The sequence below is a fragment of the Neovison vison genome, chromosome 3 (assembly GCF_020171115.1).
Source record: "Neovison vison isolate M4711 chromosome 3, ASM_NN_V1, whole genome shotgun sequence".
NCBI classification, from domain to species: domain Eukaryota; kingdom Metazoa; phylum Chordata; class Mammalia; order Carnivora; family Mustelidae; genus Neogale; species Neogale vison.
The window spans coordinates 234,013,061-234,079,375 of NC_058093.1; the positions used below are offsets into that span (position 1 = coordinate 234,013,061).

General features: G+C 42.6%; 2 protein-coding genes across 3 annotated transcripts; both read left to right on the forward strand.

Annotated features, from left to right (window-relative positions):
* The first annotated feature begins 1,973 nt into the window (after positions 1 to 1,973).
* Positions 1,974 to 12,331, forward strand: ARPC3 (actin related protein 2/3 complex subunit 3). The gene is made up of 7 exons (XM_044244294.1): positions 1,974 to 2,074; positions 5,031 to 5,130; positions 7,859 to 7,935; positions 9,755 to 9,823; positions 10,938 to 11,064; positions 11,429 to 11,523; positions 11,992 to 12,331. Exons 1-7 carry the CDS (start codon positions 2,069 to 2,071, stop codon positions 12,052 to 12,054), a joined length of 537 nt encoding a protein of 178 aa, XP_044100229.1. The 5' UTR covers positions 1,974 to 2,068; the 3' UTR covers positions 12,055 to 12,331.
* A 16,371-nt stretch (positions 12,332 to 28,702) lies between these two features.
* On the forward strand, positions 28,703 to 52,214 carry ANAPC7 (anaphase promoting complex subunit 7). Of its 2 annotated transcripts, none has more exons than XM_044244295.1 (11): positions 28,703 to 28,898; positions 33,341 to 33,527; positions 36,489 to 36,608; positions 39,872 to 39,983; positions 40,414 to 40,567; positions 41,290 to 41,432; positions 43,722 to 43,839; positions 44,377 to 44,573; positions 48,234 to 48,458; positions 49,584 to 49,734; positions 51,343 to 52,214. In XM_044244295.1, the coding sequence occupies exons 1-11, from the start codon at positions 28,798 to 28,800 to the stop codon at positions 51,530 to 51,532; spliced, it is 1,698 nt and encodes a 565-aa protein (XP_044100230.1). In that variant the 5' UTR covers positions 28,703 to 28,797; the 3' UTR covers positions 51,533 to 52,214. The 2 variants fall into 2 exon arrangements, with proteins under 2 accessions (XP_044100230.1, XP_044100231.1); XM_044244296.1 differs by lacking the exon at positions 28,703 to 28,898 and adding an exon at positions 38,196 to 38,235 and having other exon boundaries at positions 33,441 to 33,527.
* The last annotated feature ends 14,101 nt before the right edge of the window (positions 52,215 to 66,315 follow it).

The following is a 66,315-nucleotide window of genomic DNA, read 5'->3' on the forward strand; positions in this document are numbered from 1 at the left end:
CAGAGAGTCTGACGTGATTCTGTGGAAAAATTTACTGGTGGGTGCCAGACAAGGCCTTACGCTCTTAGAGCTGACATGAGGGGCCCTTGAGACCGTAAACAAGGAAACCTTGATAAGGAATGTGGGTAGAAATGAAAACAGTAATGAAATGGATAGTGACAAAGGGACTCATTTGAGCTCATTGTCAAAGAAGGTTCCTGAATGGTACTATTTGCCCAGAAACCTGAATGAGAAATCAATAGTAGGAACATTGAACAGACTTTTCCGTCTGAGGGACTAGCTGAAGAAATAGCCTGAGGCAGCAATGAACTTGGCTCTTAGGGTGATGTTGAAGAAGAGAATCAAGAGGATGTGACCACTGGTTGACCTTTGAACTGGGCCCAGACAATGGGAGATTCTTCACCCCTCCTACCCTTCACTGTGAGAGACGTTCTAAGGAAAAGACTGGAGGGAATAAGGTGTTGAGACCATTGGACATGACTGAACCCAGTTAAGGCTTCTGTACAAACTTAACAACATTCTGGCAATAGGCAGGTGAAGAGATCTACTCTTGTCTCTCCAGAGATAATGTTAGGAGTTAGCTGGCCAGTTAGATAGTCAGGGCTAGGGTCCCTAACAAGAAAATATGATGCAGTCAGGACAGCTAAAATAAAACAGCACTGACATCCTGTTTGCAGCTTAGACAGGACCGCACTGACATTCTGCTTTGCAGCCTTTGCAGAAATGACTTATGCAAAGCATCCTAAAATAGGACAACCACAAAAGCATTTGTCAATACCATAGGCAAGGGGCAAGTAAGACATAAGCTCCCAAATGTCAGCAAAAAATAAAAAGACCATCAACACATAGACATCAACTAATAGGCAGACGCAAAAGAGCTCGTAAAAACCACTAAACTTAGAAACTCTAAGGGTAACCCACTTGCATCCCCCTCCCTCTCCAGGAGCTTTGTACTCTTTCTTGCTCAATAAACTTTGCTTTGCTGCCCACCACTCTTCATCTGGTCTACCTCTTCATTCTTCGAGGTAGCATGACCAAGAACTGCAGGCACTAAGGGGACACAAAATCCTTTAACAATAAGCCTCACAAGTAAGTTCCCTCGCTTACTAAAATCACCACCTGTACATCCGGATTGGTCTGCCTCTTCAGTCTGTCCTTACCCTCTGTGTACGGGGGCCAGTTTGCAAACTAACACATGAAGTGCTTTGTAGCAATAGGTAAAAAACTGCACTTTTAGTATGTTCCAGGCTTGTGAGCTTTAAGCTTTTTACATGTAGTTTATTTCATCCTCAGGAAACTATGAGGTAAGTAGTATCTCCATTTTCAGGAAACAGAGGCACAGAGAGGTTAATTAAGTTGCTCAGAATTACACTGCTAGGAAATGTTGGAGCTGGGATTCGAACCCAGAGTCCACTTTCATAGTTTTTACACAAGAAAAATTGGAGTACAGAGTAATACATAAATCCCTTCTAGAGCACGCCCCTTTATGCATTGTTAAATGCAGAACAAACCAGTTGGGTTCATTTATTCACTTATCAAATACTTATTGACGCTTACTATGTACGTCACTATTACAGGTGCAGGGGATGCAACAGTGTACCAAACAGACAAAAACCCAGCCTTCTTGACATTCACATGAATGGGGAAACAAATAGCAAAAGTAAGCTAAATAATAAAAGAATCATAAGGAAAAAGGAGGGAAATAAAGATGACACAGGGGAGTGGAGTAGGTTGAATTTAAAATATTGTGATCCAGAGAATGCTTCACTGAAAAGATGAACTCAGAAAAAACCCAAGGCTTCTAGAACCCAAGATCTAGCCCCACTTCGCGCACACTTTACGCATGCGCAGCACTCACAGCCCCTATGCTCGGGCGCCCTCTAGTGTCCCTTCGGCCGCGCGCAGCCGCAGCAGCCCGCGGCGGGACAGCAAGACCGGAAGTGCAGCGTCCTCCCTTCACCCTCCCCTTCCGGCTAACTTCCGCTTACCCCGCCCGGGCCGCCGGACCGGAAGCGCCGAGCTCGAACCCCATCCTCCTCGTCTAGCTTGAAACCTGGGCGCCGTCGAGATGCCGGTAGGGGAACCAGTTCGCGGTGTGGGAAGATGGCGAGAACTGAGGGGGGAGAGCGGCGAGAAATCGTGCATAAGCTGAGAGAAGGGGGCCGAGGAGGGCAAAGAAAAAGCGGGGCCTGAGAAGGGAAGAAGCGAGAAAAGGGGGCCGGTCGGTGTAGGATTGAGTTGGCCAGGGGGGTGTCGGCCAGGGGGGACGGGGCCGCGGCAGAGTGGGCCAGAGACCCTGAATGTGCAGAGGAGGCTGTCTCAGCCCCCCTCGCCCCCTTCGCTCCAGTGCCGACCCCTTCTCTCGCTCTTTCTGTACTCCCTGACTCCGGCAGGATCCCCAAAGATTCACTAAAGCTGAGAAGCGAAGGGCTGTGCTTTTTATTTTTCATTTCTCAAGTCTAGGGTCCGGCTTCTTTTTTTCCCTCCGGCAGGCCTACTTCCTCTTCAGCCCTAGGGGGCGGGTCCCTCCCGCAGCTTTTCACTGTCATACCCACTTCCCGGACTCCTCCTCTATCGCCCCGGCAGTGGTGGCCACCCTTAGCTGCCGGGTGTAGGGCCGTCAGAGCAGACGCAGGGTCCGCTCCTGGTTTCCAAGTGTTTCTGTTTTCGTGTGCCTCAGGGTAGGAGTAAAATTGATAGTGGTCTAGTTGTCCTTCATTTCTGACAGCCAGTCTGGTGGCTCTCACTATCGCCATCATGGTCTCCATTTTGCAGATGAGGAAAAGAGGTTCAATAACGTGATTACTCACACACAAAAAACATTACTGAGCGCCTGCTGCATGCCAAGTACTGTTACAGCAGTGAATAAGGCCAACACATCCCTATACTCAAGGAGTTTACCTTCTAACAGGGAGACAAACATGTAAATGTAAATAAAGAGTTGGTTTTGTTTTTTTTTTAAGATTTTATTTATTTATTTGTCAGAGAGAGAGAGAGCACAAGTAGGCAGAGTAGCAGGCAGAGTCAGAGAGAGAAGCAGGCTCCCTGCTGGGCAAGGAGCCTGATGCAGGATTCCCTCCATCCCAGGACCCTGGGATCGTGACCTGAGCTGAAATCAAGAGTCTGAACCACCCAGGCTCCCAGAAGATAGTTTCAGATAGTGGCAAATGCGATGGAGGAAATAGATGGATAACAAGACAGCTGGCGAAGGGGTGGGCGAAGGCTGCTTTAGATGAAGCATTCCTGTGACAAAAAGGAACAAGCCCTAGATAGAGATACTTACTTGATGAATCCTGTCGGTACCGTTCAGTTCCTGCTGTGCGGCCTGACAGGCCCTGAGCTGTATACACGCTGCATGTGAATTATCCCATTTAATCCTCACAGTGACCCTGTGAAGTAGATACTTATGGTTCCCATTTTGCAGAGGAGGAAATTGAGGCTCAGGGAAGTATAGTAACTTACCCAACAGTACTTGTGGTAAGTAAAGCCAGATTTTAAACTAGACTTTAAAAAAGTCCTAGGCTCATTCCTGGACTTCCCTGTGATTTCTTGCTTAATACCTGCCTCTCCCATTAGCTTGAAGGTTAGCGATCATACTGGTCTTGCATACCATTGTATCACCATGCCTTGCACAGAGAAGGTGCTTGCTAATCGTTCGGTGGGTGAATGAGTATGTGAATATATATATGTATATGAATATATGAAAGAAGCACAGATATGCTTCATGTGTTACTAAAAGCCAGACGTCTTATAAAAAGCAGAACTAGTAATCAGCATACAAATTGCTCTCATAAATGTGATTTCCCCTGCTCCTTTAACTCACACCTACCCACTGAGAGCAATAGATATCTCTTCATTTTATAAATTTGGAAACAGGCTAAGAGAAGAGAAGTGAGTCTTGGTCAAACACAGCCAGGAAGTGGCAAAAGTGAAAATCTAGTGCTTGGGTTCTGGTGCAACAATAGCTAGGGGGGCGGTATACCCCTGATGAATATGGTGTCTGCCTATTTTTGTAGCATAAATAACTCCCACCAGTTACCAATGTGATGTCACTGAACATGGAATTGGAAGATGCACAGTAGCACACCCCTACATAGTATTTTTGACACAAAGATACAAAAGTGATAAGCAACCTTAAGATCGTAAAGGACATGAAATAATTTTTTAAAATAGGAAATAATGAATTTTGAGTATTTATTACCATGCTTTCAATATAATCTACTTAGTTGCAAGTTTATACAATTTAATTTTTAGTAATGGTTGCATTTAACAACCAGCTTGCCTCAAAATTTGTCAAAATTCCTCAAAATTTGGGGCACCTGCCTGGCTCAGGTGGAAGAACATGCAACTCTTGATCTCAGGGCTGTTGAGTTTGAGCCCCACGTGGGGTGTAGAGGCTACTTAAATAAATAAAAATATTCTAAAAATTGCTCAAGGGCACCTGGGTGGCTCAGTTGGCTAAGTGACTGCCTTCAGCATCTGGTCATGATCCTGGAGTCCTGGGATCAAGTCCCGCTTTGGGCTCCCTCTTCAGCAGGGAGTCTGCTTTTCCCTCTTGCCCTCTTCCCTCTCAGCTCTCACTCTCACATAAATAAAATCTTTTTAAAAAATTGTTCTAGAGGTGCCTGGGTGGCTCAGTCAGTTAGGCGTCTGCCTTCTACTCCAGTCATGATCTCAGGTTCCTGGGGTTGAGCCCCACACTGGGCTCCCTGCTTGGTAAGGAGCCTACTTCTCCCTCTCCCCCTGCTGCTCCCCCCTGCTTGTAATCTCTCACTCTTGCTCTCTCTCGAATAAATAAAATCTTTAAAAATAAATAAATAAAAATTTTAAAATTACTCAAAATTTAGCATTTTGTTTTCATGAGCCAGTAAGAGCCAGCTCCAGCATATTGCTACGATCATCCTTTTTTCCTCCTCTCCTAGTTAATCTTGGGTGGGTTCCTCATATTTCCTTTGGAGAAATGTTACTCGTCTGCCCCACTGACATTTGTTCTCTTTGTCTCCGTCTTCTTACCTGGCTTGCCACTATAGGCTTACCACTCATCGCTCATGGATCCGGACACCAAACTCATTGGAAACATGGCGCTGTTGCCTATCAGAAGTCAGTTCAAAGGACCCGCCCCCAGAGAGAGTAAGTTGAAACTTCTTTCCACTATTTTCAGATTTTCCTAGGAAACATCCAACAACTCTCTGACATTATCAAATCAGGCAAATTCTTAGCTCAGTCCTCTGTCTCCGACTGCTCTTGTATTTTCTGTTTGCTTGGTAGATACACATTCTAGACTTTTCAAGAGCATGAGTATATGTTGTATCTAGTAAGAAAATGTATTATTGCTCCTGAGATCTCCTGGGTATTTGTTGAGAGGGAAGAGGAAATGTGCTTAATTCTCAACACTGTTCTGTCATCACTCTCCGTTCTTACAAAGTGCTTAATGTTGCTACTTCTGTAGAACACCATGTTCCCATCCTTCTTCTGTCATAAAGCTGGAGGGAAAAAAAATTAACACCTTCCCCCATCTATACCTACTTCCTTTATTCATTTTTCAGGATCTTCATTTTCACAGTACCTCAATCTTAAATCTTTTTTTTTTTTTAAAGATTTTATTTGTTTATTTGACAGAGAGAGATCACAAGTAGATGGAGAGGCAGGCAGAGAAAGAGAGAGAGAGGAGGAAGCAGGCTCCCTGCTGAGCAGAGAGCCCGATGTGGGACTCGATCCCAGGACCCCGAGATCATGACCTGAGCCGAAGGCAGCGGCTTAACCCACTGAGCCACCCAGGCGCCCTCAATCTTAAATCTTAAGTGTCCTATATAACATTACACATTCTTTCTCTTGCTTTTTTCAATTTTATATCTTTGCTTTCTTTTTTGGTACTTTCTCTTTTCTTGAACCATTTCTTACGCTTTAGAAAGCCCCATTCTTTTTAGACTCCTCTGACACATTCTTAAATGTTCTGCCAACAATGTAATTTGTATTATATTAGACGTGGTTTCCCTGCACCCAGAAAGCATCTGCACTGAGTTCCATTCAAGGTTTTCAGGACCATGGTTTTCATTGCCAATTTTTCACTGGCCCCATCTTCATTCCTCTGCCAGACTATTTGATGTGACCTCTTTTTAATTTTGTTCTCAGCATCAGTCGAAAGCTCAGTAAAGTAAATAAATTTGGTGCGTCCCCACCGTTCTTACTTGATTCCGAAGTGAAGGAAAAGGAACAGATGAGAAAAAAAGACCAAAAAGAAAAATACTAATCTAAAAGAATTATAGTGCAAAGAAGGAATAAAAAATCAATATTGGTCCAGATTCCTTGAGAAGAACTCTTTTAGATCTGTACAGAATACCATGTAGCATATCAGAAGGTGCAACTGACCAAGGATGGGGTAGATCTAATTACCACCTCTGCAACAGTTCATGGGCCCTTGAGGGAGAACAGGACCCCAGGAAACCAGATCTTAATGGTTTCTGTAGACAGGAAATGAATCCCTAGGGCGTGGGATTAGAACAGAACTACAATCATGAAGGAGTACAAGCCTGTGCTGTGAGCTGAATAACTGTTAGCATTAATTAAATTCATTTATTTAGGGGCGCCTGGGTGGCTCAGTGGGTTAAGCCGCTGCCTTCGGCTCAGGTCATGATCTCAGGGTCCTGGGATCGAGTCCCGCATCGGGCTCTCTGCTCAGCAGGGAGCCTGCTTCCTCCTCTCTCTCTCTGCCTGCCTCTCTGCCCACTTGTGATCTCTCTCTGTCAAATAAATAAATAAAATCTTTAAAAAATAATAATAATAATAAATTCATTTATTTACATTCATCAGACACCTTTTTAACACCTTTGTGTGCCAAACACCCTTCTAGGTTCCAAATCTTGTAGCCCACCCACCCCCCCTCACATGGTTACGTTTAGAAGAACTAGCTGGTTTTGTACACACTGAGTCCTCTGAGGAAGTGTCCTTTCTGCAGATAAGAAAATTGAAAGAACAGGAGTCTAGAGTTAGAATTCTTTTGAAATTCTTTAGCAGGGGAACGAGCAGGGTTAAAGACCGCTGAATCAGAATACTAAACCTCCAGGATTACTTTGTGTTTCTGCTGTATGAGAGGGTTAGCAGTCATGGACTAGAAATATAAATAACTCTCTGGAGGGGGAAAAAAAAAAAACCTGTCTCTGCATTGCTGCAACCGCCTGCCGGATATCAAGACCCTGGGATTTTGACCTTTTTAAAATAAAAAAAGGAAAACAAAAAACTGCCCAAGAAATTGTATAATGAGATCTGTCTCTGTTGCAACAGTATTTCTGGCTTTTCTCAGTCTCTAGCCACCTAGAACAGCTTGTACAAGTATATTTTAAGTCACAGTTTTCATAAAAAGAAAGACGTATGTGTGAACCCAGTGTGTTCCTAAATGACAATTGAGACATTTTTTCCCCTGAAACTGCAGTATGTTAATTCATATAAAATTACATTGAGTACTTCTTATTTTTAAACAACAGTTTATCAAAGTTAGTCTGTCTCACTCTATTTTTATAAATGCATTGAGAGATGTCTGGAATGATGTTCACCAAATGTTAATAGTAGTTATTTCTAGGTAGTGAGATTTAGGGTGACAATAAAATATTTTTCTGTACTGATTAATTTGTTTCTAATGACTATACTTTTTATAAAAACAGTAAAGCTACCAGAATAGACCATGGGCTTATTTTTCTAGAAATTGTTTCTAAAGACCTTATGTTTCAATGGCTTTGTTTTATTTCACTCAACTCCAAGACTTTTGAACATTGAGCTGGGGTTTTTTCTCTACAGCTTTGTCAAGTGTTATTTTTACACTTAGCTAATGTTCTCTGCCTTCCTCCCCTTATGTTCTATTTAGCAAAAGATACAGATATTGTGGATGAAGCCATCTATTACTTCAAGGCCAATGTCTTCTTCAAAAACTATGAGATTAAGGTAAAATACAGAGCTTTTAATATTTAATTTAGTTTTTTGATGGGGATAATAACCTCCCTGGCAGTCAGGGTTGTTCTGAGGAGTAAATAAAATTGAATGAGTTTGTATGACCTTAAAAACCCAGAACAGGGGGAAAAACACAAACACACACACGCACACACCCAGAATAGTGCTTAATATTAGACTCTGTATCAGTATTAGTTTCTCATTTTTCCTCCACGGTCTATACCATGGGTCAGCAAACTAGATAACCTGAGGGCCAAATCTGGCCCACCATCTCTTTTTCTAAATAAAGTTTTATTGGAACACAGCCACATTCATTTTTTAATATATTATCTACGGCTGCTTTCATGCTACAGCAGCTGGATTGAATAGTTGTGACAAAGACTTTTGTGTCCACAAAACCTAAAATATTGGGACGCCTGGGTGGCTCAGTTGGTTGGACGACTGCCTTCGGCTCAGGGCATGATCCTGGAGTCCCAGGATCGAGTCCCGCATCAGGCTCCCAGCTCCATGGGGAGTCTGCTTCGCTCTCTGACCTTCTCCTCGCTCGTGCTCTCTCTCACTGTCTCTCTCTCTCTCTCAAATAAATAAATAAAATCTTTAAAAAAAAAAAAAAAAAAAAACCTAAAATATTTAATGTCTGTTCTTCTCTAGAGGAAGTTTGCCAACCCATGATTTAGATGTTTTTATTCATAAACATTAAAGAAGCACCTACTGTGTGGCAGTCCAGAACTAAAAAATTCTGCATTGTAGCTGTTATTTTTATATACTTTTGTGTCCTGGACCTGAGATGGAGAAATAAAGAAAAGTTCAGTGATCCTGACCCTTCCCTCAATTATCTTTTCTTCCTTTCTGCTCTTCTTTCGAGGAATGAGGTCAAAAGGAAGTTGAGAAGCAGGGTGGCAGAAAAGGAGAGCGGGAAATGGAAAAAAAAAGAAGTTTTCTGAGTTCTTCCTATGAGCAAGTTACAGGAATGTCAACAACTTTTCTTGATAATTTTCTAGAATATGGAGCTTCAGTCTCTGCTTACCAAACTTTGACCTTTTGGAATCAAACAGGGTGTGAAATCTTTTTTGTAGGCTTTCGGGCTACAAGTTGTAGTCTAAAAATCCTATGATATTCACAGTGTTTTTTTGTATTTATTGCTTGGTCTAAGTGTGATGTTTGTAGTAGGTGTAAATAAATGTAATTTTGCCATGTATCATTCTCTCCTGAATGTCATATGCTCTTAAAAATAGGGGCAGGTATAGTTTGGGTTCTTTTTTAACTGTAAAATCTGACCCGAAGTTTGTGCCACTTTTGCTCAACACCTAGTCTTCACATTTTCATTTTGGTTAGATCCAGAGGTGGGCTCTTGGGGCTTTCAAGAACAAGATACACAGGAAGTATCTGCTTCCTCCTCTAGAGTCAGGAATGCTTTTATTCTCGACAGAGACCCTGAAGTGAAAGGGTTTTAAAAATTAGCCAGCCATATGGTGCACCTCAGGCTTTCCAGGCAGCTGTTAAACTCTCCTTCCTCCCTGAGGGAGGGGCTGCCAGCACAGCTCCCTGGGACCCAGAGGCTGGGCAGCTCCACAGCTCCTGCAATTTGCAGGAGGTGGCTCCCTCCCCCAGAGCAGACAGAAAGGTGGCTTGGGAAGACTGCCTTTGGCAAATGGGAGCTGTTGACGCTATAGAAACTACACTTGAACAGTTTTCGGTTGATCCTCAAAAGACAAAGCCCGAATTCATTTCTTGCACGTGATAGTTAAGGTTTTGATCAGGACTCTTTTTTAACTTTTGTTCCTCCCACCTCCCCCTGCCCCATTCCCTGCAGAATGAAGCTGATAGAACCTTGATATATATAACTCTCTACATTTCCGAGTGTCTAAAGAAACTCCAAAAGGTAATTAAACTTGGATGATTGTCTACCAGAAAAACACAGTACTAATACATGTTCACCCTCCTAGCTATCTGGACTCGTTGAGACTTTAAGGGCAAGTAGATAATACTTCCTTCCCCTTAGAGCATGGACGTAAGAGGAAGATCTGAATGTGGGTTCTAAACTTGTAGTTTAGTTGACTAATTAGAACATAAGAGGCTGGTGTTTTAAGGCTTTGCATGTATCTTCCCAAGAAAGAAATCTTTCTCAACCCCAATTTAAGAACTCTGAGCCTAGAATATAATTCAAGGGCTCATGAGCTTGAGTAGGAAAAAGATTACGTCTTTCTTTTCACTAAACTTGTAACAGATTTAGCATTTAATTATTAATGTAGGCAACAACCCACAGTAGAATCAGCTATACCTGTGACTTTTTCTCCAGTAGAAGTCACTGCATTTTCCCTTTTTTTTAAATTTTATTTTATTTTTTTATTTGACAGAGAGAGAGCAAGCACAAGTAGGGGGAGTGGGAGAGGGAGAAGCAGGGTCCCCGCCCCCACAGCATTTTAATATTACATTTAGAGTTGAGGACATTTTGAAATTTCATTTTTACTCATTTCAGATAGTAGTTATTAGGCCCATGGCCTGGATCTTGTCATTTAGTGCATTAATAAAGAAGCACATTCATTCATTTAAAACATTTTCATTCATTTAAAACATTATTTTCATTTATTTAAATGAAATTCATTAAAACATTATTCTGGGGACATCTGGGAGGCTCAGTTAAACATCTGCCTTTGGCTCAGGTCATGATCCCAGGGTCCTGGGATCAAGTCCTGCATCAGGCTCTTTACTCGTCAGGGACCCTGCTTCTCCCTCTGCCGGCTACTCCCCCTGCTTGTGCTTGTTCTCTCTCTCTCTGACAAATAAATGAATAAAATCTTTTAAATAAATAAATAATAAATAAACAAACAAAACATTATTCTGAGGAGTCCACAGGCTTCCCTGGATTTTAGAAGGGCACCCAAATATAGTAGTAATCCCAGAGATACCTACTTAGACTTAAAAAATTACAAATTCGATGTTATTATCTTTTTCTCTATAAAGTATGTATATGTGTATAATTTTTTTTTTTTTAGTGCAACTCCAAAAGCCAAGGTGAAAAGGAAATGTATACGCTGGGAATCACTAATTTTCCCATTCCTGGAGAGCCTGGTTTTCCACTTAATGCAATTTATGCCAAACCGGCAAACAAACAGGAAGATGGTAAGAACAGGGTTTCTACCTCCCTCTCGATGGCACAAGATTTCCTTCATTTGACTTTTTAGCCGCCCCCCCACCCCCGCCACTGTCCTTGTCTTGATTGATGTATAGGTCGAGAGCGGACTCCTTAGTACGGATATGATCTTATGAATCACTCTCACAGAAGATTCTTGGCAACAGGTGTAACCCATAGAGAATCTTTTGAACCAAAATAGTTACAAAACCATTGGGACTATCATTTCTATTTCTTAATCCTGTTTGAATGTGTAGAAGTGTATTGCCAGCGTCATTGTGCAGACCAGTGACCAGCCCAGGAGGGAGGCATTCTCAAGGTGTTCTTTATTGTTCTGCCCAATCCTTATTGTAGAGGTGATGAGGGCCTACTTACAGCAGTTGAGACAAGAGACTGGACTGAGACTTTGTGAGAAAGTTTTTGACCCTCAGAATGATAAACCTAGCAAGGTAAGACCCTCGCTTTTATCTATTCAGTTGATAAATAACCTTTTCTCATGTAGCTACTATTAAACAAACTGAGGCTTTCCATGGCCAGAATACTTTGAGTTTCTGCATTGCAGTGTTAACTCCGAATATGTGCTTAGTACATGGTAGGGATTCAGTGAGTCACACTGTGCAATGAATCGCATATAATAAACATTTTTGGTTGTATGTTCTTACATTAAGGCATTGTAAACCCATAGGGTAGATATTTTGTGTGAGATATCTTGAATATATTAACATTTTTTTGTCGTCATAATTTTGACTGACTTGTGAGTCAGAAAGACATGTTTTTACATGTGTTTTCAAGAAGTTGAAGGGATGACGGGCCAAGATTAAATGTAGTCATTACATAAATTTCTATTCTGACCTTACCTTGAACTTGCACTGTGATTTGACCACCACTGTTCATTCTGTTTTATCCCCTCCTATTAGTGGTGGACTTGCTTTGTGAAGAGACAGTTCATGAACAAGAGTCTTTCAGGACCTGGACAGTGAAAAGAGCCTGGACAGACACTTTCCACAGCCGTGAGCAGCATTTTACAGCAAGATGTACACAGTTCTTTGCCTTTATTTGATAAAATTTTATACAGAAGAGAGAAGAGAGCAAAGTGAAGAAAAGTGTCTTCACTCGAAGAGCTCTTTATCAAGAATTTGGGTGGGGGAGGGAAGAATGGGTTGTTAAAGGATGATTTGAACTTTCTGTAGTATTAAGCTGGTGCTTAATAAAAATTAAGTAAGAATAAAGAAATTTCTAACATTCCATGTCAAAAAACTTTATTGCTCATCTTTGACATTCACTTAAAATTTTTTTAAGATTTTTTTTTTTTTTTTTTTAATTTGACAGAGAGAGATCACAAGGCAGAGAGGCAGGCAGAGAGAGAGAGAGGAGGAAGCAGGCTCCCTGCTGAGCAGAGAGCCCAATGTGGGACTCAGGCTGAGATCATGACCTGAGCCGAAGGCAGCAGCTTAACCCACTGAGCCACCCAGGCGCCCACTTAAAATTTTTTTGAGATACTATTCACCCTCTTAAAGTGTACAATTCAGAAGTGCCTTTGTGGCTCAGTCAGTTAAGCGTCTAACTCTTGATCTCAACTCAAGTCTTGATCTCAGCATCATGAGTTCAAGCCCCACATTGGGCTCCATGCTGAGTGTGGAGCCTACTTCAATACATTCATACATACATACAATTCAATGGCAGTTACCCCTCCCCCATTCTTTACCTCTTCCCGTGACTACCGCCACCCCCCACTCCTTCAGCCCTCAGCGACCACTGATCTACTTTCTGTCTCTATGGATTTGCCTCTTCTGGACATTTCACATAATAGGGTCATATAACATGTGGTCTTTGTGTCTCCTTTCTTTCACTTAGAATGAAGTTTTCAAGGTTCATCCATGTTACTACACTAATAGTTCTCCATTCCTTTCCTTCTTTCTTTTTCTTTATTGTGGTGAAACATACATAACATTACCATTTTAACCTTCTTTTTTTTTTTAAGATTTTATCTGACAGACGGAGATCACAAGTAGGCAGAGAGAGAGGAGGAAGCAGGCTCCTTGCTGAGCAGTGAGCCCGATACAGGTCTCTATCCCAGGACCCTGGGATCATGACCTGAGCTGAAGGCAGAGACTTTAACCCACTGAGCCACCCAGCTGCCCCTATTTTAACCATTTTTAAGTGTGTAGTTCACTAGCATTAATTACATTTACAGTGCTGTGCAACCTTCACCTCTTTGCATTTCTAAAACTTTCTCAGTACCCCAAATAGAAACACTAATCATTAAACCACTGATGACTGTAACCCCCAACTCCTGGTAATCTCTACTTTCAACTCTGAATTTGCCTATTATGGCGCCTCATACAGGTGGAATCCAACATTTGTCCTTCTATATCTGGCTTTTTTTACTTAGCATAATGTCTTCAAGATTCATCTATGTTTCAGCATGTATCAATACTTCATTCCTTTGTATTGCTGAATAATATTCTAGTATACACACTGGATAGGCAATGGAATATTATATATATCATATATATATAATTACATATCCCATTTTGTTTATCCTTTGATCAGTTTATGGACATCTGGATGGTTTCCAAATTTGGGCTGTTACCAATAACGTCGCAGGACATCCCTGTAATTGTTGTGTGGACATCTGTTTCCATTTCTCTTGGTTCTGTAACGACCAGTGGAATCCAGTGGAATCGTTGAATCATATGGTAACCTTGTGTTTAACTTTTTTTTTTCCAAAAGTTTGTTAGAGAGAGGACAACCACGGAGAGGGGCAGAGGAAGAGGGAGAAGCTGGCTCCCGGTTGAGCAGGGATCCTGGTGCGGCCCTCAGTCCCAGGACCCTGAGATCATGACCTGAGCCAAAGGCAGACGCTTTACAGCCTAAGCCACCCAGGCGCCCATATAACTTTATGAAGAACTGGCAAACTTTTTCCACAGTGGCTTCACCATTTTACATTTCTAACAGCAAGCAATAAGGGTTCTTTCTCCATGTCCTCACCAACAATTGTTACTTTATAGCTATCTGAGTTGTCACAAAGCGATTATCTCATTGTGGTTTCAATTTGTACTTTCCTACAGTTGTTGAGCATCTTTTCATGTGGCCAATAGGCCATTTATGTATCTTCCTTGGGAAAATGTTTATACAAATTTGCCCATTTTTTTACTTGAATTATTTCTCTTTTGTTGAGTTGTAGGAGTTCTTTATATGTATTCTAAATACTAGGCCCTTATCAGATATATGATTTGCAGAAATTTTCCCCCATTTCTGTAGGGTTTTTTCACCTTCTTATGTCCTCTGAAGCACAGAGGTTTTTGTTTCGTTTTGTTTTAAAGATTTTATTTGAGAGAGCATGAGTAGGGCAGAGGGAGAGGGACAAGCCATCTGTGCTGAGCAGGGAGCCTGACCCAGGACTCAGTCCTCGGACCCCGGGATCATGACCTCGGCCAAAGCCAGATGCTTCCCCAACTGAGCCACTCAGGTGCGCCAATGTTTTGTTTTTAAAGACTTTATTTCTTTATTTGAGAGAGAGGCCACAGGGGAGGGGAGGGGCAGAGAAAGGGAAATGGAGAAGCACACTCCATGCTGAGCAGGGAACCGGACTTGGGGCAAATCCCAGGACCCCAAGATCATGATCAGAGCTGAAGGCAGATACTCAACTGACTGAGCCACCCAGGTCCCCCAGCAAAGAGCTTTATAATTTTGGTGAACTATCATTTGTCTATTTCTTCTTTGGTCATTTGTGCTTTTGGAGTTCTGTCTAAAAAACCATCATGTATCCAAAACATCAATGGACACCTAAGTGTTTTCTACTTTTAGCTCTTCCATTTGGGTTTTTGATCCATTTTGAGTTACCTTTTGTAGATAATGTGAGGTAGAGGTCTAGTTCTATTCTTTTGTACACACAGCTATCCATCTTCTGTAGTACCATTTGTTGAAAAGACTCTCCTTTCTCTTTTGAATTGAATTGGCTCCCTTGTCAAAAACCAGGTGACCATAAACTTTCTAGGCTCTATTGTCTGTCCTTATGTGACATTCACTTTTATATTTGGCCAGTTCTTAGCATTTAAGAGGTTTTCATTATTTGGCTGACAAAAGCAGCTATTACGTGAGTTGTTCCAAATACTTACGGGACCATGAATTTCCTGGTATGTTGAAGTTACGAATTAGATAGTTCAGAAAGTTCCTTGAGTCCTTTAGATATACAGTTACTGTACTGCCATCTCGATCAAACCTATATGTGTTTGTCCCTTACTTTATGGCAGTTGTTTCTGTATCTACATTGGGGTTATATTTGGCCCCAAGTACAGAAACCCCAGTTTGCAGTGCCTTGGGGATCTTATCTTTTGTTTCTGGAAGCAGTCCCTGAATAGGGTAGCCATTAAAAGATGTCATTGAAGATGCAGGCTCCTCTAATTTCCTTGCTCTACCCTTCTTTACATGCCACAGTCAAGCATCTCTAGATGCTCCTGCATCCCTGGCCTGGGCAGGAGGAAGTGGGAGAGCATGGGCACTGACGGGCATACCAGCTGAGTGCCACCTTATATATCCTCAGAAATCCTGGCCAGCAACTTGCACTATGTATCCTTTCCATCTAGCTACAAGGGAGTCTGGAAAGAAGAAAAAGTTTAGCAGAGCATGTTGCTACCTGATCATTTGTGTTGTGCTGCTAAAGACAAAGGGAAGGTTATATAGAAGCAGAACTAAGTTTCAAATTGTATTAAAACTGAAACTTGATGGTGTTATTTGATAGAGTTGACCCTTAACATGGGTTTGAACTGCTTGGGTCCACTTACAAGCAGATTTTTTTAAAAATATTTTTTAAATGTTATTTACTTGATAGAGTGAGAGCACAAGCAGGAAGAGTGAAAGGCAGAGAGAGAGGGAGAAGCAGGCTCTCCACTGACCAGGGAGCCCAATGCGGGGCTCAATCCCAGGACCCTGCGCTCATGACCTGAGCTGAAGGCAGACGTTTAACCAACCGAGCCACCCAGGCGCCCCAACATGCAGATTTTTTATAAATACAATACAGTAAATGTCATTTTCTCTACCTTATGATTTTCTTTTTTTTTAAAGCTTTTATTTATTTATTTGACAGAAAGAGAGATCACAAGTAGGCAGAGAGGCAGCAGAGAAAGAGGGGGAAGCAGGCTCCCTGCTGAGCAGAGAGCCCTATGCAGGGCTTGATCCCAGGACTCTAGGATCATGACCTGAGCTGAAGGCAGAGGCTTAATCCACCAAACCACCCAGGGGCCCCTTCCTTATGATTTTCTTTAAAACATTTTATTTTCCCTAGCTTACCTTATTAAAAGAATATAGTTTAAAATGCATACACAAAATATATCTTAATTGACAGTTTATGGTATTGGTAAGCCTTCCAGTCCACAGTAGGCTATTAGTAGTTAAGTTTTTTGGGAGTCAAAGTTATACACAGATTTTTGACTTGGGGTTGGGGGAAGCCAGTGCCCCTAACCCCCATGTTGTTCAAGGGTCAGCTGTATTTCCATTTTGGTTTTATGGGTCATTATGTAATTATAATGTATGAGTTAAATGTACTTGAGCCATCTTGTTCGCTAAAGATCTGAGTTATGGACCAAGTGTGAATTTCACATACCCAGGAGTATGGATATGTAAAAACATACTCCACAGATACATGAAAGCCAAAAGAGTGTTTTTACTGGGTTGTGTTTATAATTTTTTTTAAAGATTTTATTTTTTTTTAAAGATTTTATTTTTTATTTATTTGGCAGAGAGAGATTACAAGTAGGCAGAGAGGCAGGCAGAGAGAGAGAGAGGAGGAAGCAGGCTCCCTGCTGAGCAGAGAGCCCGATGTGGGACTCGATCCCAGGACCCTGAGATCATGACCTAAGCCGAAGGCAGCGGCTTAACCCACTGAGCCACCCAGGCGCCCCTTTGTTTTATAATTAAAATTGTTATCTAAATTCAGATTCTAAGGGTACATGCATAGTTCAGTGGTTAAGTATCTGTCTTTGGCTCAGGTCCGAGAATCGAGCCCCTAGTTGGGCTCCCCTGCTCAGCCCAGGAGTCTGCTTCTCCCTCTCCTTCTGTCCCTCCTCCTGTTCTCTCTCTCACTCACTCTCTCAAATAAGTGAATAAAATCTTAAATAAATTAAATTAAATCAAAATCAGATTCGGCATTTGGGTTTGAACTTCTGTTACAAACTCAGACACATGTAAGAAAGAAAGAAAGCCACAGTGATTCAATATCAAGATTATTCATGTCAAGGTTTATTTATAACAGAAGAACTTTTGTTTGGTTTGGGTTTTTTTTTTTTCCTGGTTTTTTTTTTTTTTAATTGTGGAACCTTTGTGATAGCAGCCACTCACCATAATGCCTGTTCCATTAGTGTCAGCGGGGGAATCGCAGACAATATGAGCTAAAACCTGGCTTCTAAAACCTTTCCATTGGTGCTATATGATAGTAGGAGTTTTGTTTTGTTTTGTTTTTAAATGCACCTGAGACAACAGTCTCCAAAGAATCCAGAATAAATTATACATAAAGGGTAGCATAGTGAGTTTTAAAATAGAGCTTTCATCAAAATGTAATGCCAGCATTAAGAGAAGATTGTTACAAGGTATGCATGGCTCCTTAGGGAAGGCAGTTTTGTAATAATTATATATTTTTTTCTTTTTAAAATTGTGTCAGAGTTTTAAACGTTCATCCTTTGTGATCAGCAATCAACTTTAAGCTTTGTTGAATGCTGAAACGCACACTTACACACGTGGAGTCATCTTTTCATAGAGAATGAATTGTGGTACCTCCATAAAATGAAATATGCAGCCATTAAAAATAATAAAAGATTCTAACTATCCTGTCATGGGAAGATATATTTATATACTTCATTAAGTCAAAAAAAAAAAAGAGGACAGCATTATAGTCTGATTCCATCTTTATTGATTTAATTGGATGTACTCTGGGAAAAACTATGGGAGCACATACACCAAACCATTAACAGTATTTATCTTGGGACAGAAGCAAAATTACAAAGACCTGTCCCTTTCAAGTCATATGTACTGTAATTCAGTCACATGTGTGTTACCTTCATAAAGGCGAGGGGGAAATGACTTTTATCAATTAAAAATTGATAAAAAATGAAATATTAGAAAAAATTAACATTAGCCAAAAACAGGCTAAGGACAACAATCACCTTGTATTTTTTTTTAAAGATTTTATTTATTTATTCGACACAGAGAGAGAGAGATCACAAGTAGACAGAGAGAGGGGGAAGCAGGCTCCCCGCTGAGCAGAGAGCCCGACTCGGGGCTTGATCCCAGGACCCTGAGATCATGACCTCAGCCGAAGGCAGAGGCTTAACCCACTGAGCCACCCAGGCGCCCCTCACCTTGTCTTTTCTTCAGCATCCTGCTTACATTTATCATTTTAATATGCCACTAATTACTATCAGATGTGTAGAAAGATTACATGAAAATACTTGAAGATTTATGAGAATTATCTTTTTCTAAGAATTATTTTATTTTGCATTTTTCTTTTCTCCAAAATTACAGTCCTGAAGACCTTAATGAGTTCATAGCTGTGTCCAGAAAGGGATGTGATACTGTTATACCGAAAGCCATTTGGTTTGTTTCTCCCTTCATTTTGTTTATAGAAATTTGGAAGAGCATTCCATTAGGAGAGCATAATTTTAGGGCTACATCTGTTCCATGTTGATCTTGAGATAAATCATGAGTCATGATTTTCCTCTTTGCTTTTTACATGGCAGCTCCAATTTGCAGGTAATCTGGCAGTGTGCTAAACACTTTACATTTTAAAATCCCATTTGACCCTTGCAAGAAGTGTTGGGGGCAGTTACAAGTACTCCCCCCTTTCCCAGGGGAAGAAGTTGAAGCATACGGAAATTAGATAACTTGGGGCACCTGGGTGGCTCAGTGGGTTAAAGCCTCTGCCTTCAGCTCAGGTCATGATCTCAGGGTCCTGGAATCGGGCCCCACATAGGGCTCTCTGCTCAGCAGAGAGCCTGCTTCCCCTCTCTCTCTGCCTGTCTCTCTGCCTACTTGTGATCTCTCTCTGTCAAAATAAATAAATAAAATCTAAAAAGAAAAAGAAAAAAAAAAAGAAATTAGAAAATTAGATAACCCGACCAAACTCACACACCTGGAAGTTGGCAACGTTGGCAAGTTAACTTGAGTCTTTTTGAACCAAGGTCTGTCTCTCTTGGTCATTATAAGGTAGTTTATTTGTTACACTGCAACTTTTAGTAATGCATTCTGGCAACAAGATCGGGAGATTGCTGTATTCGTTCCGCTGGGCCAGCTACTGGAAGTAGGTACAAAAAAAGTAAATATGAACTCTGCTCTTCAAGACCTTAACCATCTGATGAGAAATGTGTATAACAAGATAGAACCAAGAAACACAGAGATTGGCTGGACTGCATAGCACTGTAGAAGCTTAGAGAAAGGACAGGCTGTTATAGTTAAGGTACGCTGGAGAAGATTTCATGTAGATGGCATTTACCTGATCTCAGAACAAGTAAGCCAGATTGGGCAGGCCTGATGAGAAAAGCGTATCCCGAGCCAGCTACGTGGCATGACCAAGCCTGCCGTGAAGGAAACCATAAGGGCGAAGAATATGGTAGGGAAGCAGCTGTCTTAGCAGGAGTTACGTTTCACGTTTTTGAGAGCCAGGATCAAGCGTAGACCTTTAAACTTTATTCTCTTAGGAAGACAACAGGACAGATTCTTCATGCCAGCGCACAGTTTGCTTTAATCTACCACCATGAGAACCATTTGCGTGACCAACCATCATTTTTCCTGCCTTTGTTTCCTTTCCAAATCATTCCACAGTTTCTGCACTTGACTCTCAGGAGCTTTTTCTTTCTTTCTTTCTTTCTTTCTGTCTTTTTGTCTTTCTTTCTTTCTTTTTTGAGAGAGAAGGTTGATTTAGTTTTCAACTCTCATTCCTTCTCAAGGGCTTTTTAAAAAGAGATTAATTAATTATTTATGAGAGAACACACACGGGCATGCACACATGTGCACCCGTACGCAGGGTCGGGGGGGGCAAAGGGAGAGTGAGAGAGGGTCCCAGGCTGACTCTGCGCTGAGTCCAGAGCCCAAAACCCAGAGCAGGCCTGGATCTCACAACCCTGAGATCACGACCAGAGTGGAAACAAAGAGTTGGATGCTTAACTGACTGCACCATCAAGGTGCCCTTCAAGTGCTTTTTTATTTTTATTTTTTTTTAAGATTCTATGTATTTATTTGATGGAGAGAGAGATCACAAGTAAGCAGAGAGGCAGGCAGAGAGAGAGAGGGGGAAGCAGGCTCCCTGCCAAGCCGAGAGCCCAAGGCAGGGCTTGATCCCAGAATCCTGAGATCACGACCCGAGCCAAAGGCAGAGACCCAACCCACTGAGCCACCCAGGTGCCCCAAATGCTTTTTTAAAAATAGTTTTACTAACATATTATTTAAATTTTATATAATTCACCCACTTGAAATATACAAGTCAGTGGTTTTTAGCATGTTACATTAATTTTTTATTTATTTTTTATTTTTTTTAAAGATTTTATTTATTTATTTGACAGACAGTGATCACAAGTAGACAGAGAGGCAGACAGAGAAAGGAAGGGAAGCAGGCTCCCTGCTGAGCAGAGAGCCCGACGTGGGGCTCGATCCCAGGAACCTGGGATCACGACCCGAGCCGAAGGCAGAGGCTTTAACCCACTGAGCCACCCAGGCGCCCCTAGCATGTTACATTAATTTTTTAAAAGATTTTATTTATTTATTTATTTGTCAGAGAGAGAGAGAGAGAGAGAGTAAAAGCGGGCAGAGTGGCAGGCAGAGGCAGAGAAAGAAGAAGGCTCCCCGCTGAGCAAGGAGTCCGATGTGGGACTCGATTCCAGAACCCTGGGATCATGACCTGAGCCAAAGGCAGCCATTTAACCTACTGAGGCACCCAGGTGTTCCTTGGTTGCTTTAAAAAAAAATCACTCATTTTCCATTTCATCACATGTCCTCTTAAGACTTCTCTTTAAGCCATTATCTGGTTGTCTTATATTGCTATTGAAGCTTTTTTACATGGTCATGGGCCATGCCTATCATCACTGTGCTCCAATGCCTACAGAGGTGAGGTGCATACAGTAGGCACTCAAACATATATTGAATGAATGAAGCTTTCTGAGGGCCAAAACTGACTGCTTCTCACACAGTAAATAACGTAAACATTCAGTGAATTATCCATTTAAATTTTTAAGCAGAGTGATGAGAGGATGAAGTCAGGATTTGTATAAGATTGAGTTAATTACATTATACTACATGAATTGGAGGGTAAGAAGATGGGAGAGAGATATCAGGGAGTAAGAAGCTTTATTAATGGTCCTGATGTAAGGTTTTAGTTGGGAATGCAAGAATAAGGAAAGATTTGAAGGACATTCTTTTTTACTTTTTTATTTTTATTTTTTTATTTTTATTATTTTTTTTAAAGATTTTTTATTTATTTATTTGACAGAGAGAAATCACAAGTAGATGGAGAGGCAGGCAGAGAGAGAGAGAGGGAAGCAGGCTCCCTGCTGAGCAGAGAACCCGATGCGGGACTCAATCCCAGGACCCTGAGATCATGACCTGAGCCGAAGGCAGCGGCTTAACCCACTGAGCCACCCAGGCGCCCGTCTTTTTACTTTTTTAAAGATTTTATTTATTTATTTGATGGAGAGAGAGATCACAAGTTAAGCAAAGAGGCAGGCAGAGAGAGAGGGGGAAGCAGACTCCCTGCCAAGCAGAGAGGCCAAGTCAGGGTCCGATCCCGGGACCCTGAGAATATGACCTGAGCCAAAGGCAGAGACTTAACCCACTGAGCCACCCAGGTGCCCCTTGAAGGACATTCTAAAAGAGGATTCTACTACACTGGATTTAAACAGCTAAAGGTTATGTTGAGGTTTTGAGTCTAACTGACTTGAAAAATAGCAGTGCCTTTCATGAAAATAGGTTGAGTGACTATATAACTTATCATCCAAATTTGGGTGGTAAAAGAGCATGCTATGGTTAATTCTTTTGGGACAGGGGACATAAACTGGGATTGTCCTGAGGACTTGGGCTTGGAGTCCTTTGGAAGAGAAGCGGGACATGAGTTTAATTCCAAGAACACTGAATTTGAGAGAGCAGCTGATGGCCTGGGTGAAATCCAGCAGCAAGTACAAATACACGTGAGAGATCAGAAATAGAAGTGAAGACATGTAGTGGAATTGGCAAGTAGAATCTGATCTCTGAGACAAATCAGCATTTTGAATCAGGAAGATGGAAGGAATCAGCAGGGAATCAGTCTACAGTTGGTGAGAATGAAAGGTTGATCAATAAAGCTTGGGAGTCAGAGAGAGGAAGTTCTTGGAGGGGGTTGTTAATAATATTGAAATCGACAGGAAACTTTATTTTATGGCAGTTGAACGCTGACTGGGGCAAGCTCTCTTGATTTTGCATTTGTGTTTGAATGAGTTCCTTGTTCCAGCCTTACTTTTCTTTTCTTTTCTTTTTTTTAAGATTTTATTTATTTATTTGATAGACAGAGATCACAAGTAGGCAGAGAGAGAAGAGGAAGCAGGCTCCCCACGGAGCAGAGAGCCCGATCCGGGGCTCGATCCCAGGACCCTGGGATCATGACTTGAGCCGAAGGCAGAGGCTTTAACCTACTGAGCCGCCCAGGCACCCCCAGCCTTACTTTTCTGACCATTTCTTTTCTTTTTTTTTTTTTTTGATTTTTTTTTTAAAGATTATTTATTTATTTTGACAGAGAGAGATCACAAGTAGGCAGAGAGGCAGGCAGAGGGAGAGAGAGGAGGAAGCAGGCTCCCTGCTGAGCAGAGAGCCCGATGCGGGACTCGATCCCAGGACCCTGAGATCATGACCTGAGCCGAAGGCAGCAGCTTAACCCACTGAGCCACCCAGGCGCCCTTTTCTGACCATTTCATAAATAAGGTGGATACTTTAGAACCCCAGAATATTCCCTTGCCAGGCACTTTTACTGAAAAGGGGAAAATCATTTGGAAAGAGGGTGCTATGTATTCCCTCCAGATTCTTTGACCTGAAGTTACTTTTCCACTTGAAAGGAAGGCTGTCACTGCCAGGAGACACTTAAGGGATGTTAAGTAATGTTTCCCTTAGAGCAATTTACAAGTGTTGTGTTTTTCCCCTTGTACAAAAGACAGATCTAAGAAAAATGTGTAATGCAGCTGGGAAAGATTTTCGTTCTTGGACTGCTGAACATTTAGAAATGAAATTAAGTGGAGCAGAACATTAACATTTATAAATTGTCCCTCTAATGTATCTGATTCGACACTCCCCTTATCCGTGGTATCCACATCTTTCAGCATCTAAATGGCTTACCTCAAAGTTCAGGGTCAGCTGTGTAACTGTTCACATCAACTAGCATCCCAGAGCCTCAGTTTCCTCACCAAAAAAATGGAGTTTAAAAGTGAGATGAGGGATGCCTGGGTGGCTCAGTTGGTTAAGCAGCTGCCTTCGGCTCAGGTCATGATCCCAGCGTCCTGGGATCGAGTCCCACATCGGGCTCCTTGCTCGGCAGGGAGCCTGCTTCTCCCTCTGCCTCTGCCTGCCTCTCTGTCTGCCTGTGCTCGCTCTCTCTTCCTCTCTCTCTGACAAATAAATAAATTTTAAAAATCTTTAAAAAAAAAAAAAGTGAGATGACTAGAGGCGCCTGGGTGGCTCATGGGTTAAGCCTCTGCCTTCGGCTCAGGTCATGATCTCAGGGTTCTGGGATCAACCCCCACATTGGGCTCCCTGCTTAGGGGGGAGCCTGCTTCCCCCCCTCTCTCTGCCTGCCTCTCTGCCTACTTGTCATCGCTCTCTGTCAAATAAATAAATAAAATCTTTAAAAAAAATTGAGATGACTTCTAAAGTCCCCTCCAGTTCCAAAATTATCACTTTAGAAGATGATTCCATAAGAAAGAGGAGGCCTGGTCCCCTTGGGTCTCTTGAGTGTCCCAAGTAAGTTTAACGTTATATGTGTTCTTTAATAATATTAAAATCAGTGTGATCTGACTCTTTTTTTAAAAGATTTAGTTAGTTGAGAGAGAGAGAGAGAAAGCATCCACTAAGTGCAGGGGATGAAGAGGGGGAGAGGGAGAGAGGATCCCAAGCAGACTCCTCGCTGAGAGTGGAGCCTGATGTGGGGCCGATCCCACAACCCCAAGATCACCAAGCCGAAGCCAAGAGTTGGGATGTTTCACCACCCAACTGGTGGTGAAACTGTTGGGTGGTGAAACATCCAGTTTCACTGGATGTTTCCAGTGACTGCAAACATCCCATGTACCCCAGTATATTCTGCACCACCCAGGTACCCCAGTATATTCTGACTTTTATTAGGTTAATGGAACTTGACCATGAATCTATCTTACTTTGGGCTCATTTTAAAAAGGATTGTAGGTGTGCATGGGTGGCTGTTAAGCATCTGCCTTCCACTTGGGTCGTGATCCGGGGGTCCTGGGATCGAGCCCCACATCTGGCTTCTGGCTCGGCCAGGAGCCTGCTTCTCCTTCTCCCTCTGCCTGCTGCTCCTCCTACTTGTGCTCTGTTCTCTCTCTGTCAAGTAAATAAATAAAATCTTAAAAAAAAAAGGATTGTTAAAAATAATAAACTTCTAAAGACGATTCTCCTTTACTTCTTTCTTTTTCTCTATAAATATTTTGTTTTGTGCACTCTTTCTGTGAGTTTGCCAGCTGCACAGGTGTATTTTAATACTCTTTCTTTAAGAAATTATCAACTTTTCTCCTTCCATGCCAGTTGCACCCCCCCCAAAAAAAGATCTGCAGACATTAGCAAATTGTACCCTAGACGCAAAGTCCTCCCCACTTGAGAACCACTGCTCTGCAGCAAAGGAAAGCTCTATTTCTACCGTCTTCACCTTTATTTCCTCCCATCCCCTCTTGACCACTCCCCTACTGAAATGTTGTCAAGGTCCTCAGCGACCTTCATGCTGTTAACCTGATGGCCATTTCTCATCATCTTCCTTAACCTCTCACTAGCACTTTATGAATACGCAATTGATTATTCTCACCTTCTTGGAACCATAGCCTTTATCTGGATTCCAGAGCATCACTGTTTCCTTTCCTTTCCATCTCATTGGCTGTTCTTTCTCATTCTCTTTCGCTGGTTTTTCCTCTTCTCTCTCACCACCTAAGGCCAGGATGCCCCAGGGCTAACTGTGTGCTGAAGCCAGTTATGTTTTGTTTTTTAAAGATTTATTTATTTATTTATTTGTCAGAGAGAGCACATGCAGGCAGAGTGGCAGGCAGAGGCAGAGAGATAGGCAGGCTCTCCGCTGGACAAGGAGCACAATGCGGGACTCGATCCCAGGACCCCAGGATCATGACCTGAGCTGAAGGCAGTGGCCCAACCGACTGAGCCACCCAGCCATCCCTGTTTTGTTTTGTTTTTAAAGATTTTATTTATTTAAAAGAAAGAAACCACAAGCAGGGGGAGTGACAGGCAGAGGGCGAGGGAAAAGCAGACTCCCAGTGAGCAGGGAGCCTGATGCGGGACTTGATCCCAGGACCCCAGGAGCATGACCTGTCTTATTTATATATTTGAGAGAGAGAGTGAGAGAGAGAGAGAGCGAGCAGGAGCAGAGTGAGATGCAAAGGGAGAAGCAGACTCCCTGCTGAGCAAGGAGTGAGAGGCTCCAACCCAGGACCTGGAGATCATGACCTGAACTGAAGGCAGACACTTAATGACTGAGCCACCCAAGCATACCTAGCTGTGGTTTTAATTTAAAAATATTTCAAATGTATTAAACAGTATAACAGCAGGCATTTGTATAGGTTTTACTGTGTGCTAGCCATTACTTTAAGTGTGTTAGATACCATGATATATCTAGCATGTCTGACACCAAGAACAGGTCAATTTTTACATCCTCTCCATTTCTTTCTTCTTTTGGGGGGTAAACTTTATTTATTTATTTATTTATTTAGAGGTTTTTGAAAAAGTTTTTTTTTTTTAAAGATTTTATTTATTTATTTGACAGAGAGAAATCACAAGTAGATGGAGAGGCAGGCAGAGAGAGAGAGAGGGAAGCAGGCTCCCTGCTGAGCAGAGAGCCCAATGCGGGACTCGATCCCAGGACCCTGAGATCATGACCTGAGCCGAAGGCAGCAGCTTAACCCACTGAGCCACCCAGGCGCCCCTGAAAAAGTTTTTATTTATTTATTTGACAGACAGAGATCACAAGTAGGAAGAGAGACAGGCAGAGAGGGTTGGGGGGGAAGCAGGCTTCCCGCTGAGCAGAGAGCCTGATGTGGGGCTCGATCCCAGGACCCTGGGATCATGACCTGAGCAGAAGGCAGAGACTTGAACCCACTGAGCCACCCACGCACCCCTTTAACTTTATTTTTTAGAGCAGTTTTAGTTTCCAAGCAAAATTGAGTGGGATATACAGAGAGTTCTCCTTTACCCTCTATCCCACACATGCACAGCCTCCACACTGTCAACATCGCACACCACCGTGGTACCTTGTTACAACTGACATAACTACATTGACACATCACTATCACCCCAAGTCCATAGCTTTATTGTTAGGTTGCCCTGACTGTTGTACATTCTGAGTTTTAATAAATGTGTAATGATATATGGGCCACTACAGTATCATACAGTAGTTTCACTGCCTTAAAAAATCCCCTCTGCTCCACCTATTCCTCCTGCCCTTCCAAATCCTGGAAACCAATGATCTTTTCATTGTCCTCAGTTTCATCTTTTCCAGAATGTCATGTAGTTGGAATCACAGTATGGAGCCTTTTAAGAATCGCTTATTCCACGTAATAGTATGAATTTATATTTCCTCCATGTCTTTTCACAGCTGTGCTGCAGCAATTGACAAACCTGTTTATATTGCCTATGGAACACAAATATGCAAAGATGATCAGTTTTTTTAAAAGAATTTATGTATTTATTTGACAGAGATCACAAGTTAGGCAGAGAGGCAGGCACAGAGAGAGAGAGAGAGAGGAGGAAGCAGGTTCCCCGCTGAGCAGAGAGCCTGATGTGGGACTCGATCCCAGGACCCTGAAACCATGACCTGAGTTGAAGGCAGAGGCTTAACCCACACTGAGCCACCCAGGCGCCCAAGATGATCAGTTCTGAGTCACTGACAAACTTGTAGAAACTGTATCATTCATTTCTTTACCAATCCAATATGTAGGATAAAAGTTCTTAAAATACATTTTTTGTAATTTAAAAAGTATTCATCTCTTACCCTTTGTACTGTAATACTGGTTTTATTTTTAATTAAAAAATTTACTGGCATCTTTATTTTTTTTCTAATGGACCACAAACTAGCACCATATTTAGATGAAGTTTAAAGTTTAATAAGATAATATTTTCTGTTCCTTTTCTGGCTATTACTAGTTATTTTATTTCAGGATTATTACTGAAAGTACTTTGTCTTAACAGAGAGGTGATGGTCAAGAGAATGAAAAGACAAATCACAGACTGGGAACAAATATTTATAAAACATATATCTGATTAAAAAAAAACTACTATCAAAGATATGCAAAGAACCCTTAAAACTCAACAATAAGAGGGGCGCCTGGGTGACTCAGTGGGTTAAAGCCTCTGCCTTCTGGTCAGGGTCCTGGGATCCAGCACCGCATCAGGCTCTCTGCTCAACAGGGAGCCTGCTTCCCCGTCTCTCCCTGCCTGCTTCTGCCTACTTGCGATCTGTCAAATAAATAAAATCTTAAAAAAAAAACAAAACCGAAACAAACAAACAAAAAAAAAAACACGACTCAACGGTAAGAAAACGATCAACCCAGGGACACCTGGCTGACTTAGAAGAGCATGCAACTTTTGATCTTGGGGTTGTGAGTTTCAGCCCCACGTGGGATATAAAGGCTACCTAAATAAAACTTTTTAAAATAGAACAAACAAACAAACAAACCATGAACAACCCAAATTTTAAAAATGGGCTAAAGATCTGAGTAGATATCTCACCAATTATAATCTATAGATAGCAAATAGGAAAAGCAACCTCATACGTCATTAAGGAATTGCAAATTAAAACAGTAAGTTACTACTACACAGATATTAGGATTCCCAAAACGCAACCTAGCCTTTATTCACTCTGAGCTCGTGAGTCATTTTAAAAGGTAAAAATACGCCCTTTTGCACTCAAGGATTCTATGCATAGGGTGAAAAGCCTGATTCCTGCAGGAACACAGAACACCTGAGAGAAGGGGGCGTGGTGCCTTCAGCCTAGTGCGCAAGCCCGACTGTAAAAGCAGTTAGGACTGCCCCTAGCGCCTGATTAAAAATATTTAACTCCAGCAGTTGGAAATACCTCCAACTATATTGAATTACTTATGGTAAGTGACCATACGTTTTTATTAATTTTTGAGACAGAAATTTCTCTCCGAGTCATCTTATTTCAATTGAGCATGTATTCATACTGAAGGGCCTTTTGCCCGATTGAAAGCCCTCAGTAGTTTGCAGCTTAGAGAGACATCCATTAGCTAAAACTAAACAAAATAAAACAAAACCTCACAACCAAATCATTCCACTTCATAGGGTACCTGGGGAAGGAACGGAGTTTTTTTTTTTTCCCTCAGGCACTTCAGTAGTTGCCTGTTTTCCTGGGGGCAGTGCCGCTTGTGGACCTCATGGACCCCGGCGAGGCCGCCATTTTGGAGTCTTCCCTAAGGAGCTTCTACCGGCTTTTCGCGCCGCTGCCGCCGCTGCCCGCGGCCTCGCCGGGCAGGATGAATGTGATAGACCACGTGCGAGACATGGCGGCCGCGGGACTGCACTCTAACGTGCGGCTCCTCAGCAGCTTGTTACTTACAATGAGTAATAACAACCCGTGAGTTGAGGGGGGGAGCGGCCTGGGGCTGAGGAGAAAGCGGCGCCGGTTTGGGAGCGGGGTGTGAGGGGCCCTGGGAACTGGCGACCGCGGGCCTCAGCTGAGACTTCGGTGTCCGTGACGGCATCGTCGGGCGGAGCCGATGTAGGAACGCAAGTTGAGTTACTCTGCGCTGTGCCATACGTTGGGATGAGCTCCCTGAGGGGGAGGTGGCGAGCGGCGGCTTCGAGAAATGGAAGGCGGAGGCCATGAGGGCGAGCTTGGCTAGGGTTTCCCGAAAGTTGTGAGCGGAGGGTTTCCTGAGGCACCTGTCGCCGGGCACCGCGACGGTCACTCCTCTGGACCGACTCCTCTCTCCCTGTCTCTTTCCCGAAGAACGTTTTCTCGCTCGCCGCAGCTCCAAGAAGCCCACCCAGTCTTGTACCTTCCCCCCCATCTGAGATGGACTTTTCTCCTTGAGTATGTCAGAAGGGTCCACGTTCTGGCCTCCAAAACCCCTGAAAACAGGAGACTCCTTTGATGGGCGGGAGTGGCGCCCTTTTAAGGACACGCAGGGCCCCTTTCTTGCTCTCAGAGCCGCCGTTTATTAACTCTAATGATGGATGCAGCACAGGGCTGTTTGCAGCCTTGAGTGTCCGTTGCTCCCCTGCTTACATTCCTCCATTGTACTTAAGTTAAAGTTCCTTCCCATGGCCTCGGAGGCCAAACATTTTTCTCCTGGCCTCATTTCATGTCCTCGGCTCACTGTGCTTCGGCCTTGCAAGCAGTTCCTTCTGTTACTTGAATCCACCAGGCTCGTTCTTTTTTTTTTTTTTTTTTTTAAGATTTTTATTTATTTGACAGATCACAAGTAGGAAGTAGGCAGAGAGAGAGAGGAGGAGGAGGAGGCAGGCTCCCTGCCGAGCAGGGAGCCCGATGTGAGGCTCGATCCCAGGACCCTGGGATCATGACCCGAGCGGAAGGCAGAGGCTTTAACCACTGAGCCACCCAGGCGCCCCACCAGGCTCCCCACCAGGCTCGTTCTTAACTCAGGGCTTTGCGTTTGCTGTTTGTCTTGGAGCCCTCCTCGTCAACGATCTGTATCCTCGGTCAGGTTTCAGCTCAGATATCCCCTCCTAGGGAACAGCGTCTGTAACTCAGAATTGCCCCGTTACTCTCGCTATTCCATCCCTTTGCCCTGTTCTGTATTCTGTATCTTTCAGGTGTGCAGGAGTGTTAATTGTATCAATATATTTTGAAGTGATCACAGTAAGTCTAGTTAACATTCATCACCACATGGTTAAACTTTTTTTCTTGTGGTGATAACTTTTAAACATTTTATTTTTATTGATTTGAGAGAGAGAGAGTGGGAGAGTGAGTAAGTTTTTGGGGGGAAGAGCGAAGGGAGAGGGACAGGCAGACTGCACTGAGCCCAGAGTCCAAATCAGCTGATGTCACAGCCCAGAGATCATGACCAGGGCAGAAATCCAGAGTCTGATGCTCAACCAATTTTAGCTACCTAGGCGGCGGAGAACTTTGAGATCTGTATTCTGCATCCCTCTTAACGCCTAAGGCAGCCAGCACAGTGCCTTTTTGCAGTGAGCACTCATGTTTATTGAACATGCTAAGGAAGTATGTACGACCTTAGGGAGGTAAAGCTGTCCAAATTTACACATTTAGTATGTGGAGGAGCCATGATGTCTGGGCTTTGGTCCTTGTGATTTTGAAAACTTTAACACTGACCCACCGCAGTCTGCTAGTTCTAAGTGGCATAATTGAATTTTCTTACTTATTTATTTATTTATTTATTTGATAGACAGAGATCACAAGTAGGCAGAAGGCAGGCGGGGTGGGGGGAAGCAGGCTCCCCGCTGAGCAGAGAGCCCAAAGCGGGGCTCCATCCCAGGACCCTGAGACCATGACCTGAGCCGAAGGCAGAGGCTTAAACCACTGAGCCACCCAGGCGCCCCGCATAATTGAATTTTCTACTCAGGGTGGACCCATTTGGATTTGGCATGCTCTAGAAGCTGTCTAGGTCAGAAAGGAGAAGCCCCTTAAGTGCCTGTAATGCAGCTGCTGCTGCTCTCTTATTTCCATTCGTGTACCTCTGGGTCTCACTATGTGAGACCCATCATTTCACCACTTAGTGCTGACAGTAAGGAGCCCTGGTCTCTTTCAGCCTTCTCTGTTTATTCTGGAGCCTTTCAGTTGGTTTTGAGTGATTGGTCAAGGCACACTCCATCATTGGCATTTATGACTAGTTAGTCATTACTCTTGGTTTTTGAAAATGTTCCAGGATAATAGCAGTTTAATCCTCTGACTCGGTTTAGCCCATATTTCTTTCTGTTAGGTTAAACTGGCATTTTCCTAGACCTAGGGAGGTCAGTTTAAATTCTGACCTTTACTGTGCATTATTAGGTGTTCTTACTGAATTAGCACGATACACAGTAAGAAAAATTCAAACAGTATAGAAGAGGTATACATGTAAGTGTCTCTCTGTCCCTGAGTCTTGAACCTCACCCCACCATTTCCATTCTCCAGAGGCAACAACCGGTAACAGTTTCTCCTGTATACAGGAGAAACTGTATCATTCCAAAGATCATTTATGGGTGCATAAGTAGACATGTGTTACAGTATATAAATATCTCAGTGCTTTCTCTGAGTGTAGTAATATTTTCTGTCAAATCTTATTTCTCAGTAAATATGTAGAATCAGAGGTGGAAGAGATCTTAAGTATCTGGACTATACCTTTAGTCCTTGAATTTCCTTCATAATTTTATATCCTATGTTTAGTCTAGCTATCCTTTTTTTTTTTTAAGATTAAAAAAATTAAGATAAAATTGACATACCATTAGATTCATTCTTTCAAAGAATACATTTCTGTGGTTTTGAGTATATTCACAGAGTTGTACAACTCACCATATATATTCCAAACATTTTCATTATCCCCAAAAGAAACCCCGTATCTGTTAGTAAGCCCCCCTAATCCTACTTCCTCCAGTCCCTGGAAACCAGTAATCTCTGGTATCTATTCTTGAGTATCCTTCATTTGTTGACAATTAACTGTTTACAGATTTGACTGTGACTGTTATTTCATTTTAAGTGGCTATAGCTTTCACCTGTCAAAGAAAAACATGTAAATTCCTCTTAATTTGGCAGGAGTCAGGGCATTGAGGGAGGGGCCTGGAATTGGAGATTAAAAATATATGTGTTTCCCATTAATAATGGTGGCCAGCTTGGAGGCAGTTAATAATGGTTATGAGCAGTGTTCAACATTAATGAAAAAGTTTTGAAACATTGTTTTACACTGTCCTTAAACCCCTAGACTCGAGGAGATTAAAATTCTTTTAATGTTAATAAAGTTAGTTTTGGGGCTTCTGGGTGGCTCAGTTGCTTGGTTGGGCATCTGCTTTCGGATTGGGTCAAGAGTGATCCCAGGATCCTGGGATCGGGGGCCATCTTGGGCTCCCTCCTCGGCAGGGAGTCTGCTTCTCCCTCTCATTCTGCCTCTGTGCTCTCTATCTCAAAAAATAAGTAAGAAGTCTTTAAAAAAAATTTTTTTAAAATAAAGTTTACTTTTGTATATAAAATTTTTAAAAACTTTAATTAAATAGGGCTAATCCTCTTTCTATCCTATTCTATCCCATTGGCTTATCCTATTCTGTTCTCATTCTTTTTTATATTCCCATCTTCAGTATTTAAAGAATTTTCAGTTCCTTTGAAACCTGTTTTTGTTCAGCACTTTCCAAAAAATGTTTCAAAACAGTGAGGTTTCACTTTTCCAGATTCTTCAACCCTTCTTTGGTAGTATCAGTTAAACCATTGTGATTTCTCTCCTTTGTCTATATTATGCTAAGAATTGGTGCCAATATAAGTAATGTGATTATATATCAAACTATTAAGAAGACTCTGATGGGGGCACTTGGGTGGCTCAGCTGGTTAAGTGTCCAACTCTGGGTTTCGGCTAGGTCATGATTTCATGGTCGTGAGATTGAGCCCTGCACCAGGCTTCACACTAAGCTTGGAACCTGCTTAAGATTCTCTTTCTTTCTTCCCACTCCACTTGTGTATGCTCGCACACTCGTGAGGACACACAGATTCTCTCTTTTTAAAAAAAGTAAAGAGGGTTTGGGCTAAAGGGGAGGAGATATATAACATTTCTCTTTGTATATCTCCATATTATTGAATTTGATTTAGAGGTATCATTACTTTTACAGTAAATAAAGAAGAAAAGTGTATTAAAACTAATTTAAAGCAGTTGCCTAGATGTATTGACCACATTAGCATAGAGTACAACCCTCACGCCTCTCATTTTAGGGACTAGCACTTAAGGTACAGTGACTTTTGTAAACTGTCGTTACATAAGGGTTTATGCTAGACTTATGTGGGTAGATACTAAGGAGGGTGTCTTATTAACATTTCAAAATAACCCATGTAGGGGGTATATTTTCTTTGTTTTCTAGTGAGTTATTCTCCCCATCTCAGAAGTACCAGCTTTTGGTGTATCATGCAGATTCTCTCTTTCATGATAAGGAATATCGGAATGCTGTGAGTAAGTATACCATGGCATTACAGCAGAAGAAAGCCCTGAGTAAAACTTCGAAAGTGAGACCTTCAACTGGTAATTCTGCATCTACTCCACAAAGTCAGGTAAATGGAGATGGAATTCTGATTTTTTTTCCTTCGAGAGTGAGAGAGACTGAAAATTTACAAGACTGCTGATCAGATGTAGAAGATAGAAAAATAAGTAATTTTAAAGGGGAGCTGGCTGGAGAAACAAAGATGAAAAATCAGTTAGATGCAAGAATGCGGAATTCATTCTGGATGAATCTAAAAATAGAGTTAAACAATTATATGGGTTCACTGAAGTTCTGCATTGTTCCTTTTATACAAACAGTTTTCAGAATCTAAACTTTTTAAATTTAAAGTACAACTTTATTTTTAAGATTTTATTTATTTATTTGACAGAGAGAGACAGTGAGAGAGGGAACACAAGCAGGGGGAGTGGGAGAGGGAGAAGCAAACCTGCTGAGCAGGGAACCCGATGCAGGGCTTGATCTAGGATCATGACCTGAGCAGGAGGCAGATGCTTAACGACTGAGTCACCCAGGTGCCCCAGTACAACTTTTAAAATGTAACTCAGTTTTTAGGATTGTGAGTCCTTAGGGAAATTTATGGGAAATATTCTAAGAATTCTACAGTTTTAGTAACTTGATAATTGAATAAATGAAGGGGAAAATTGTAATTATACAGAGTTCTCCGATTTGACAGGATTATCCTGTTGCTAGTAATTAATCTTAATAGACTCATGGGAGGTTTACAAGGTATATGATATAACCAATGCTGCTTTTTGCAGCAGTTTGTAATGATAAGAAGCAAAAGTTTTCATCAGTGGGGTCTAGTTAGAGCATAGCCATAAGATAGAATGTGTTGGAGCTATTACTTAAATGAAAAATGAGATAAAGGTGGTGCACATGCTGGTTTGGAAAGAACTATATATATTAGTAACGAAATGAGGTTTGAAGAAATGTTTCAGTACTTTCTGTTTAAAGGGGATAGTTTATAGATATATAAATATATCCTGGTATATGCATAATACACACACACGTAATACGCGTGAAAGATTTTGCGTGTTTGAAGGAAAGCAATTTCACAGTGGAAAGATTTGGGGAGAGGGAAACTTTAACCTTGCAATTTGTTTTTTTTGTTGTTGTTGTTGTTGTTGTTGTTTTTAAAGATTTTATTTATTTATTTGACAGAGATCACAAATAGGCAGAGAGGCAGGCAGAGAGAAAGGAGGAAGCAGGCTTCCTGCAGAGCAGAGAGCCCGATGAGGGGCTCAGTCCCGGGACCGTAGGATCATGACCTGAGCCGAAGGCAGAGGCTTTAACCCACTGAGCTACCCAGGCACCCCTAGTTGCTCTATTTTTAAAGCCTCTAGATTTTCATCTTGTTGTCTCCTTATGTAAACCCTTGTTTTTTATTGTTAAAGAGTTGATTGCCAGGATTTTCTGTTTTATTTATTTTATTTTTGTTTATTTTATTTTTAAAATTTATTTGTTTGAGAGAGAGAGAGTCAGAGGGAGACAAGCAGATTCCCCAGGCAGCAAGCCTGGTGCTGGACTCTCTCCCAGGACCCTGAGGTCATGACCTGAGCCGAAATCAGGAGTCAGACTCTTAGCCAACTGAGCCACCTAGGCACCCCTGTTTTATGTTTTCAAAGTAATCTGTATGCCCAATGTGGGGCTCAAACTCACAACCTCAATATCAAGAGTTGTATTCTCCACTGACTGAGTCAATGAGGTGTCCCCCCAGGATTTTCTGTTTTCTGGCACTGAATGGATGTCATGTATATTATCCACATTAGGGTCATTCATAAAAGTAGCTAACTTTTTAGAGTTTTCAGTGTGCCAAGCACCATGCTAAACCTTTTATGTTAATAATCTTTAAGGAATTTTTTTGACCTCACATTAAACTTAAAAAAAAATTTTTTTTTAAGTTTTTGTTTTAATTCCAGTTAGTTACCTTTACAGTATCATATTAGCTTCAGGTATACAGTAAGTAATTCAACACTTGGATACGTCACCCTGTTCTCTTCACGACTTAATGCTCATTGCCTATTTAACCCATTCCCTCACCTCCCTCCCCTCTGGTAATTATCAGTTCTCTATAATTAATCTAAGGAATTTTTTTTTTTAATCTAAGGAATTTTTTAAAAAATTAAGACACAGTGTCATAAAATTAACAATTCCAGAACATTTTTATCACCCAGGAAAATTCCCATGCCTGTTACCTCCTCTGTAACTTGCCTCTGGGACTCACTAGCCCCTCTGTCTCTATGGATTTGTATGTTCTGGTCATTTTGTAGGAATGGAATCATAAACATGTGACCTTTTGTGTCTGGTTTCTTTTACTTTAGTATAATGTTTTCAGATTTGATCCATGTTATAGCATGACTCAGTTCTTCGTTCTTTCCTTTTTATTGCCAAGTAATACTCCATTTGTATGGGGATGCCTGGGTGGATCAGTCAGTTAAGCATCTGCCTTTGGCTCAGGTTATGATCTCAGGGTCCAGGGATCAAGCCTTTAGTTGGACTCCCTACTCAGTGGGGAGTCTGCTTCTCCCTTTCTCTCTGCTCCTTCCCACCCATTCGTGCTCATTCTTGCTCTCAAATAAATAAATCTTAAAAAAAATACAGCATTGTATAGATATGCCATATTTTGGGTATTCTTTAGTTGATGGGCATTATTTCCCCCTTTTTGTCTGTCATTATAATGTTGGTATGGACATTTGTGTGCAGGTTTTTGTTTTTGTTTTTTTAAAGTAGTCTCCATGCTGTGCATGGAGCCCAACGTAGGGCTTGAACTTATGACCCTGAGATCAAGACCTGAGCTGAAATCAAGAGTGAGCGGCTTAACTGATGGAGTCAACCAGGTGCCCCAACATTTGAGTGTAGGTTTTTGTGCAGACATAGGTTTTCAGTTCTCTTGGCTATATGTGCAGGAGCAGAATTCCTGGGTCATATGGTGACTCTATGTATGTATAACATTTTAAAGAACTGCCATACTGTTGAAGTAGTATTTTGAAGAGATGTTTTCACTGCCTCTTAGTGTCTTCCATCTGAAATTGAAGTGAAATACAAAATGGCTGAATGTTACACAATGCTAAAACAAGATAAAGATGCCATTGCTATACTTGATGGGATCCCTTCAAGACAAAGGACTCCCAAAGTAAGTTGAGTTAACAATTTGTTACATAATATTCTCCTGCCCGGTCCTTCCAACCCACTTCCTCCTTGTTTTCTCCATGCCTAGGGAGTCCATCTGAACATTTTACTCTTGACTCACTTTGTTCCCCTGTTAATGGAGTGGATGAGGTTCAGAGAGATAGAAGAATTACTTTCTTATGAAACCCTGAAAATTCAGCTGATGGAAATAATAGCTGGAGAATACTACAAGTGTTCTTCATTCTATGGTATCTTACCAGAGGAAATAATAATTTGCAAATGCTTCCATGTGGCAGTGGTTCTTTTTTTTTTTTTTTTTGCAATGGTTCTTTTTTTTAAAAAACCTCATCTTTTGCATGCTGTAGGTATATGCAGATGCACCTACAGCATGATAATGATAATTGATAGTGAATGAGCTTATCAATCCTTTTGTTTTAAAATCCAAGATTACAAAATCTTTATGTACTTATGTGTATGTGGGATATATATTTGTGTTTGATTTGGCAACATATTACAATCAATGGAATACCTTCTGCCGAAATCAAGAGATCTGGTATCTTGTCTGAGGCCATACAAGCTGTGAACGGTGTAGTGTGAACTTGGGCAAGTTACCAATCTGAACTTTTACTTTTTTTTAATTTATAAAATGAGGTTAATAATACTTTTCTCTGCTGACCTTTGGAAAAATAAATAAGTTCATATGTGAAAGAGTACTTTTAAAAATACTATTCTATAAGGAGTATCATATCGGGTATCTTTGATTACAGTTTGTTTTGAGTCCAGGTTAGACAAACAGTGAGAATCCTTGCTCTTAGTATTGAATTCACATCAGTAGTTAATACTCTAACATATGCTCTCATGTCGCCTGCCTTCCTCACTTCACTAAAGACCCATTCGGTGCAACTTTTGCTTAACAGTGAATTTTATATGTAAAAATGTCTCTGTACCTCCTCCTGCCCTTAAAAGGAGCCCAAGCAGTGGTGTATTCGTGTTTTTTCACCTAAGTGTTGCTGAGTTTTAAAGTAACCAGTCAAACTTGACGAGAATGTGTTTAAGCATCTCCTTATATTGAGAATTTATTTACTATTTTCTGAGTATCTTAAAAACTAAGCTATTTCCTAGTTTTTTTTTATGCTAGTAAGGACATTTGGAAGCATATTATAGACCAACCTGTTTCATAATGAGCTTGGATGCTATATACTAAGTGGTTTTCTGATACACTATGAAAGATTTATCCCAAGTATTTTTTTGTGTGTGTATATGTGTAGAGTGTCTTCCTTTTGGAAGATGCCGTTTTGATTATAAACTTGAATGATGCCTTTTCCTTATCATATTGGAAATGTACCACAGTTTCCTCAATGACTTGAGAGTGGGGACATTTTTTGAAAATGAGTAATGGCAAATAAACTCAGTTTGTGGTATCCAGCACTTTGGTGTTTAAAGCTGTGTTTTAAGAGGGACTAGCGGAATCCACATTTGTGAGGAGTACATATCCATCATTCTGTAGAGCTGTTGTAGCCAGGAACAAACAAAGATGTGTGCCTCAAACATAAACCTATAATATTTACAGTTTTTCTTTCTTGTCCGTTAGGGAGTTAACTGGCTTCTCAGTCTGTGTAAAGGACAAGGAAGTGAGTCAAAATACGTCTAAATGAACGTCTGTTAATGTATGGTAAACACCACCACACATTTCTTCACATTTTAAAGGAAAATTCCAGTGTGAGATTATTATATCTTGGTAAATCTTCAACTTTTAAGAGTAAACATATCAACATACCATTTCTCACTTATTTTTAAGAAAAAGATGACTGCTTGTGTTTATAACTGGTGGAATGTGGCTTTGTGATGTTCCCAGGTAAGGGTCTGTCTTAAAAATAATTGACTTTCTCATAGGTAGTATTTAAAACTCATTTTGAAATGACAGGTAGTCTAAAGGGAATTTTAATATTTGTTGAGACAGATGGTCTCTTGGTCATAGTTAATAACAAGCAGTCAAGAAAGGATCTTAAATTTAACCTTTTATTCTTTTCAAGTATTGACACTAGTACTGGAGTTTTCCTTTAAGTATTTTCTTTTGCATTTTCAACATAGTCTGAAATGGAAAAGCTGAGGCCAAATAAAGTTTTATGTTTAGTATTTCATTTATTTCATTATTTGAATCATCAGTATGGATTAATGCCATACTAGATTGTTTTTATACTGTAAGTCATAATTAGAGCAGATGTTTTTCATCTTCAGAGCCACTCTTTTAAATAAAAATCTGGCGTACCAGGCTACAAATAACCGAAGAGATTGGGGATTAGCTTTTTGTGTGTGTCCTCATGTTGATTGCTTCCTTAGGTTAATGATCTGGCAAACACTGCTATGTTTAAGATCTGTTAATTTTAAATTGGAATGTTCTTTTTTTTTTCTCTCTCTCTGTACTATTAAGAAGATCATTTACTTTCCCTGTAACTTCTACGTTCTTTGAAACTTTTAGGTTTTCTTAGATTTTCCTTGTGTTTTCAGAAAGGGTTATTTTAGAAGAGCTCTACTGAGTAACAAATTTGAATTGCACTAAAAATGCATTTACTGGATTTAAATGATGTAGCTAATCTCTGGATAATTGTACCTCCAGAGGTCAGTTAGAGTTTAATTTTTGTAGCATCACTTGGATGAGTCAGATAGTACCTGTGGGTCTGTGCTTTCAGTGTTAGAAAGGCTAGAGTCTAACTGCTAGAATAATTGTCAGAGAGAAGCCAAGTATTTAATTCTGTATCTGTCATTTTCTTTTTGGGGAAAATTCATCTGACTTTTCTTAACAAACTACTTTAGGAATTCCTCATTTTCTTATGTGTTGATATTAATTGTATTTAAATTATGTAAACTTGAGCACTTCTAGGGTAATTCATCTTCTGTCTTAAGATCGAAAGAATCAAGGTAATTAGAATTGTGTAACATTTCTCAAATAAATATTACTCCCATCTCCAGAGGCAGCATCTTTGGTCCAGATAGTACAGGACCTTTTGGTTGGGTAAGTGAGAGGAATTTGATTTTCTTCTTAGAAATGGGAGGACGTAGGAAAAGCGAAGGTAGTGATTTCCTCTGGTTTGAAGAATTTTATTTACACGGGGAAATATTTTTTTAATTCCACAGGGCTGTGGGTAGATTTTTCCAGTAAAAAGTAGAATAGTAGCTGGTAATAAAAAATCAGGTCTTAATTGATGGTGAGATATTTTCTTTGCAATATACACTTATCTTACTGTCTTTTGTTTTTGTTTATTACAGATAAACATGATGCTGGCAAACCTGTACAAGAAGGCTGGTCAGGAGCGCCCTTCAGTCACCAGCTATAAGGAAGTGCTGAGGCAGTGCCCATTAGCCCTCGATGCCATACTAGGTACAGATCATTCTCAGTCTATTTCTATGGATTGTTTACTCTCTGAGTTGGTAGTTCTCACTCTTAGCTGTACATTAGAATCTGTACATGTCAAGGGCACCTGGCTGGCTCAGTTGGAAGAGCTTGTGACTCAATCTCGGGGCATGAGTTGAAACCCCATGTTGGGGGTAGAGATTATTAAAAAGGTAAATTAAAAAAAAAAAAAATTTTCCATGCCTAACTTCCAGAGAGTAATTCAGTAGACTACTGTTGTCATGTGTTTTTCACAAATCAAGAAATGTTAAATTATGGTGGTTTTGTTATCTGCATCTTGCTTAGAATAGGGAAAAGGTGTTACCTTGTAGCCAATGGAAAGAGTAGCCTAATACTTCTTGCATTGTGGAAGAGGGATGCTAAGCTTTACTTATTTTTCGTTTTTTTGTTGGATTAGGTTTGCTTTCCCTTTCTGTAAAAGGCGCAGAGGTGGCATCGATGACAATGAACGTGATCCAGACTGTGCCTAACTTGGATTGGCTCTCTGTGTGGATCAAAGCATATGCTTTTGTGCACACTGGTGACAACTCGAGAGCAATCAATACCATCTGGTGAGAGCCACAAAGTTAATTCAGTGTTCTTGAGGCCCTTTCCTTCATGCAGATCTGGTATAAAATAGAAATTAGCAAAATAGAAATATGAGATGCTTATTTCTTGGTGTTGCAGCCTGTTGTCCTCTGGCTTGGTTTAGTCTTTTAATATACTTACTGGTCCTAAGGGTAATAATTTGTTTTGAGGACCTGTTAAATGTAAACTTCGACCTAGTTCAGCTCTGTATTTGCAAAAGTGGTAACCCTCGCACAGCCAGCTGCCTTAGTTGTCATGCTGGAACCTGGAAGAACATCTTTTTGGATGTCCCAGAAGCGTAGATTGCAGCATCTGACTTGGGTTGCCTCTTTACGTCTGGGATTTTCTTTCTAGTCAGGTAAAGTCCTAATCCTTGGACTTTGTGTTTTGTGTTATGCAAAGTCACTTTTGAATGACATTACATTTAGGACCATATTGTCCTCTGAAAACCTGCAGCTAGAAGGTTCTTTCTAGGTAATGAGAGAAATTTCTGCTTCATTCTATATATTGGCTTACTGTGTATAACTTTCTTTAAATCAAGCTCAGAATAAGAAAATCTAGTGTATACTGTTTGTTTGAAAAGCTTTTTATTATGAAAAATGTCATATATATACAAAAGAAAATAGTGCTTATATGCTGTCACCCAGATTCAGAAACTAAGAGGATGCATAATAAATCTTAGGGGTCAATGTTTAATATTTTGAAGTTCACTAGAGAAAAAGTCCTTATTGCGTGATAACGTGGACCTGCTGGGAAGCTTAGCAGATCTGTACTTCAGAGCTGGAGACAATAAAAACTCTGTCCTCAAGTTTGAACAGGCACAGATGTTGGATCCTTATTTGATAAAAGGTAAGTAATTTTTGAGGCTTGGTGGAAGTGGCTGCAGAGGGGAAGTTCAGCAAAAAAAGGGCAGACAATGTAGAGTAATATTCTGATACCATTTTTCATAGAAATATTTTGTGAAACTTATTTTAGTAGCCTTTTACCTTTTTTAGGTCTGCTACATGTCTCTAACACTTGAGTACTTCCATTTTGAGCAGTTGTTTTTGCTTGAACTCAAGCGTCATTTCCAGGCAGATCATTATTTGGCTCTTTTTCTTTTAGGAGGGGTAATAGCCCTTCTTTATGATTTATAAATTTATGATGTGCCTGAGATTTTGGATGGCATCCCCAAAACCCCAAAATATCCTTTAGGGCATTTAGCTTTACTGTGTCCTTAGTATACTTAAAAGAGTGTAAGTGAACAGGCAATAATAAAGTAATGAGGTGACTAAAGGAAGTAATTAATCATTGGTCTCAAAGATTGTAGCTGAAGGGGTGAGCCGTAGGGACTTCAAAGGGATGAGTGTCCAGTGCCTGGCAGTGAGTGACAGGTAGTGGGAAATATGGTCTGATAGGTAGGCTGGAATCTGCTTATGAAGTCCCAAAAGAGGCCATCAGAAAAATATGGCCTAGTGATAGTTGTTAGTCCTGGAGACTCTTAAGCCATGAGAACTACAGAGCAGGGAGATGAGAGAACAGATCCAGAAATATGAAATTGTTTGCCCAAGGTTTTGAGACCCTCCTGCCTAGTGCTTATTTCTCTTCTCTGAGTTGTCTGTGCCCATGATGAAAATGGTGTGTTAAACATACTAGTCTGGGTGTGGTTGGCAGCTTGGAGTTGAAAGCTCAGGCCCAAGTTTGAGGCCAGCAGGGAGTATTGCAGTAATCCTGGCAAGAGAGACATTTTCCTCGGAGTCTGAAGGGATAACAAGGAATGAAGGGGGATAGTGGTAAGAGATGGGTGACATCAAGCATGGGACCCTTTTTATTGAGCAGGAGTAAGAATAAGGAGGGAGTAGGGTGATCTTAAATCATCTGGACTCCAAAAAGAACTAGGTGCTTTTTTCTGGGATAGGCTACTTTTTCTGAGACTAACCAGCATATTAAGTGTGCACCCTGGACTGTATCTAGGTTTCTTGAAAAGAAATTACATGAAGCCTTTTTGGGCCCTTTCTGGTTTTGAGTTAGGATAACTGTATATCATGTCACAGGTTGTAGGGACAAACAGTTCCCCAAAATATTGACTTTCAAATTGTGAGTTGTGGATCCTTCTCCTCCTTTGCTTTTTAAACTTTTTGGATGTGTTTTGTCTTTTTTAATAGTCTTTTTTTTTTTTCCCCTCTGGTCACCTGGGTGGCTCAGTCGGTTAAGAGTCTGCCTTTGGCTCAGGTCATGATCCCAGCATCCTTGGAGCAAGCCTGCATCAGGCTCCTTGCTCAGTAGGGAGCCTGCTTCTCCCTCCGCCCGCTGCTCCCCTTGCTCCTCCTTATTTAAAAAGTCATTTTTTTAAAAATTTTAAGATTTATCTGTCTCTTTTTTTTAAGGATTTTATTTATTTATTTATTTATTTATTTGAAAGAGAGACAGTGAGAGAGCATGAGAAGGGAGAATGTTGGAGGGAGAAGCAGACTCTCCATGGAGCAGGGAGCCTGATGTGGGACTCGATCCCAGGACTCTGGGATCATGACCTGAGCTGAAGGCAGTCACTTAACCAACTGAGCCACCCAGGCGCCCCATTACTGTCTATTTTAGAGAGGGAGAGAGAGCCTACAAGCCATAGTAGGGGGCAGAGGTTGAGGGAGAATCTCAAGCAGACTTCCTGCTGAGCACAGAGCCTCATGTGGGGCTTGATTTCAACCATCCTGTGACCATGACGCGAGCCGAAATCCGAGAGTCAGACTCACAACTGACTGAGCCACTCAGGTGCCCCTTTATTTTTTTTTTTTAAAGATTTTATTTATTTATTTGAGAGAGAGAGACAGTGAGAGAGAACACGAGCGAGGAGAAGGTCAGAGAGCGAAGCAGACTCCCCATGGAGCTGGGAGCCTGATGCGGGACTCGATCCCGGGACTCCAGGATCACGCCCTGAGCCGAAGGCAGTCGTCCAACCAACTGCGCCACCCAGGCGTCCCCTCAGGTGCCCCTTTAATAGTCATATTGTAGGAAAGTGGGAATGCTAGTAGGAAGAGCTCATCCTGGTGGAAAGGGCTCAGAACATGCTGGAGCTGGGGCTTGAGTGGGGGCTCTGATAAAGGCTGTTGCGCTTTTAATAAAGGACACCTGCTTTTTTAAAAAAAAAAGACTCTTCCTTTCCAGGAATGGATGTATATGGCTACCTCCTGGCAAGAGAAGGGCGGCTAGAGGACGTGGAGAACCTTGGCTGTCGCCTTTTCAATATTTCTGATCAGCATGCAGAGCCCTGGGTGGTCTCTGGGTATGTTTATGCGTTCTCTCTTCTCTCCAGTTTTCAGTACATTCTTTGGGAAATTGTGGTTCCTCCCAAATAGCATATAGGTTGAAAACACAAGTTTAAGAGATAATCAGAATTCAGATCACATTGACTTGGGACACATTAGTTACCTCACTGAGTCTTCTCGCAGACTTTCATGGACTAGGTGTCCACTGGGATAGTGCATCGAGCTCAGCACTGGAAGCCATCAGCGAACAGGCCAGAAGCTGCTGCTTTGTTATTTACTGTGGCTTTACAGATTCTTTGAATATCTCTCACTTGATAACATATCCAGATATCAGGTTCTTTCCCATAATTTTTCCCTTCCATATCAGTATTTCCCCTCCAGAATAAATATTTAGATTTTCTTGGTTTTGTCTCTCCTGCCTGCTAATATCTCAGGTTAAAGCTGTAAGTGTGCTTTGTAATAAGGATCATGTAGAGGACCTTCTGTTTGGTTTTGAATGAAGTTTCTTTACCATTTTCTCTCAGGTAATGTTGCTTTTTTTTTTTCCCCTCCAGGTGTCATAGCTTTTATAGCAAACGCTACTCTCGGGCCCTCTATTTAGGGGCAAAGGCCATTCAGCTGAACAGTAATAGTGTTCAAGCTTTGCTACTTAAGGGAGCAGCACTTAGAAACATGGGCAGAGTCCAAGAAGCAATAATCCACTTTCGGGAGGCTATACGGCTTGCGCCTTGTCGCTTAGATTGTTACGAAGGTAAGATGAAAAAGATGAATGATGTGAATCTGTAGGTGTGTAGCATTAACGCTCACGTGGAAGATTTTAATTTTTTTTTTTTTTTTTTTGAGAAAGAGCGCATATGTACTCACTAGTTCTTTCTGGGGGGGAAGGGGCAGAGAGAGACAGAGAATCTTTTTTTTTTTTTTTTTTTTTTTTTTTTAAATTTTATTTATTTATTTGACAGAGAGAGATCACAAGTAGGCAGAGAGGCAGGCAGAGAGAGAGGAAGGGAAGCAGGCCCCCCGCCAAGCAGAGAGCCCGATGCGGGACTCGATCCCAGGACCCTGAGATCATGACCTGAACCGAAGGCAGCGGCTTAACCCACTGAGCCACCCAGGTGCCCCCCCCTTTTTTTTTTAAAAGATTTTATTTCAGAGAGAGAATCTTTTTTTTTTTTTTTTTTTTAAAGATTTTATTTATTTATTTGACAGAGAGAGATCACAAGTAAGCAGAGAAGTAGGCAGAGAGAGAGGAAAGCAGGCTCTCCGCCCAGTGGAGAGCCCGATGTGGGACTCGATCCCAGGACCCTGGGATTATGACCTGAGCCGAAGGCAGCGGCTTAACCCACTGAGCCACCCAGGCGCCCCTCAGAGAGAGAATCTTAAGCATGGTCTACACCCAGCGTGGGGGCTTGATCTCACAACCCTGAGATCATGACCTGAGCCAAAATCAAGGTTTTTTTTTTAAGATTTATTTTTTATTTGACACAGAGTGAGAGAGGGAACACAAGCAGGGGGAGTGGGAGAGGGAGATGCAGACTCCCCACTGAGCAGGGAGCCCAATGCGGAGCTCCATCCCAGGGTCCTGGGATCGAGCCCCGCATCGGGCTGTCTGCTCCGCGGAGAGCCTGCTTCCCCCTCTCTCTCTCTCTGCCTGCCTCTCCGCCTACTTGTGATCTCTGTCTGTCAAATAAATAAATAAAGTCTTTAAAAAAAAAAAAAATCCTCATGCTACCAGTACTACGAGTACTGCCAGTACTGTAATGAGTACTACCTAAATCAGAAATCCAGTACTAAATCCAGTACTACCTAAGTCAGAATATTGCAGTTGGGAGATGGGCACTGATATTTTTTTGAAGACCCCAGGTAATGCCAATATGTGGTCAAGTTTGCATTACACATTTTAAAATTCATTTAGGACTTTCACTGGACCTTTAGAATTTTTTTTTTTTTTTTTCATTCTCTTTTCCTGGTTTTTGGTGAAGGAGTAGTTAGGGTTTTTTGGTCCTATTTTTATTTCTTAAACATGGCCCACTCCTTAATGTGAGTCTATGCTGGCACTGTGCTAGATCGCTTAGTTATGTCTTTATTCTTTTTTAATAGTTGTTTTACCTCGGCCAGAAATGTTACTCAAAGGGTAACTTCATATCCATATGACAGTGTTGGTTGTGGGAACTAGTCAGTTCATTGTGACCTCCTGAGTGGGCACGATCACGGTCCAACTTTGTTTTGTTACGTACTATTTTAAGTTCATGTGAACTGACCCTAGGAGTTCAGAGGAGCTATGCCAGCTTCAGCAACATTTGGTGACTCAGTCACAGATGTTAAAATAGATCATATAAGATGCATTTCCTCCAAAGCATATTTTTGTGAGAATTTAAAAATAAACCCAGGAGTCTAAGAGTGATTTGCTCTTAACAGTAAGATGAGTTCAGATTTGAGGAAATTTGAAAGTTGGGTAAAGAACAAAATCTGCTTAGATAGAGAACTATGTGTATTGCGGGTTTATTCTTAAAGTATCCCCAGCAAACCATTTTTTTGGTTCCAGATTAAATTTTTGATCCTAAAACTAACTTCCTAGTCTCTCAGCTGTTTTTATCACGCTAATTCCTTTCTACTGCATGCCAGTTTCACAAGAGCCCAGGAGTACAGTTAAATAGCGAACTCCATGATGCTTGGAAAGAGTGATGGTTAGAGTCATTGGGAGCAGAGGACTTTCTCCAGGTTCTCCAGATTACGCTCTCTGGTGCTTCTTGCAGCCTCTAGCCAAGCTTCCTTTATTGGTGGAGGCATTGGAGTCGTGAAGAACATTCCTTCCATTTCCTTCTGAAGCTCTAAGAGGGCCGTTAGCAGGGAAATAAAACTGCTCAGTAGTTGCAAACAACCATATTCTTTTGTTGTTGTTGTTTTAAATTATTTCTTTATTTGACAGATCACAAGTAGGTAGAGAGGCAGGCAGTAGGGGAGGGGGCCTGCCTCCTAATGAGTAAGGAGCCTAATGCAGGGCTCGATCCCAGGACTCTGAGATCATGACCTGAGCTCAAGGCAGAGGCTTAACCCACTGAGCCACCCAAGTGCCCCTAAACAACCATATTTGGAACCCAGCACATTGGCCCGAAGAGTTAGCACCATAGTGTGCGGCAGATGTGCACAGATGTCATAAATGCTGCTAGGGCGGAGGAGTGCGCAGACAGAATCTGCCGGGGGTGCGTGGGTTTGGGTTTAAGCTGTTTTTCTGTTTTGATGAGAGCTTTGTGTCAAAAAGTACTTCCTCTGTTCTCAAGTTGTTGGCAAGAAGAGTTGAGAGTTGTCTCTGCTTGAAGTGTCCCCGTTGGGCATCTTGTTGTGGGTGTGGTAAGAGGCAGAAGCTGCCAGTCTCGGTGTATTTGGTACATCTGATAAGCGTTTTCCATCTAGGTTAGGGAAACCCTCAGCAAATGTCTTTTGAGATAACTTTTATGTTTCAAATGAAAACCTGTTCTTAGGTTGCTCCCTAGGTCCATTAGTACAAATTACACTAAAATAGTAGTCTTGTAGATTTGGACATTCACTTGCAACTGTCATTTCTCCACGTAAGCCTAGGACTAGAGGTGACTGGATACAGCCAGAAATTAATAGCTCGCTAAGAGGCAATGGAACCGGGCGCCTGGGTGGCTCAATGCATTAAGCCGATGCCTTCGGCTCAGGTCATGATCTCAGGGTCCTGGGATCGAGTCCCGCATCGGGCTCTCTGCTCAGCAGGGAGCCTGCTTCCATTCCTCTCTCTGCCTGCCTCTCTGCCTACTTGTGATCTCTCTCTGTCAAATAAATAAATAAAATCTTTAAAAAAAAAAAAAAAGAGGCAATGGAACCATATGCTTTGTTGTCAGTATCATCTCTGTTTCAAGTAATGATTAAGGTCATGGTTTTTTTTTTTTTTTTTTTTTTAAGATTTTATTTATTTATTTATTTATTTGACAGAGAGAGAGAGAGAGATCACAAGTAGGCAAAGAGGCAGGCAGAGAGAGAGGAGGAAGCAGGCTCCCCACTGAGCAGAGAGCCCGATGCGGGGCTCGATCCCAGGACCCTGGGACCATGACCTGAGCCGAAGGCAGAGGCTTTAACCCACTGAGCACCCAGGCGCCCCTAAGGTCATGTTTATTCCTCTAACATTCAGCTGGGCTGCCTACCTTCTTTATTTTACTTATACCTGTTTGTTTCCTTTGCTAACTAAAGGTGCCTTTGCAGTGCATGCAGCCTTTTTCTACATCCCCTTAAGTGCTCTGAGGAGCACTTCTTATTCCATCTCCGTACTCTCTAATGTCATCAGTTTTCCCCTAGCCTGCCCTTTGTCTGAAGCTTTGCAGTTTGGAAGACTGTCAGTTGGAAGCATTGCTTAGAATGGTAGTATGGTTAAACTTTCTTTAAATTTTTTCAGGTCTCATTGAATGTTACTTGGCTTCCAACAGCATTCGCGAAGCAATGGTAATGGCTAACAACGTTTACAAAACTCTGGGAGCAAATGCACAGACCCTTACCCTTTTAGCCACTGTTTGTCTTGAAGACCCAGTGACACAGGAGAAAGCCAAAACTTTATTAGATAAAGCCCTGACCCAAAGGCCGGATTATATTAAGGCTGTGGTGAAAAAAGCAGAACTACTTAGTAAGTGTATCTTATTTACTTCCCTTCTGTTGTTATTTGTATAAAACCTGGTTTCATTTGGATTTCCTGGTCCCAGCTGGTTACAGATGACCAGACAGGTGTGTGCCTTTTGTAGCAAGTTTGGTGTGAATTGGTTTATATTTAGCACAACCAAATGTAGATGGTTTAGACTGGCTTGGATTGGCAGTGACTCACTTTTTGAGTGGCTCAAACCAGCTGTACTTGGTTGGTACCTGTTCAGCTCACTTTGATCTGGTTTTGGTTGTCCTGAACTAGTTTGGGCTGAATAGAACTGGTTTTATTTTTTTTTTATTTATTTATTTTTAAATGATTGGATGTGCATGCTATTTTTTTTTTTAAGATTTTATTTATTTATTTGACAGAGAGAGATCACAAGTAGGTAGAGAGGCAGACAGAGAGAGAGAGGGAAGCAGGCTCCCCACTGAGCAGAGAGCCCAATGTGGGACTTGATCCCAGGACCCTGAGATCTTGACCTGAGCCAAAGGCAGCGGCTTAACCCACTGAGCCACCCAGGTGCCCTAGAACTGGTTTAAGCCAGCTCGAACAATTTCGACCCATCTGGATTTGCTTATGACTTTCCTTTTTAGTCCTGATTTATGATGAAATCCTGGGTGTGGGCTAGTTTGGTAAATGCATTTTGGCTTTTTGTTTGAACTTAGTTTAAGAGTATAATTTAAAAACTCAGATCTCAGGCTCCATGTTTCTTTTTTTTTTTTTTTTTTTTAAGATTTTATTTATTTGACAGACAGAGATCACAAGTAGACAGAGAGGCAGGCAGAGAGAGAGAGGAGGAAGCAGGCTCCCCACTGAGCAGAGAGCCCGATGCGGGACTCGATCCCAGGACCCTGAGATCATGACCTGAGCCGAAGGCAGTGGCCTAACCCACTGAGCCACCCAGGCGCCCAGGCTCCACGTTTCTTAATGGAATAGGAAGTCATATAAACTTGTTCTTATTTCTTGCCATACCACTCTTCTCTTAAGGACATCTACAAAGAGATTATTGGATTTTGATCATTGTTGTGCTTTTGTTTATATAATTTGAGATGGGAGTATATTTTCAGAATGTTGTGTTAAGTAGGAAAATGAGGATCTTTTTCTTTTCAGGCAGAGAACAGAAATATGAAGATGGCATTGCTTTGCTGAGGAACGCACTAGCTAATCAAAGTGACTGTGTCCTGCATCGGATCCTAGGAGATTTCCTTGTAGCTGTCAATGAGTATCAGGAGGCAATGGACCAATATAGTATAGCACTAAGGTAGGCACTTAGCCTCCTATGGGGGGAAGGTCAATGAGGGGAAGAGGAGGCAGGGAACTATGTGATAGGAGTTCTGGAAACCCTTTTGTGCCCATGGTTGAAAACAGAGTAATAACAGTAATGGTAGAAGAGTTATTTGTGAGTACATAACTTCTTAAAAAAAAAAAAAAAGTCATAAAGCATATTATAAGCAACATTAAAGAACTGTTTCACTCATAACCAGCCCATACCACTATATCATCTGTTTTCATTTGTATAGATCATCTTCCTGGCTTTGCCCACACATAAACATATTTTTATAGGGTATATGTAGTATATATTTTATATTCTGCTTTTTCAAATCAAAAGTATTGTAAGTACTTTCCCATGTTTCTACTTACTGTAGTAACGAACTTAAGCGCTGAAGTTTGAATATTACCTTCACCTGTTATCTTGGGCAAGTTACTAACAAATTTGTCTATATCTACCTTATTAGGTATTAAGTGATTAAATGAGGATTAAATTATTATTCCATGTAAAGCTCTTAGTGCTGTGCCTGGTACATGGTAAATACTAAATAAATAGTGGTATTCTTACTGTTTAATATAGAAGTGATTTTTTTGAGGGTTGTCTGTGTGTCTGTAAGATTATGGTGAAGGCCTGTCTTTAATCGAGTCTGATCACATCCATTTATTTGTTCAGCACTTGAGCACCTGGCATCTCAGTAACCACTGGGTATGCTGCGATTCTGGGAACTCTGAGTCGCAGTCATGTAGACTGATCAATGTCACGTGCTAAGTGCTTTCATAGTAGTCTCTAGAAGGCAAGGTGGGATCCCAAGGGTGGGGAGCCCTGGGTATGGGTGAGAGTTGTATGGAGGGTTTCAGAGCTTACGAATCAATCTGTAGTTACATAAGAAGAGGTGGAATTTGCTAGCGACTGGACATCTCCTGGCCTTGGTGATAATCACAAAGGCTAGAGGAAGAATTGCTTAGAAGCCAAGTAAATAAATGTTCTGGAGACTCTGAACTTTGGGAATTTTGGCAAGTGTAGTGATTCTTAGCTGCTAAACTCACGTGCCCGAGTAGAGGTAGCTTTGGGTCCTGGGGTCTAACCTAGGAGCTGACAGATGTGTTCCATGGTAAGCATGACAATTTTGGTTGACTACTAAAATGCTGATGTGGTTAATTATATCATAAGAACATGAAACAACTTCACTCACAGAAAAATAAGTATTTTTTTTGTAACTTTGTAGCTTAAAAATCTGATACCGTTAAGAAATTACATTTGAATTTTTCTGTTAATGGTTGTTTGCTGCTTTTTCATTTGTGTTATCTAGTATTTTCCTCTAGCAGAATGCTGGGGTAAGAAGTGTGAAAATTTATAAGAAATACGTGGAGAAAAGTCAAACTGAGATTTCTAAAAATTAGGACAAGACACCTTTTTTCACTTCTAGTGGTGGACTCCCTCGATCTCGCCTGTGGAACCAGAGTTACTTGGAGAGGCCAGGCGTTAGCAGTTTCTCTGTGACTGGGTGGTCATTTCACTGCCGTGCCAGGGAGATGACGCATCAGCCAGCAAGAAGCAAGGCAGAGATTCAGGCCTCTCCTTTGTTTTGTTGTCCCCTAGTTTGGACCCCAATGACCAGAAGTCTCTAGAGGGGATGCAGAAGATGGAGAAGGAGGAGAGTCCCACGGATGCCACTCAGGAGGAGGATGTGGACGACATGGAAGGGAGTGGGGAAGAAGGGGACCTGGAGGGCAGCGACAGTGAGGCGGCCCAGTGGGCTGACCAGGAGCAGTGGTTCGGCATGCAGTGAGGCAGGCGGCAGCTCTCTGGCCACACTGGCCTGCCCTGCTCTGAGCACTTCCGTGGACTGAAGGAGCCCGGAGGAGCCCGCTCTCTGGGAGGACAATGATTCCGCATGTAATTGCAGGAGGGGTTTCTACCCCTTGCTCCATATTTCTAGTAGTGAATTCATTTTTAAAAACTGAGCCTGACCGACCTTCCATATATCTCTGTCCTCCCCTGCTCCAGTCAGGGAGGATCGAGGGAGCTCTCTGGGAGGCCTGCAGATGTGCCAGGGCTTCTGGGACAGAGTGCTTTTTATATAACTAATTTCTAAATCTGAAAGCTTGAGGAATAGACAGAGTTTTGTCTGTGACATTGTGGGTGAGTTTAAAGGAGTGACCTATCACCCAGAGCAAGAGTGTCCTTCCCCATGTCAGACAGCAGCATGGGCTGGCGCTTTCAGAGAGGGTTTCCTGTTCCGGAAATCATCATCCTGAGCTGTCCAAACTTCCCTAGTAACCTTGCTTCCTTCTGCAATGTTAGTAATGCCTTAAGCTGACAGTTGCTATTTTGCAGAACAATTTTCCTATTTGCTAATCTGGTAACTTGCCTATGAGCCTGGGCCGGATCTGAGAAAGGGGTGTGACCTAGAGCATGAACAGAGGCACACCTGGGGTAATTAACTAATAAAACTGTTTTTTGTACAGTAATGGTGTTGGGTTGATCAGAATGGAAGCCCTTTATAGATTCTTATTTTTCTTTTTTGGGGGGGTGGGGTTCTCTGATTCACAATGCATTGATTCAGCCCCAGAATTATTTGCCATAAGTACACTCCCTTTCTTCCCAGAGTGTTGGGAGCCAGGAAAATTGGGAACTTTGGGTAACACTGAGCTGGTTCACCTATTTGCATTTCTGATTGGTTAAATTCTCCTGGGGCAGAGTCTTTGGCCTGATTGTGACTGGTTCTGCCCAGTTCTGTCAAGGGCACTGAACAGGTCTTAGGGCATTCTGTCACGGGATCAGCAGGGGGCACATTCCCTGGGCTTGGTGCTGGGAGATTTCACCTACCCTCTTCTTAAGATGCCATGCTTTTCACTGTACCCTTAACTTGGAGGTGAAGGTGGGGAGAACGGTACAGTTAGCCCGAAATGCTCACTAAAACAAAATTAGTCAAATGTGGTACAAAATGTGATTTTGATATAAATGGAAAGTTCTGTGCTACAGTGTAAAAACAGTGGAAGTGTACAGTAGTTTAGGAGCTCAGAACAGGATAACTACAACTTCAAATGGGCAAAAATATTACTGTTCTGAGTATCTTTCAGTATGAGACTGAAAGCCTGGGCAGCACCATTTGATCAAGCAGTTTTTAAAGATCCCAGCTAGCAGCTGGGGGCGTTCCAGGTGAGCTTGCCACGGGGAGGAGACGCTGCTCATCAGCCTCGGTGCTTGCTCTGGATGTAGCTTCATGGCCTTTGGCTTCCTCTTAGCAGCTGTTACCAGTCAGTGCGCTAGGAAAAAAGGTGAAACCTCTTTGCCGTTTCCCTGGCTTGGGGATGAAGCCCACACACACCCTATGTGTTGCCACATGCCAGACTTGTTACTATTACCCCTAAGATTCCCATGGGGTCAGGATGTGCCTTGGAGCCCAAGCCCTGTGTATTACCTTCTTTCAGCACCAGCATGTTCCTCCCCTTTCCTGGGCTGGCCCTCACCTCTGCCGCTAGCCCCTGATCATCCCCGGCCCCGCATCCCAGCAACACCCTGGACTGGATCCCTCTGACCCCTCGATGTGCAGCTCCAGCATTTCTATTCTGACCAGGCTAGGGTCAAAACTGGACTGGAAGAGGCAACTGAAGCTGCATTTTCCGCACACCTGATGTGGGATTGAAGACATTCTTGGTCCACATCAAAGAATGGGAGGAGTGTGACTTAAAGGGTGCTGAAGATCTCACCTGGCATTGCTGCTATCACTTGGTCTCACAAAAAAAAGTCATGAGGGCAGGGAGCCCCAGGAAGCAGGGACAGAATCAGGCTGCCCAGCTCTCTGGCTGTCCCATTGAGTCGCCTTCCAGGAGATGAAGGATCTTGACAAGGGATGGGCTCCCAAATGCCTAATCACCACGGGTACCCTCTGGTGTCTGGAGTTTCACACACCAATGAGGAAGGGGAAGTTTTAACTGACCCTGTCCTTTTCCCCCAGCCGCTTCCAGCTTGTTCATAGCCCAGTTTGGAATCAGGTTAGGTTCTTTTCAAAGTCCCTGCTCTCCCACTGTCAGAGCTATGGGTCAGGGGCCAGGCAGTTTGCTTTCTGGGCCGAGGACAGAATCCGCCTGCAAGGAGTTCATTGTGGTGCCCATCGTGTATTCCGTTACCATTACAGGGGAAATGCCAGACCCTTAGGAATTGTGCATTGGTGGTACCACTCTGAAGCCTTTTTGTCTTTTTTCTCCTGGAGATGCCTCAGCTAAGCCAGGAGGCAGGGTCCTAAGGAATGGTGCTCCTGCCCCCGCCTTGGGCATTTACACTCTGAACCCTTGCCGTGTACCCAGGGATCTGGCAGAAATGGCCCCTACAGGTTTGATGTCAGGAGCTCTCCTTCCTAGCCTTAGTTTGGGAGCCATGCTCCTGTCAATGATTTCTTCCTCAGAGAATGCGACCAGCTTTTGCCGAAGTCTGTCATTCTCAATTAGATGATGCAGCTCACCAGGCACAGTATCAAACTTGCATCTAAATCCAGGGCTCAAGCCCAAGAATCTGCATCTTCAATCACTCCCACTTTGATTGCCTATTCTGATGCAGGCATTTTGCGGTCCAAATATTGAGAGACCTGGGGGAGGGGATTTGGGGGTCCCAGAAACTGGGCTTAACCTCAGAAGGCCTGTGGGGGCCTCACTGTACAACTGTCTGACCAGGTCTTTGGAGGCCATGCCCAGAACTGCTTGGCCAGCCCTGAGTCCACAGGCACTGCCTTCTGCGTGGTGACTGCATTCTCCGTTGGCTACAGGCAGTGAGGCCTGACTCGACAAGCACCTCACCGTGGCCTCCGGGGACCATGGCCTTGGCCAGGCCAGCCAGGAATCCCTGGCACTGGGAGGGCCCATTGAGGTAAGCGCCTCAGTAAGATTTTCTACTTCTCTCTGTCCTGGGGAAGTGGATGGGGAGCCTCTCTGTCCTGGGGCGATGGGGACAGGGGTGTCCCAGCCACCACTTCCCTTCTTGGGCCACAAAATGGCAGGTTGCTCTTGTCTAGATGCTTCTGAGCTGCTCAGGCTGCAGCTCTAGACAGGGGCAGGGAGTGGGGTTTTTCCAGATGACTGGAAGATGCCAGGTGTTGACAACATAGAACATGTCACTTATTTCACAAATCACACAGTATTACCAGGAACAAGCCAGAAGCCAACAAATTGGTCTCCTTAGCAGCCATTAAAACAGTTGGAAAATAAGAGTACCCTCATGTATTGTTGGTGGGAAAGTAAAATGATAGAGCAGTTGTGGGGAAGACAATCTGGCAGTTCTTTAAAAGTCCAAACAATTAGCATATACATTCCAGTCCAGCAATTCTGCTTCTGGGTACGTAGCCAGGAGAACTGAAGCAGGCGCTTCACCACACACTTGCACACCCTGGTTCATAGCAACATTATTCACAAGAGTGAAAAGGTGGAAATAACCCAAATGTTAAATTGTTGAGTGAATGGAAAAGCAAAAAATGCAGTGTGTGTGTACACACAATGGAATACGATCCAGCCTTAAAAAGGAAGTGTCACATGACACAACATGGATGAACTTTTGAGGACATGCTAAGTAACAGCCAGTCACAAAAGGAGAAATACTGTCTACTTCCACTTACTGATCCCTGGAGAAGCCAAAATTCAGAGACAGAAGGTGGAATGTTGGTTGGGGGTGGGGGACAGGGAGCAGAGATAGGGAATTAAGTGTTTAACAGGGAAAGGTTTCCATTTAGAATGTTCTGGAGATGGATGGTCTTGATGGTTGAACAACAGAAATGTATTTAATGCCACCGAACTGAAAAACGGTTAAGATGGTAAATTTTTTTTATATCTACATACATAGAGAGATTTATATGTATATACACACACACATACACATATATGTGCATACACATATTTGTATTATATATACAAACTATATACACTTCCATATGTATATGTATAGAACTAAAAACCAATAAAGAAATGGCCTATAATTCTGTCATCTGGACAGCCCCGTTAACACATGTATTTATAATTCTATATGTGTTACATTAATGTACACACAATGTTAAAAATTCAAAGGTATAAGATTAAAAATCTACCGACTTCCCAAACTACTGAAACCCAGTGTCTCTCTTCAAAATAAGTGTTCTGGTTCTAACTTCAGAAAAATAGTTTTGAACTTACTTAATGATCTGTATATGAAAGTTACACTAAAGCAGTCAGGCTGTTAGGCGGAGAAATTCCTGTCCGAGGTTGCCTGCTCTTCCTTGTTTGACAGTTCCACAGAATTCCATTCTGTGGATGGAACAGTTACTATAATCCTTGTGCTGTTGGTGGACACTTGTTTCCAATTTTGTATATAATTATTACAGTCTGCACTGTCATGAACATATTTTGGCATAATCTGAAGACACACAGGTCAAGTTCTTTGTAGTGTAATTTCTGGGTCTCAGACTATGTCCATTTAAGGCTTTGATGGGTGCTGTCAGATTGCCCTCCAATAGCTTGTTTCCTGTATTCTCACTGATAACCAGTGTCAAGGGTTGTTTTCTTTCTTACCAGTTTTAAATGTGATACACATTCCATCATTTTTATTTGCTTGAGCTGCTATTTGAGCGATCATCTGGGCCAGGCCACAAGGCAAGCCCTTTGCTTATGTTACCACCTCTTAACATTTACCCCTGAGCCATAAAGAGAACGTGGACCAAGGAAGGTCCTAAGCTCTGCTGCATTTAAGCCTTGCCAGCCAGACTGTCCAGGGCAACATCATCACGATGCAGCTCTCAGCTCTCAGGCTCTCTTTTGTCACTTAAATCTTCCACTGTCTATCTATAAACAACCCTCCGGTGACCTCCTTTGTGCTCACAGCTTTTTCCTTCTTTGGGCAAATTCCCAGGAGGAGGCTCAGAGTGATAGTGCGTAATCTTTTTTGGAATGTTTAAGGGGTCTGGGTGGCTGGTCCTTTCTCTGGTCAGTGAATCTGTAAGCCAAGACTGGCCCTGCAGCCCCCTTTCTCCTGTTGATGAGGCCTCTTCTGGTGTTCCAGTCTACCCACAGAGTCAGTCCATTTACTGGCTTCAGGTTAGGGGTGAACCAGGAACTCCCCAGTCTCTGAAACTCCCACTTGCTTCCCTCAGTAGAGCTGAGAAATTGTGGTAGACTCTGGCGATGTCTGCCAAGGCATCTGCCTTTGCTTTCTTGGGCCTTTGGGATTTGGGGCCCCTTCCCCCATAGGACAACCCTTCCTGGATCTAGTTTGGGGAATGTTTTCTAGACTGAGATCAGATCTTGTTTGCTCTATCTAGGGCTGTGGAAGACTGCTTGATGAGGTCTATGGTGTGTGTGTGGGGGGTGTTTGCTGGCTACTTGCGGTCTGAGTACCTATGTTCTTTCAACGTCCCATTGAAGGAATCCCACTCTCCCCAGTAGGAGGGCTGAGTCTCTCAAAGGGAGGGCCTCTCCAGTGCTAGGTGAAAGTGTCAGGTCCATGGCCTGTCACTGGCTGTGTGGTCATGGGTAACTCTCAGGCTCCCTGTACCTCCATGTTCCTTGGGAAGAGAACTCAAGAGAGTCTGGTTCTGTCTCCCTGTTTTTGGATGTGAAGGGGCTTTGTGGCAGGAATGTCAGTGCTCAAGGCTTGTGTGGAACATGTGGGAGTAGATCAGCCTCCCAGGGCTAAACTGGGGATCAGTGACCTACAGGCGACTGGACCCCTTTTGGTGCTGAATCAACAGATTTGCCCGGAGCCCCTCTCGGTGACAGATTTAGTTTTACATGCTCTGTGGCCCAGAGATCATCTCCAATCTACGACCTCAGCCTACTCGGCCCACTGGCCCATCTCTCTTATTGGTCCCCTGGGCCCGTGGGGATTTTTGTCCAGGAATTGAGTGGGAGTGGCAGCAAGCAAGCCATCTGTCCTGAGAGAGGCCTGTGCCCTCCAGCCTGGGTGGTGCCCAGACAGAAGCCTCATCCTGGACTGGCTGAAACCAGCTCACCCCTAGCATTTCGCAGGCCCACGCTGCTTCCCACTCCCGTGCTGTTGCTTTGCTGAGCCTGGTGGTGGCATATGACAGGAAGGGACAGAGATGGCCCCTGTGTACAGCCCCATCTGGAAAGGTGAGCATATACTCAAGCCAGGCGTGCATTGACCAGAAGACCGCTTCCCTCAACTTAGGGGAATCCAGGGGGGGCTACCTTGGAGGTCAGGGCCATGTGGAGACCCCTAAGGAGATCCAGGAGAGCAGCGTCCTGTATAAAATACTTCTGCCAATGCATCAGGGCCTACAGCCTGCCAGGGGCCAGGCAAGTATTTTTTTTTTTCTTTTTTAATAAAAACATAAATTTGTGTAGTATAGCATACATACAGAAGTATATGAAAACATGTAGTATTTAAAGAACCACAGCTCGAACACATGTGCACACTCCATTCAGGACAAGAAATGGAATGCTTCACAATCCCGGAGGTCCCCTTCCTCCCCACCCTGCCCCTGCTTAGACCTGACCACAGACCTTTCCCTCCCTCCTTTCCCCCTCCACCCACTCCCCTTGCCAGAGGCAACAACTATTCTCAAAATTTTTTTTTTTAAGATTTTTTTTATCTGACATCACAAGTAGGCAGGGGTAGGGGGGTGGGAAGCAAGCTCCCTGCCGAGCAGAGAGCCTGATGCAGGACTCGATCCCCGGACCCCAGGATCACGACCCGAGCCGAAGGCAGAGGCCTAACCCACTGAGCCACCCAGGTGCCCCCTCAATTTTTTTTTTTTTTTTAAAGATTTTATTTATTTATTTGACAGAGCGAGATCACAAGCAGGCAGAGAGGCAGGCAGAGAGAGAGGAGGAAGCAGGCTCCCTGCTGAGCAGAGAGCCCGATGCGGGCCTCGATCCCAGGACCCTGAGATCATGACCTGAGCCGAAGGCAGCGGCTTAACCCACTGAGCCACCCAGGCGCCCCTCAATTTTGTTTTTACACTTCCTTTATTTTCTGACCCTGGAAGTTCGTGTGAACCTTGGGCAAGTGGTGAGCTAATTTTTCTCACCTGTGCAATAATACCATTACTCAGTTATAGTTTTACCATATCCTAAATAACACATTTATTTGAGTTTTACCGTATCTTATCCTAAACAACACATTTATTTGCTTGTTCCTGAACTTAATGTAAGTGGAGTCAGGTCTGTTTTTCCATGGTATCTTTTGCTTAATGTTATTTTTTCAATTGATCCATGTTAATGCTGTAACTCATTCATGTTTCAATTAATAGACATTTTTCAGATTTTATTTATTTGAGAGAGAGTACGAGTGGGAGTGGGGGGTAGAGGGAGGGGGAAAGAGAGGACCTCAAGCAAGACTCCTTGCTAACTATAGAGCCCCACACGGGGCTTAACCTTACAACCCTGAGATCATGACCTGATCCAAAACCAGGAGTTGGATGCTTAACTGACTGAGCCACCCAAGGCCCCTCCCGATCCCCCAATGCATTATGGACTTAATAAAATCCATAGTTTACTTACATTTTCTTAGTTTTTACCTGGTGCCCTTTTTCTGTTTCAGGATCCCATCCGGGATAGTACAACACATGTAGTTATCATTTCTCCTAAGCCTCCTCTTGGCTGTGAAAGTTTCTCAGACTTGTTTTTGATGACCTTGACGATTTTGAGGCGGACTGGTCAGGGATTTTGTAGGACGCCTCATTCATTTTTCATTGCTATATGATATAATTCCATTGCTATGTAATAACATATAATCATCTAGTGTATAATGTTTGGTTGTAACACCCACACCTTACTAATTCTTTCACTGATGGACATTTCAGTTTCTGATCCTTGTTTCAAACAGTGCTGCTATATATACTTTTGTATGTGTCTTCTTTTTTTTTGTTTTTAAAGATTTTATTTGTTTATTTGACAGAGACACAGCAGGAGAGGGAACATAAGCAGGGGAAGTGGGAGAGGGAGAAACAGGCTTCCTGCCAAGCAGGGAGCCCAATGCGGGGCTCAATCCCAGGACCCTGGGATCACAACCTGAGATGAAGGCAGATGCTTAATGATTGAGGCACCCAGGTGTCCCTTGTATGTGTCTCATAAGCACACATTTCCGTAGGGTTATATATCCAGAGGCGGAATTGGTGGGTACAGGGTATAGACATGTACATTTTTACTAGTTTCTATCAAACTGTTTTCCAAAGAAGCTGTATGCATTTACAGGTACAGCTGCAGTCCTTTGGGGTACCTGGGTGGCTCAGTTGGTTAACTGTCTGCCTTTGGCTCAGGTCATGATCTCTGTGTTCTCACAAAGGGCTCCCTGGTCAGTGGGGAGTCTGCTTCTCCCTCTCCTGATCCTCCTACCCACTTGTTCTTGCCTTCTGTCTCAAATAAATAAAATCTTAAAAAAAAAACCCTGTTGTTCTTTGTTCCACTTCCTCGCTAGCATTTGATGTTATCCTTAATTTTTTGCAACAGAGTAGGTGTGAGATGATACAATGATGTTAGTTTATGTTTTTCTGCTTTATGACAAGATTGAACATCATTTCATATGTTTAGGAACTATTTGTGTTTCCTCTTCTATAAAATCTACCCCCACACTTTTCTATTGGGTCGTTTATTTTTCTCTTTTTAATTCACAGAAATTCTTTTTTTTTTTTAAAGATTTTATTTATTTATTTGACAGGCAGAGATCACAAGTAGGCAGAGAGAGAGAGAGAGAGAGAGGAAAGCAGGCTCTCCGCTCAGCAGAGAGCCCGATGCGGGACTCGATCCCAGGACCCTGGGATCATGACCTGAGCCGAAGGCAGCGGCTTAACCCACTGAGCCACCCAGGCGCCCCCAGAAATTCTTTATATATTCTAGACATGATTCAGAACAGGAGTGGCAAAAATTTTCCAGTTTATGGTTTGCGTTTTCATTCTCTTTATAGTATCTTTTGATTAACACAGGTCTTAATTTTAATGTAAATTATAAATCTTTTTCTTTAGTTGTATAGAAATAGAAAATAGCATTTATAGAAAATAGTTGTATTTTCTTTTTTTTTTAAAGATTTATTTATTTATTTTAGAGAGAGAGAATGAGTGGGGAGGGGCCGAGGGGGAGGGAGAGAGCGAATCTCAAGCAGACTCCACGGTGAGCATGGAACCCGAGGCAGGGCTTGATCTCGACACCCTGAGATCATGACCTGAGCTGAAATGAAGAGTCAGGTGCTTCACCAACGGAGCCACCCGGGCGCCCTGTAGTTGTTATTTTCTTAGGAAGTATGTATCTCGGGGCAAAAATCTTTTCTCCCATTCGTGTGGTATAAGATAGGGACCCTTTTTTAAAAATTTTTTTTAAAGATTTTTATTTATTTATTTGTCAGAGAGCACAAGCAGGGGGAGCAGCAGGCAGAGGGAGAAGCAGGTTCCCTGCTGAGCCGGGAGCCTGACTTGGGGCTCCACCCCAGGACCCCAGGATCATGACCAGAGCAGAAGGCAGACGTTTAACGAACTGAGCCACCCAGGCAGGTAAGAATTCAAGTTTATTGATTTGTTCTTCATTTATGTTTAAACCTGTATAACCACCAATTATTGCAAAATTGCTTCTCTCACCAACTTATGAAGCCAGCTTTGTCCAAAGTCAGGTGTTCCCAGATAAGCACATCTGTCTGCGCTCCTTTCCGTATTGTCAGTCGTTTTCTGTCCTAGACCTACACTCTGCTGTCTTAATTACTACCACTTTATGAAAATTGTCAGTACTAGGAAAAGCAAGACCCCCCGATGTTACTCTTAGCAGTGCTTTGGGTATGTTTAGCTCTCTGTCGCTCCATAAAATTGTTAGTATCAGGGTCAGATATATTTAAGTTAGATTCATAATTTTCAAAAGGGCATAGGGTTAAATTTCCTCAGTCTGCCTTTCTTCTCTGTTTCCTCCTGTAGAAATGACAGTAGTTAAGAGGTTTTTTGTGTAGTTTTCTAGAACTAATCTGAAGTTGCCCAAGTCTATGTGTGCACACCACCCCACTTCTTGCAGCTGCAGGAGTTCATCAGCAGACTTTATTTAAAAAGCAAATTCTTGGGGCGCCTGGGTGGCTCAGTGGGTTAAGCCTCTGCCTTCGGCTCAGGTCATGATTCCAGGGTCCTGAGATCGAGCCCCACATCGGGCTCTCTGCTCAGTGGGCAGTCTGCTTCCCCCCTCTCCTTCTGCCTGCCTCTCTGCCTACTTGTGATCTCTGTCTGTCAAATAAATAAAATCTTTTAAAAAATAAAAGGCAAATTCTTGGGGGCATCTGGGTGGCTCAGTGGTTAAGCCTCTGCCTTTGGCTTAGGTCATGATCCCAGGATCCTGGGATTGAGCCCCACATCGGGCTCCCTGCTTAGCAGGAAGCCTGCTTCTCCTTCTCCCACTTCCCCTGCTTGTGTTCCTTCTCTTGCTGTGTCTCTGTCAAATGAATAAATAAAATCTTAAAAAAAATAAATAGCAAATTCTTAATTTTTTTTCTTTTTCTTTTTCTTTTTTTTTGGATTTTATTTGTTTACTTGACAGAGCAATGGGGGTTGGGGAAGCACAAGCAGGTGGATGGGCAGACGAGAAGCAGGCTCCCAGCTGAGTTAGGAGCCCAACACTGGCCTGATTCCCAGGACCCTGAGATCATGACCTGAGCTGAAAGCAGCCACTTAACGACCAAGCCACCCAGGCGCCCTCGGAGTGTTACTCTTAATTATATTTGGGGCTGCCTGTCAGCTTCTATTACCCTTTCCATTTGTTCTTTCATTGTTTCCTTCTGTTGCTTCGTTAGTGTTGCCCGTCTTCTGCTTCCCTGAGGAGTAGCCGCATGCGTGTATCTGTGTTGTGTAGCCGGCCGGGGTCTTTGCTGTGCTCCTGGATGACAGAGGCCCCAGGCCACTTAGAGCAATTCCCTCTGTGCCATCTGGAATGTCCCTGAGTGTGGGTCTGTTGGTGAAGAATTCTCCGTTCTTGTTTGTCTGAAAATACTTTTATTTTACTTTGCTCCTTTAAATACTGTATGTTCTTTTCCAGGTTTAGAATTCTAGGTTGCCAGTAATTTTCAGCCTGTGAAGCTGTCGTGCCGGTTTTCCGGCCTCCACTGGTCCTCCGAAGCCAGCGGGGTCACTCGTGGAAAGGTAAAGGGAATGGCTCCCTGCCCGCCCCGCTGCTTTTAAGATTTTCTCTTTGTCTTTGGTTTTCTGCAGTTCACTCTGCCACGTCAACAGCTGGATTTCTTTTCACTTACCCTACTTGGGATTTGTTGAGATTCTTGTGTCTTGGATTACTGTCTTCTATCACTTGTAGGAAATTCTTGGTCATTATCTCTTCAAATAATAACCTCCTCATGTTCTTGTTGTCTGAAGCCACGATGAAATATACATTTGACTTTGTCACCTTTCTCAGTTTGTCTACTGGGTACTTGAATTTTTCTTCCGTATTTTCAGCTTTTTTTTTTTTCTTTCTTTGGTGCATTCTAGTTAACGCCTTAGCTGTCTTCCACTTCATTTGTTACTTTGCGGTGTCCACTCTGATGCCACATCAGTCCCCCAGTTTTTAATTTTGGTGATTGTGCTTCTCATCTCTACAATCCTAATTGACTTTCCTATTGACTCTGTATGTTCACTTCTTATAATTTCCTGCCTCATCTTCGGGCTCCTGGGTGGCTCAGTGGGTTAAGCCTCTGCCTTCAGCTCAGGTCATGATCTCGGGGTCCTGGGATCGAGCCCCGCATCGGGCTCTCTGCTCAGCGGGGAGCCTGATTCCCCCACCCCATCTCTCTGCCTACTTGTGATCTCTGTCAAATAAATAAATAAAATACTAAAAAATTCCTGTCTCCTGCAGATTTTCAGGTAGTTTATTGTTCTTTATTTTGTATTTATTTTGTAAGGTTTTATTTATTTATTTAAGAGAGAGAATGAAGGATGGGAACGGGCAGAGGGAGAGTGGGGGAGAGAGAGAGAGAGAGAAGCAGACACCCTGCTGAGTGGGAAGCCTGACCTGGGGCTCCATCCCAGGACCTGGAGATCATGACCTGAGTTGCAGGCACACGTTCAACGGACTGAGCCACCCAGGCGCCCTGTTTATTTTTCTTTAAACAAAGTAAGCCAGGGGTGTTTTTGATCTAATACTTTTTTTTTTTTAAAGATTTTATTTATTTGTGAGAGAAAGGATGAGAGGGAGCATGAGAGAAGAGAGGTCAATGGGAGAAGCAGACTCCGTGCTGAGCAGGGAGCCTGATGTGGGACTCGATTCGGGGACTCCAGGATCATAACCTGAGCCAAAGGCAGTCGCTTAACCAACTGAGCCACGCAGGTCCCCTATATCTAATGCTTCTAATATGTGAAGTTTAGATAGACCTGTCATGTTTATTACTGCTGCCTTTCACTCATAGTGCCTTGTTTTCCTGCATACTTAGTTCACTTTTACTGTAGGCTGCTTTGCAAAATAGTTGTGTAGATCTCCTAAGACATAAAATGAAGGTGTTCTCCTCTAGGGAGGATCGACATTGAGTTCTGCCTGGGCCTCAGGCGTAGCGCCTGTGACTTTAAATTCATGCCTTGAGGCTTCATAGACCATCCCCAGGCTACAGTTTGGGCTGCACAGCCTGGAGAGCCGGTGTTTACACTCCCTCCGGGGTGGGTGTATTTTCCTGCTTCTGCTGTGCACCATGGCCTAGAGCCTTACAGCCCTTCGAGTTTTGGGGAAGGAGGGCAGCTTTGTTTCTGGTTTGCCTTTATCCTGAGCTGTTAGTCCTTTGGGGTCACAGCTGAATGTCCTAGGAGACTTCTCACTTTTTTGGTGGACCCTGGATTTGACTTTGCTTGTTCACCCTGTGAACTCCCCAAACCCCCACTCTCGTGTTTTCGCAGCTGAGCATATTTGGAGAGGGGAAAAGTGACCTTGGAGATTCTGATCTCTCCTTGCTGCTGCTTAGATTTTGGCCTGGAAATTCTGTACTATCTTATAGTTCTTTGATACTGCTATACAGATTAAAAAATATATATTTATCCCAGCATTTTAAAATAAACTTTTAATTTTAGAATATTTATAGACATATGGAAAAATGAGCACATGGCGTGGAAGGGTCCTATATACCCTGGGTCCAGCTTCCCCTAACTTCAGCATTTCACGATGATCTGGTACATTCGTCCCCGTGCTTATGTATTATTATAAACTGGTATTTATATTTATTATTGGCTACAGTTCATAATTCGTTCAGGCTTTAGTTTTTGCCTCTTTCTCCCCCAGGATCCCACCCAGGATCCCATTTCACGTTCAATTCTCATGTGTCCTGAGGCTCCTCTTGGCTGTTAGTTTCTCAGATTTTCCTTGTTCTTGATGAACACGGCGGCTTTTAAGGAGTCCCGGCCGGGTATTTGGCAGGTTTGTCTTCGGGATTTGTCAGATGTTTTCTCTTTGATTAGACTGAGATTACGTGTTTTGGGGAGGAGGACCACAGGTAAAATGCCGCTCTCATCACTTCCTGTCAAGGGCACATGCTCTCAAGATGAGCTCACTGGGCTGAGGTAGTGTCTGTAGGGCTCTCCGCGGTGGGTGACTTCCCAGCCACAGGGACGAGCTCTTGGGGAGGCCACTGGGCGCCGCTCATGCTCACAAACGGGAGTCGAGGTTCACCTCCCTGGGGGCCGAGTTACCTACAGAAATGACCTGGATTTTGGGCGCCTCGGTGGCTCAGTGGGTTGAGCCGCTGCCTTCGGCTCGGGTCATGGTCTCGAGTCCTGCATCGGGCTGCCTGCCTCTGTCTACTTGTGATCTCTGTCTGTCAAATAAAAAACAAAATCTAAAAGAAAAAAAATTACCTGGATTTTTTCTGCATGGGAGATTTCTAGTTTCTCCTGTTTATGTCAGGATAGACTCCTGGATATTTTTTCCACACTTTGGATTATAATCCAGTACACCATGATTTTGTTGCTGAGGTTGTTTTGGTTTTGGCTACCAAAGCCTTTTCAGTTGGCTCCTCTGTCCCTCTGATATACCCCGTCTTTGATCATTGCTTTTTGTTTGTTTTAGTACTGCTGCGCTTCGGGACACCACAGTGTTCTCCAGGCACGTGTTGCACATTTCCTGGCTTGGCCCTAGAATCTGCCATGTCTCTAAGGAGATTTGGTTCCTTTCACTGGAGAACGGCAGGAGAAACCTGGAACTAAAGTATGTGCTCATTTCTGCTGCAGTGTCCTCGTTGCTTGGCCCTCTCAGTCGATGGCGCAAGGAAGTACATGGACACATACACCTAACTAGAAATATTTCATGTTTAAACAAGATTTTATGTATTTGACAGAGAGACAGTGAGAGAGCACAAGCAGGGGGAGTGGCAGAGGGAGAGGTAGAAGCATGTCCCCTGCCCTGGCACTGCGCTGAGCAAGGAGCCCGATGTAGGTCTTGATCCCAGGACCCTGAGATCATGACCTGAGCGGAAGGCCAACGCTTAACTGAGCCATCCAGGCACCCTAAGAAATATGTCTACATAAAATCATCTGTAGCAACATTAAATATTAATTTATGCTGGTACCTCCAACTGTAATTAATTACCATGTGAATCACTATAGCCTTCTCCCCTTATCTAACCTCCCACTCCACTCCCACAGTGAGAACACTGGCTTCCAAC

What these genes read in the sequence shown, in the direction of transcription:
- ARPC3 (XM_044244294.1), top strand. An exon ending in TCAAAAACTATGAGATTAAG is followed by an intron (nt 7,936 to 9,754) that starts GTAAAATACAGA and finishes CATTCCCTGCAG; the next exon opens with AATGAAGCTGATAGAACCTT. An exon ending in GGCAAACAAACAGGAAGATG is followed by an intron (nt 11,065 to 11,428) that starts GTAAGAACAGGG and finishes TCCTTATTGTAG; the next exon opens with AGGTGATGAGGGCCTACTTA.
- ANAPC7 (XM_044244295.1), top strand. Translation starts at nt 28,798, where the DNA reads ATGAATGTGATAGACCACGTGCGAGACATGGCGGCCGCGGGACTGCAC. An exon ending in TCGCTTAGATTGTTACGAAG is followed by an intron (nt 44,574 to 48,233) that starts GTAAGATGAAAA and finishes AAATTTTTTCAG; the next exon opens with GTCTCATTGAATGTTACTTG. An exon ending in CAATATAGTATAGCACTAAG is followed by an intron (nt 49,735 to 51,342) that starts GTAGGCACTTAG and finishes GTTGTCCCCTAG; the next exon opens with TTTGGACCCCAATGACCAGA.